The sequence below is a fragment of the Hippocampus zosterae genome, chromosome 19 (assembly GCF_025434085.1).
Source record: "Hippocampus zosterae strain Florida chromosome 19, ASM2543408v3, whole genome shotgun sequence".
Lineage (NCBI taxonomy): Eukaryota > Metazoa > Chordata > Actinopteri > Syngnathiformes > Syngnathidae > Hippocampus > Hippocampus zosterae.
Genome location: NC_067469.1, coordinates 11,876,927 through 11,949,015, shown reverse-complemented (window position 1 = coordinate 11,949,015; position 72,089 = coordinate 11,876,927). Strand labels below are relative to the sequence as shown.

Genomic DNA, 72,089 nt, shown 5'->3' with positions numbered 1-72,089 from the left:
GCGTGTGTTTGTGTGTGTTTGTGTGGGTGCGTGCGTGTGTGTGTGTGCGTGTGTTGTGCGCACCCCCCCCCAAAAAAGTACTGTATTCGGATAAAAATGACGAATTACTCAGAGGTTTTAACTTTTGCTTGTACTTGATTTGTTCTGACACCGACGACGTCCACCAATGACAGCCCGAGTGGATCTAGCCCACGTGGTGTGAGAGCAGGGGGAGGTGAAAAGATGCAAAGCCTAGGTGATTGGCTGTGCATCTTTCAGTCTTCCACGTGGGTTAGTCTTTGATCTTCAATCAGTGTCCAAATGTTGTTTACATGCGTAGCGTGTGCGGATGTGTGTGCCTCTCATGAGTTTGTGTGTGAGTTTGCGCGCGCGTGATCGTGTGCCCATACATGTGTGAGTGTTTCTTTGATCTAAATCATCGTTGGTGTGTTGTTTACGATACGTGCTCGTCTGTGCGTACGTTTGTGTGAGTGTGTGTGCGTGCGTTTGTGTGTGTGCTTGCTGCGTGCTGGCGCGCTCGGAAGCGTGTGTGTCACAGAGAAAGAGAGGGAGCGGGATCGCTGGCCTGTATGTACTCTATGTGAAACACACAGGACATTTGTAATTTCGTCGCTTTCACATTTTTTGGCTTTTTTAAAAATAAAACTTATTTTCATCAATGGTTCATAATGAGTGTCACGCCTAGACCAAATGACTTATGCACACATTTCAACATTTATTTAGTTCAGGTTGACCTCCTGAAGCCTAAATGAGCGTTAATTTGAACACACAACTCATTCCTATGAAGATATATTCAAAGTTACAAAACGTGCTCAAATAGGCCTGAAAGTGCATTTAAAGCAATAAACACTCAAATTGAGTGTCACACCAAAACCAAAGGACTTATGCACACATTTCAACATGTATTTAGTTCAGGTTGACCTCCTGAAGCCTAAATGAGCATTAATTTGACTACACAACTCATTCCTATGAAGGTACATTCAAAGTCACAAAACGTGCTCAACTAGGCCTGAAAGTGCATTTAAAGCAATAAAAACTCAAAATGAGTGTCACACCTAAACCAAGGGATTTATGCACACATTTCAACATGTATTTTGTTCAGGTTGACCTCCTGAAGCCTAAATTAGCATTAATTTGACTACACATCCCATTCCTATGAAGATACATTCAAAGTCAAAAAACGTGCTCTACTCGGCCTGAAAATGCATTTAAAGCAATAAAAACTCAAATTGAGTGTCACACCTGAACCAAAGGATTTATGCACACATTTCAACATGTATTTAGTTTAGGTTGACCTCCTGAAGCCTAAATGAGCATTAATTTTACTACACAACTCATTCCTATGAAGATACATTCAAACTCAGAAACGTGCTCTACTCGGCCTGAAAATGCATTTAAAGCAATAAAAACTCAAAATGAGTGTCACGCCGAAACCAAAGGACTTATGCACACATTTCAACATGTATTTAGTTCAGGTTGACCTCCTGAAGCCTAAATCACCATTAATTTGATCACACAACTCATTCCTATGAAGATACATTCAAACTCAGAAACGTGCTCAACTAGGCCTGAAAGTGCATTTAAAGCAATAAAAACTCAAAATGACTGTCACACCTAAACCAAAGGATTTATGCACACATTTCAACATGTATTTTGTTCAGGTTGACCTCCTGAAGCCTAAATGAGCATTAATTTGACTACACATCCCATTCCTATGAAGATACATTCAAAGTCAAAAAACGTGCTCTACTCGGCCTGAAAATGCATTTAAAGCAATAAAAACTCAAATTGAGTGTCACACCTAAACGAAAGGATTTATGCACACATTTCAACATGTATTTAGTTCAGGCTGACCCCCTGAAGCCTAAATGAGCATTAATTTGACTACACAACTCATTCCTATGAAGATACATTCAAAGTCACAAAACGTGCTCAACTAGGCCTGAAAGTGCATTTAAAGCAATAAAAACTCAAAATGAGTGTCACACCTAAACCAAAGGATTTATGCACACATTTCAACATGTATTTTGTTCAGGTTGACCTCCTGAAGCCTAAATGAGCATTAATTTGACTACACTACTTATTCCTATGAAGGAACATTCAAAGTAAAAAAACGGGCTCAACTCGGACTGAAAGTGCATTTAAAGCAATAAAAACTGAAAATGAGTGTCACGCCTAAACCAAAGGACTTATGCACACATTTCAACCTGTATTTAGTTCAGGTTGACATTATGAAGCGTAAACGAGCATTAACTTGACTACACAACTTATTCCTATGAAGATACATTCAAAGTCAAAAAACGTGCTCTACTCGGCCTGAAAATGCATTTAAAGCAATAAAAACTCAAATTGAGTGTCACACCTAAGCCAAATGACTTATGCACACATTCCAACATGTATTTAGTTCAGGTTGACCTCCTGAAGCCTAAATGAGCATTTATTTGACTACACAACTCATTCCTATGAAGGAACATTCAAAGTCACAAAACGTGCTCAACTAGGCCTGAAAGTGCATTTAAAGCAATGAAAACTCAAAATGAGTGTCACGCCTAAACCAAAGGACTTATGCACACATTTCAACATGTATTTAGTTCAGGTTGACCTCCTGAAGCCTAAATGAGCATTAATTTGACTACACAACTCATTCCTATGAAGGAACATTCAAAGTAAAAAAACGGGCTCAACTCGGACTGAAAGTGCATTTAAAGCAATAAAAACTGAAAATGAGTGTCACGCCTAAACCAAAGGACCTATGCACACATTTCAACATGTATTTAGTTCAGGTTGACCTCCTGAAGCCTAAATGAGCATTAGTTTGACTACACAACTCATTCCTATGAAGGTACATTCAAAGTCACAAAACGTGCTCAACTAGGCCTGAAAGTGCATTAAAAGCAATAAAAACTCAAAATGAGTGTCACGCCTAAACCAAAGGACTTATGCACACATTTCAACGTGTATTTAGTTCAGGTTGACCTCCTGAAGCCTAAATGAGCATTAATTTGGCTACACAACTCATTCCTATGAAGATACATTCAAAGTAAAAAAAACGTGCTCTACTCGGCCTGAAAATGCATTTAAAGCAAGAAAAACTCAAATTGAGTGTCACGCCTAAACCAAAGGACTTATACACACATTTCAACATGTATTTAGTTCAGGTTGACATTCTGAAGCCTAAATGAGCATTATTTTGTCTATACAACTCATTCCTATGAAGGTACATTCAAAGTCACAAAACGTGCTCAACTATGCCTGAAAGTGCATTTAAAGCAATCAAATCTCAAAATGAGTTTCACGCCTAAATCAAAGGACTTATACACACATTTCAACATGTATTTAGTTTAGGTTGACCTCCTGAAGCCTAAATGAGCATTAATTTGATCACACAACTCATTCCCATGAAGATACATTCAAAGTCAGTAAGTGCCCTGCTCTGTCTGAAAATGCATTTGAATCAATAAAAACTAAAATTGAGTGTCATGCCTAAACCAAAGGACGTCTGCACACATTTCAACGTCTAAAGTGTTGTTTCCGATGCGTGCTAGTGTATGTGTGCGTGCGTGTGAGAGTGTGTAGGCGTGTGCGTGTGTTTGTGTGTGTTTGTGTGGGTGCGTGCGTGTGTGTGTGCGTGTGTGTGTTGTGCGCACCCCCCCCCCCCCAAAAAAAGTACTGTATTCGGATAAAAATGACGAATTACTCAGAGGTTTTAACTTTTGCTTGCACTTGATTTGTTCTGACACCGACGACGTCCACCAATGACAGCCCGAGTGGATCTAGCCCATGTGGTGTGAGAGCAGGGGGAGGTGAAAAGATGCAAAGCCTAGGTGATTGGCTGTGCATCTTTCAGTCTTCCACGTGGGTTAGTCTTTGATCTTCAATCAGTGTCCAAATGTTGTTTACATGCGTAGCGTGTGCGGATGTGTGTGCCTCTCATGAGTTTGTGTGTGAGTTTGCGCGCGCGTGATCGTGTGCCCATACATGTGTGAGTGTTTCTTTGATCTAAATCATCGTTGGTGTGTTGTTTACGATACGTGCTCGTCTGTGCGTACGTTTGTGTGAGTGTGTGTGCGTGCGTTTGTGTGTGTGCTTGCTGCGTGCTGGCGCGCTCGGAAGCGTGTGTGTCACAGAGAAAGAGAGGGAGCGGGATCGCTGGCCTGTATGTACTCTATGTGAAACACACAGGACATTTGTAATTTCGTCGCTTTCACATTTTTTGGCTTTTTTAAAAATAAAACTTATTTTCATCAATGGTTCATAATGAGTCTCACGCCTAGACCAAATGACTTATGCACACATTTCAACATTTATTTAGTTCAAGTTGACCTCCTGAAGCCTAAATGAGCGTTAATTTGACCACACAACTCATTCCTATGAAGATATATTCAAAGTTACAAAACGTGCTCAAATAGGCCTGAAAGTGCATTTAAAGCAATAAACACTCAAATTGAGTGTCACACCAAAACCAAAGGACTTATGCACACATTTCAACATGTATTTAGTTCAGGTTGACCTCCTGAAGCCTAAATGAGCATTAATTTGACTACACAACTCATTCCTATGAAGGTACATTCAAAGTCACAAAACGTGCTCAACTAGGCCTGAAAGTGCATTTAAAGCAATAAAAACTCAAAATGAGTGTCACACCTAAACCAAAGGATTTATGCACACATTTCAACATGTATTTTGTTCAGGTTGACCTCCTGAAGCCTAAATTAGCATTAATTTGACTACACATCCCATTCCTATGAAGATACATTCAAAGTCAAAAAACGTGCTCTACTCGGCCTGAAAATGCATTTAAAGCAATAAAAACTCAAATTGAGTGTCACACCTGAACCAAAGGATTTATGCACACATTTCAACATGTATTTAGTTTAGGTTGACCTCCTGAAGCCTAAATGAGCATTAATTTTACTACACAACTCATTCCTATGAAGATACATTCAAACTCAGAAACGTGCTCTACTCGGCCTGAAAATGCATTTAAAGCAATAAAAACTCAAAATGAGTGTCACGCCTAAACCAAAGGACTTATGCACACATTTCAACATGTATTTAGTTCAGGTTGACCTCCTGAAGCCTAAATCACCATTAATTTGATCACACAACTCATTCCTATGAAGATACATTCAAACTCAGAAACGTGCTCAACTAGGCCTGAAAGTGCATTTAAAGCAATAAAAACTCAAAATGAGTGTCACACCTAAACCAAAGGATTTATGCACACATTTCAACATGTATTTTGTTCAGGTTGACCTCCTGAAGCCTAAATGAGCATTAATTTGACTACACATCCCATTCCTATGAAGATACATTCAAAGTCAAAAAACGTGCTCTACTCGGCCTGAAAATGCATTTAAAACAATAAAAACTCAAATTGAGTGTCACACCTAAACGAAAGGATTTATGCACACATTTCAACATGTATTTAGTTCAGGCTGACCCCCTGAAGCCGAAATGAGCATTAATTTGACTACACAACTCATTCCTATGAAGATACATTCAAAGTCACAAAACGTGCTCAACTAGGCCTGAAAGTGCATTTAAAGCAATAAAAACTCAAAATGAGTGTCATACCTAAACCAAAGGATTTATGCACACATTTCAACATGTATTTTGTTCAGGTTGACCTCCTGAAGCCTAAATGAGCATTAATTTGACTACACAACTTATTCCTATGAAGGAACATTCAAAGTAAAAAAACGGGCTCAACTCGGACTGAAAGTGCATTTAAAGCAATAAAAACTGAAAATGAGTGTCACGCCTAAACCAAAGGACTTATGCACACATTTCAACCTGTATTTAGTTCAGGTTGACATTCTGAAGCGTAAACGAGCATTAATTTGACTACACAACTTATTCCTATGAAGATACATTCAAAGTCAAAAAACGTGCTCTACTCGGCCTGAAAATGCATTTAAAGCAATAAAAACTCAAATTGAGTGTCACACCTAAGCCAAATGACTTATGCACACATTTCAACATGTATTTAGTTCAGGTTGACCTCCTGAAGCCTAAATGAGCATTTATTTGACTACACAACTCATTCCTATGAAGGTACATTCAAAGTCACAAAACGTGCTCAACTAGGCCTGAAAGTGCATTTAAAGCAATGAAAACTCAAAATGAGTGTCACGCCTAAACCAAAGGACTTATGCACACATTTCAACATGTATTTAGTTCAGGTTGACCTCCTGAAGCCTAAATGAGCATTAATTTGACTACACAACTCATTCCTATGAAGGAACATTCAAAGTAAAAAAACGGGCTCAACTCGGACTGAAAGTGCATTTAAAGCAATAAAAACTGAAAATGAGTGTCACGCCTAAACCAAAGGACCTATGCACACATTTCAACATGTATTTAGTTCAGGTTGACCTCCTGAAGCCTAAATGAGCATTAGTTTGACTACACAGCTCATTCCTATGAAGGTACATTCAAAGTCACAAAACGTGCTCAACTAGGCCTGAAAGTGCATTTAAAGCAATAAAAACTCAAAATGAGTGTCACGCCTAAACCAAAGGACTTATGCACACATTTCAACGTGTATTTAGTTCAGGTTGACCTCCTGAAGCCTAAATGAGCATTAATTTGGCTACACAACTCATTCCTATGAAGATACATTCAAAGTAAAAAAAACGTGCTCTACTCGGCCTGAAAATGCATTTAAAGCAAGAAAAAATCAAAATGAGTGTCACACCTAAACCTACATTTAAAGTAAAAAAACGTGCTCTACTCGGCCTGAAAATGCATTTAAAGCAATAAAAACTCAAATTGAGTGTCACGCCTAAACCAAAGGACTTATACACACATTTTAACATGTATTTAGTTCAGGTTGACATTCTGAAGCCTAAATGAGCATTATTTTGTCTATACAACTCATTCCTATGAAGGTACATTCAAAGTCACAAAACGTGCTCAACTAGGCCTGAAAGTGCATTTAAAGCAATCAAATCTCAAAATGAGTTTCACGCCTAAATCAAAGGACTTATGCACACATTTCAACATGTATTTAGTTTAGGTTGACCTCCTGAAGCCTAAATGAGCATTAATTTGATCACACAACTCATTCCCATGAAGATACATTCAAAGTCAGTAAGTGCCCTGCTCTGTCTGAAAATGCATTTGAATCAATAAAAACTAAAATTGAGTGTCATGCCTAAACCAAAGGACGTCTGCACACATTTCAACGTCTAAAGTGTTGTTTCCGATGCGTGCTAGTGTATGTGTGCGTGCGTGTGTGAGAGTGTGTAGGTGTGTGCGTGTGTTTGTGTGTGTTTGTGTGGGTGCGTGCGTGTGTGTGTTTGCGTGTGTGTGTTGTGCGCACCCCCCCCCCCAAAAAAAGTACTGTATTCGGATAAAAATGACGAATTACTCAGAGGTTTTAACTTTTGCTTGCACTTGATTTGTTCTGACACCAACGACGTCCACCAATGACAGCCCGAGTGGATCTAGCCCACGTGGTGTGAGAGCAGGGGGAGGTGAAAAGATGCAAAGCCTAGGTGATTGGCTGTGCATCTTTCAGTCTTCCACGTGGGTTAGTCTTTGATCTTCAATCAGTGTCCAAATGTTGTTTACATGCGTAGCGTGTGCGGATGTGTGTGCCTCTCATGAGTTTGTGTGTGTGTTTGCGCGCGCGTGATCGTGTGCCCATACATGTGTGAGTGTTTCTTTGATCTAAATCATCGTTGGTGTGTTGTTTACGATACGTGCTCGTCTGTGCGTACGTTTGTGTGAGTGTGTGTGCGTGCGTTTGTGTGTGTGCTTGCTGCGTGCTGGCGCGCTCGGAAGCGTGTGTGTCACAGAGAAAGAGAGGGACCGGGATCGCTGGCCTGTATGTACTCTATGTGAAACACACAGGACATTTGTAATTTCGTCCCTTTCACATTTTTTGGCTTTTTTAAAAATAAAACTTATTTTCATCAATGGTTCATAATGAGTGTCACGCCTAGACCAAATGACTTATGCACACATTTCAACATTTATTTAGTTCAGGTTGACCTCCTGAAGCCTAAATGAGCGTTAATTTGACCACACAACTCATTCCTATGAAGATATATTCAAAGTTACAAAACGTGCTCAACTAGGCCTGAAAGTGCATTTAAAGCAATAAACACTCAAATTGAGTGTCACACCAAAACCAAAGGACTTATGCACACATTTCAACATGTATTTAGTTCAGGTTGACCTCCTGAAGCCTAAATGAGCATTAATTTGACTACACAACTCATTCCTATGAAGGTACATTCAAAGTCACAAAACGTGCTCAACTAGGCCTGAAAGTGCATTTAAAGCAAGAAAAAATCAAAATGAGTGTCACACCTAAACCAAAGGATTTACGCACACATTTCAACATGTATTTTGTTCAGGTTGACCTCCTGAAGCCTAAATGAGCATTAATTTGACTACACATCCCATTCCTATGAAGATACATTCAAAGTCAAAAAACGTGCTCTACTCGGCCTGAAAATGCATTTAAAGCAATAAAAACTCAAATTGAGTGTCACACCTAAACCAAAGGATTTATGCACACATTTCAACATGTATTTAGTTCAGGCTGACCCCCTGAAGCCTAAATGAGCATTAATTTGACTACACAACTCATTCCTATGAAGATACATTCAAAGTCAAAAAACGTGCTCAACTAGGCATGAAAGTGCATTTAAAGCAATAAATACTCAAAATGATTGTCACGGCTAAACCAAAGGCCTTATGCACACATTTCAACATGTATTTAGTTCAGGTTGACCTCCTGAAGCCTAAATGAGCATTAATTTGACTACACAACTCATTCCTATGAAGGTACATTCAAAGTCACAAAACGTGCTCAACTAGGCCTGAAAGTGCATTTAAAGCAATAAAAACTTAAAATGAGTGTCACGCCTAAACCAAAGAACTTATACACACATTTCAACATGTATTTAGTTCAGGTTGACATTCTGAAGCCTAAATGAGCATTATTTCGTCTATACAACTCATTCCTATGAAGGTACATTCAAAGTCACAAAACGTGCTCAACTAGGCCTGAAAGTGCATTTAAAGCAATAAAAACTCAAAATGAGTGTCACGCCTAAACCAAAGGACTTATGCACACATTTCAACGTGTATTTAGTTCAGGTTGACCTCCTGAAGCCTAAATGGGCATTAATTTGACTACACAACTCATTCCTATGAAGATACATTCAAACTTAGAAAAGTGCTCTACTCGGCCTGAAAATGCATTTAAAGCAATAAAAACTCAAAATGAGTGTCACGCCTAAACCAAAGTACTTATGCACACATTTCAACATGTATTTTGTTCAGGTTGACCTCCTGAAGCCTAAATGAGCATTAATTTGACTACACAACTCATTCCTATGAAGTAACATTCAAAGTAAAAAAATGGGCTCAACTCGGACTGAAAGTGCATTTAAAGCAATAAAAACTGAAAATGAGTGTCACGCCCAAACCAAAGGACTTATGCACACATTTCAACGTGTATTTAGTTCAGGTTGACCTCCTGAAGCCTAAATGAGCATTAATTTGACTACACAACTCATTCCTATGAAGATACATTCAAAGTAAAAAAACGTGCTCTACTCGGCCTGAAAATGCATTTAAAGCAAGAAAAAATCAAAATGAGTGTCACACCTAAACCTACATTTAAAGTCAAAAAACGTGCTCTACTCGGCCTGAAAATGCATTTAAAGCAATAAAAACTCAAATTGAGTGTCACACCTAAACCAAAGGACTTATGCACACATTTCAACATGTATTTAGTTCAGGTTGACCTCCTGAAGCCTAAATGAGCATTAATTTGACAACACAACTCATTCCTATGAAGGTACATTCAAAGTCACAAAACGTGCTCAACTAGGCCTGAAAGTGCATTTAAAGCAATAAAAACTCAAAATGAGTGTCACGCCTAAACCAAAGGACTTATGCACACATTTCAACATGTATTTAGTTCAGGTGGACATTCTGAAGCCTAAATGAGCATTAATTTGACTACACAACTTATTCCTATGAAGATACATTCAAAGTCAAAAACGTGCTCTACTCGGCCTGAAAATGCATTTGAAGCAATAAAAACTCAAAATGAGTGTCACGCCTAAACCAAAGGACTTATGCACACATTTCAACATGTATTTAGTTCAGGTTGACATTCTGAAGCCTAAATGAGCATTAATTTGACTACACAACTTATTCCTATGAAGATACATTCAAAGTCAAAAAACGTGCTCAACTCGGCCTGAAAATGCAATTAAAGCAATAAAAACTCAAATTGAGTGTCACACCTAAACCAAAGGATTTATGCACACATTTCAACATGTATTTAGTTCAGGCTGACCCCCTGAAGCCAAAATGAGCATTAATATGACTACACAACTCATTCCTATGAAGATACATTCAAAGTCAAAAAACGTGCTCTACTCGGCCTGATAATACATTTAAAGCAATAAAAACTCAAATTGAGTGTCACACCTAAACCAAAGGACTTATGCACACATTTCAACATGGATTTACTTCAGGTTGACCTCCTGAAGCTTAAATGAGCATTTATTTGACTACACAACTCATTCCTATGAAGGTACATTCAAAGTTACAAAACGTGCTCAACTAGGCCTGAAAGTGCATTTAAAGCAATAAAAACTCAAAATGAGTGTCACGCCTAAACCAAAGGACTTATGCACACATTTCAACATGTATTTAGTTCAGGTTGACCTCCTGAAGCCTAAATCACCATTAATTTGATCACACAACTCATTCCTATGAAGATACATTCAAACTTAGAAAAGTGCTCTACTCGGCCTGAAAATGCATTTAAAGCAATAAAAACTCAAAATGAGTGTCACGCCTAAACCAAAGGACTTATGCACACATTTCAACATGTATTTAGTTCAGGTTGACATTCTGAAGCCTAAATGAGCATTAATTTGACTACACAACTTATTCCTATGAAGATACATTCAAAGTCAAAAAACGTGCTCTACTCGGCCTGAAAATGCATTTAAAGCAATAAAAACTCAAATTGAGTGTCACACCTAAACCAAAGGACTTATGCACACATTTGAAAATGTATTTAGTTCAGGTTGACCTCCTGAAGCCTAAATGAGCATTTATTTGACTACACAACTCATTCCTATGAAGGTACATTCAAAGTCACAAAACGTGCTCACCTAGGCCTGAAAGTGCATTTAAAGCAATAAAAACTCAAAATGAGTGTCACGCCTAAACCAAAGGACTTATGCACACATTTCAACGTGTATTTAGTTCAGGTTGACCTCCTGAAGCCTAAATGAGCATTAATTTTACTACACAAATCATTCCTATGAAGATACATTCAAAGTAAAAAAACGTGCTCTACTCGGCCTGAAAATGCATTTAAAGCAAGAAAAAATCAAAATGAGTGTCACACCTAAACCTACATTCAAAGTAAAAAAACGTGCTCTACTCGGCCTGAAAATGCATTTAAAGCAATAAAAACTCAAATTGAGTGTCACGCCTAAACCAAAGGACTTATACACACATTTCAACATGTATTTAGTTCAGGTTGACATTCTGAAGCCTAAATGAGCATTATTTTGTCTATACAACTCATTCCTATGAAGGTACATTCAAAGTCACAAAACGTGCTCAACTAGGCCTGAAAGTGCATTTAAAGCAATAAAATCTCAAAATGAGGTTCACGCCTAAATCAAAGGACTTATGCACACATTTCAACATGTATTTAGTTTAGGTTGACCTCCTGAAGCCTAAATGAGCATTAATTTGACTACACAACTCATTCCTATGAAGGTACATTCAAAGTCACAAAACGTGCTCAACTAGGCCTGAAAGTGCATTTAAAGCAATAAAAACTCAAAATGAGTGTCACACCTAAACCAAAGGATTTATGCACACATTTCAACATGTATTTAGTTCAGGTTGACCTCCTGAAGCCTAAATGAGCATTATTTCGTCTATACAACTCATTCCTATGAAGGTACATTCAAAGTCACAAAACGTGCTCAACTAGGCCTGAAAGTGCATTTAAAGCAATAAAAACTCAAAATGAGTGTCACGCCTAAACCAAAGGACTTTTGCACACATTTCAACGTGTATTTAGTTCAGGTTGACCTCCTGAAGCCTAAATGAGCATTAATTTGACTACACAACTCATTCCTATGAAGATACATTCAAAGTAAAAAAACGTGCTCTACTCGGCCTGAAAATGCATTTAAAGCAATAAAAACTCAAATTGAGTGTCACGCCTAAACCAAAGGACTTATACACACATTTCAACATGTATTTAGTTCAGGTTGACATTCTGAAGCCTAAATGAGCATTATTTTGTCTATACAATACATTCCTATGAAGGTACATTCAAAGTCAAAAAACGTGCTCAACTAGGCCTGAAAGTGCATTTAAAGCAATAAAAACTCAAAATGAGTGTCACGCCTAAACCAAAGGACTTATGCACACATTTCAACATGTATTTAGTTCAGGTTGACCTCCTGAAGCCTAAATGAGCATTAATTTGATCACACAACTCATTCCCATGAAGATACATTCAAAGTCAGTAAGTGCCCTGCTCTGTCTGAAAATGCATTTGAAGCAATAAAAACTCAAAATGAGTGTCACGCCTAAACCAAAGGACTTATGCACACATTTCAACATGTATTTAGTTCAGGTTGACATTCTGAAGCCTAAATGAGCATTAATTTGACTACACAACTTATTCCTATGAAGATACATTCAAAGTCAAAAAACGTGCTCAACTCGGCCTGAAAATGCAATTAAAGCAATAAAAACTCAAATTGAGTGTCACACCTAAACCAAAGGATTTATGCACACATTTCAACATGTATTTAGTTCAGGCTGACCCCCTGAAGCCAAAATGAGCATTAATATGACTACACAACTCATTCCTATGAAGATACATTCAAAGTCAAAAAACGTGCTCTACTCGGCCTGATAATGCATTTAAAGCAATAAAAACTCAAATTGAGTGTCACACCTAAACCAAAGGACTTATGCACACATTTCAACATGTATTTAGTTCAGGTTGACCTCCTGAAGCTTAAATGAGCATTTATTTGACTACACAACTCATTCCTATGAAGGTACATTCAAAGTTACAAAACGTGCTCAACTAGGCCTGAAAGTGCATTTAAAGCAATAAAAACTCAAAATGAGTGTCACGCCTAAACCAAAGGACTTATGCACACATTTCAACATGTATTTAGTTCAGGTTGACCTCCTGAAGCCTAAATCACCATTAATTTGATCACACAACTCATTCCTATGAAGATACATTCAAACTTAGAAAAGTGCTCTACTCGGCCTGAAAATGCATTTAAAGCAATAAAAACTCAAAATGAGTGTCACGCCTAAACCAAAGGACTTATGCACACATTTCAACATGTATTTAGTTCAGGTTGACATTCTGAAGCCTAAATGAGCATTAATTTGACTACACAACTTATTCCTATGAAGATACATTCAAAGTCAAAAAACGTGCTCTACTCGGCCTGAAAATGCATTTAAAGCAATAAAAACTCAAATTGAGTGTCACACCTAAACCAAAGGACTTATGCACACATTTGAAAATGTATTTAGTTCAGGTTGACCTCCTGAAGCCTAAATGAGCATTTATTTGACTACACAACTCATTCCTATGAAGGTACATTCAAAGTCACAAAACGTGCTCACCTAGGCCTGAAAGTGCATTTAAAGCAATAAAAACTCAAAATGAGTGTCACGCCTAAACCAAAGGACTTATGCACACATTTCAACGTGTATTTAGTTCAGGTTGACCTCCTGAAGCCTAAATGAGCATTAATTTTACTACACAAATCATTCCTATGAAGATACATTCAAAGTAAAAAAATGTGCTCTACTCGGCCTGAAAATGCATTTAAAGCAAGAAAAAATCAAAATGAGTGTCACACCTAAACCTACATTCAAAGTAAAAAAACGTGCTCTACTCGGCCTGAAAATGCATTTAAAGCAATAAAAACTCAAATTGAGTGTCACGCCTAAACCAAAGGACTTATACACACATTTCAACATGTATTTAGTTCAGGTTGACATTCTGAAGCCTAAATGAGCATTATTTTGTCTATACAACTCATTCCTATGAAGGTACATTCAAAGTCACAAAACGTGCTCAACTAGGCCTGAAAGTGCATTTAAAGCAATAAAATCTCAAAATGAGTTTCACGCCTAAATCAAAGGACTTATGCACACATTTCAACATGTATTTAGTTTAGGTTGACCTCCTGAAGCCTAAATGAGCATTAATTTGACTACACAACTCATTCCTATGAAGGTACATTCAAGGTCACAAAACGTGCTCAACTAGGCCTGAAAGTGCATTTAAAGCAATAAAAACTCAAAATGAGTGTCACACCTAAACCAAAGGATTTATGCACACATTTCAACATGTATTTAGTTCAGGTTGACCTCCTGAAGCCTAAATGAGCATTATTTCGTCTATACAACTCATTCCTATGAAGGTACATTCAAAGTCACAAAACGTGCTCAACTAGGCCTGAAAGTGCATTTAAAGCAATAAAAACTCAAAATGAGTGTCACGCCTAAACCAAAGGACTTTTGCACACATTTCAACGTGTATTTAGTTCAGGTTGACCTCCTGAAGCCTAAATGAGCATTAATTTGACTACACAACTCATTCCTATGAAGATACATTCAAAGTAAAAAAACGTGCTCTACTCGGCCTGAAAATGCATTTAAAGCAATAAAAACTCAAATTGAGTGTCACGCCTAAACCAAAGGACTTATACACACATTTCAACATGTATTTAGTTCAGTTTGACATTCTGAAGCCTAAATGAGCATTATTTTGTCTATACAATTCATTCCTATGAAGGTACATTCAAAGTCAAAAAACGTGCTCAACTAGGCCTGAAAGTGCATTTAAAGCAATAAAAACTCAAAATGAGTGTCACGCCTAAACCAAAGGACTTATGCACACATTTCAACATGTATTTAGTTCAGGTTGACCTCCTGAAGCCTAAATGAGCATTAATTTGATCACACAACTCATTCCCATGAAGATACATTCAAAGTCAGTAAGTGCCCTGCTCTGTCTGAAAATGCATTTGAATCAACAAAAACTAAAATTGAGTGTCATGCCTAAACCAAAGGACGTCTGCACACATTTCAACGTCTAAAGTGTTGTTTCCGATGCGTGCTAGTGTATGTGTGCGTGCGTGTGTGAGAGTGTGTAGGTGTGTGCGTGTGTTTGTGTGTGTTTGTGTGGGTGCGTGCGTGTGTGTGCGTGTGTGTTGTGCGCACCCCCCCCCCCCCCAAAAAAAGTACTGTATTCGGATAAAAATGACGAATTACTCAGAGGTTTTAACTTTTGCTTGCACTTGATTTGTTCTGACACCGACGACGTCCACCAATGACAGCCCGAGTGGATCTAGCCCACGTGGTGTGAGAGCAGGGGGAGGTGAAAAGATGCAAAGCCTAGGTGATTGGCTGTGCATCTTTCAGTCTTCCACGTGGGTTAGTCTTTGATCTTCAATCAGTGTCCAAATGTTGTTTACATGCGTAGCGTGTGCGGATGTGTGTGCCTCTCATGAGTTTGTGTGTGTGTTTGCGCGCGCGTGATCGTGTGCCCATATATGTGTGAGTGTTTCTTTGATCTAAATCATCGTTGGTGTGTTGTTTACGATACTTGCTCGTCTGTGCGTACGTTTGTGTGAGTGTGTGTGCGTGCGTTTGTGTGTGTGCTTGCTGCGTGCTGGCGCGCTCGGAAGCGTGTGTGTCACAGAGAAAGAGAGGGAGCGGGATCGCTGGCCTGTATGTACTCTATGTGAAACACACAGGACATTTGTAATTTCGTCCCTTTCACATTTTTTGGCTTTTTTAAAAATAAAACTTATTTTCATCAATGGTTCATAATGAGTGTCACGCCTAGACCAAATGACTTATGCACACATTTCAACATTTATTTAGTTCAGGTTGACCTCCTGAAGCCTAAATCACCATTAATTTGATCACACAACTCATTCCTATGAAGATACATACAAACTCAGAAACGTGCTCTACTCGGCCTGAAAATGCATTTAAAGCAATATAAACTCAAATTGGGTGTCACGCCTAAACCAAAGGACTTATGCACACATTTCAACATGTATTTAGTTCAGGTTGACCTCCTGAAGCCTAAATGATCATTATTTCGTCTATACAACTCATTCCTATGAAGGTACATTCAAAGTCACAAAACGTGCTCAACTAGGCCTGAAAGTGCATTTAAAGCAATAAAAACTCAAAATGAGTGTCACGCCTAAACCAAAGGACTTATGCACACATTTCAACGTGTATTTAGTTCAGGTTGACCTCCTGAAGCCTAAATGAGCATTAATTTGACTACACAACTCATTCCTATGAAGATACATTCAAAGTAAAAAAACGTGCTCTACTCGGCCTGAAAATGCATTTATAGCAAGAAAAAATCAAAATGAGTGTCACACCTAAACCTACATTTAAAGTAAAAAAACGTGCTCTACTCGGCCTGAAAATGCATTTAAAGCAATAAAAACTCAAATTGAGTGTCACGCCTAAACCAAAGGACTTATACACACATTTCAACATGTATTTGTCACGTCCCGTGCCGGCCAGTAGGTGGCGGGGTTGTCCCTCTACCTACTGCACACCTGTTTTCAATCTCGGGGTGATGTTTATCCCTTTATTAAGAGACTCCGGCAGTCCTCTCACTGCCGGAGAATTCCACGCCGAGCCATTACTCTCTCGTACTCTATTTTCGCTATTGCTAATTGCCTCGTCGCATACTTGCCTTACGGCCTATACTTGTTGCCCACTTGTTTCGACTTTCGATATATCGCATTTTCTACTATTACCACCAGCGCGATTATCTCCTTGCGTTTGTTTTAGCCGCGAGCGTTTTCTGTTTGTTTCCTGATCCTTATTTGATCAGCGTTTTCTGTTAATTTCCTGATCCTTATTTGATCAGCGTTTTCTGTTACCGTTTTTCCCTGTCGGGCTCTTTCTGTTGTTTTTTCGTTCTGTCATTAAAGACACCTTATTTGTTACAATACTCTCTCTTGTCTGCATTACCTGGGATCCAACTTATTTAATTCATTGTTCTGCTCGGAGCGACTCTTTCTCCTCGAGCAGAACGTGACAGAATTCTCCGGCCACCATGGATCCCGCGGATGTAGAGAGAATATTGTCCGCTCTTACCCGAAAAGAGCAGCAAATGAGTCAGCAGGGCCAAGCCATTTCGGAACTCAGAGGCACGGTCTCCATGCTGGCTCATCGGTTCGACGAACTCGAACCTCGTTTGGTGCGGGTGGAGGAACGGAGACTCCCTCCCTCAGGGAGCTATCCAACCACTCCGGAGGCACCCCTCTCTCAGACCACTATGTCGAGGGAACCCTCGCTCCCACACCCCCCTCGTTACGGGGGTGAGCATGGGCAGTGTGGTCACTTCCTCCACCAATGCTCGCTTATTTTTTGCCAGCAGCCGTCTGCCTACGCTAATGATGCCGCCAAGGTGGCCTACGTTATGAGTTTGTTGACAGGTCCGGCGGCGTCATGGGCGATTGCGACCAGCGATGCCAAGCCAAATCTCCGATCATCGTACCCGGAGTTTGTGACAGCATTCCGCCGGGTGTTTCACCATCCCGTGCGTTGTCTAGAGGCAGAGGGTCGGCGACTCGCCCTCCACCAGGGGAGACGATCGATCGCCGATTACTCCATCGAGTTCCGGATCCTGGCGGCGCAAAGCGGCTACGAGGATCGAGCGTTGTGTGGGCTGTTTCGCCGAGGATTAAACTCCCAACTCAAGGACGAGCTGGCGACCCGTGATCACAGCACCGACCTGGAAGAACTGATCGATCTCGCTCTACTCATGGACAATCGCCTGAGGGAGCGAAGCCGGGAGCGTGTGGGTGAGCGTGATCTGTTCTGACGCATGCCACACCGTGAGGAACGTGGGGGAGTATTCCGGGAGACAGCACCAGCGGAGGAGCCTATGCAGCTGGGAAGCGAGAACGTTGGTGGCGAGGAGAGAGATCCCCCTTCAACCATCACCAGTCACCCGGGATCATCTGTTTCCTTCCAACAAGAGTACTGTGAGTCACCGTCACGCGCGTTAAACCCCAAGTCTGATCGAGTCGACACGCGACCGAACAGACTAGTACTTGAGGGAACGATATCTGGGGAATCCCGGTCTAAGCGGGTTCGGGCCCTGGTGGACTCAGGAGCGGACGTATGCCTGATTGACACCGAGCTCGCTTCCGAGCTAGGTTGTGCGTTAGAGAGACTGATCGATAGGAAGCGGATTCGTGATCTCGATGGGCGTCTCCTGGCGGTCGTAACCCACAGAACGGAGCCACTGAAGCTCCAACTTTCGGGTAATCACATCGAGCTGCGGCGCTTTCTGGTCATGCGGTCTCGCAACGCTCCCCTCGTCCTCGGGTTACCATGGTTAAGAGTACACAACCCCGTAATCTCCTGGGCGCGTCCAGCAATCAACAGCTGGAGCCCTTACTGCTATAGACACTGTCTACAGTCGGCCGTCGGGGGGTACGAACATGTCACCCCCTCCGTGGAAATCTGCCTTGACGGAGTGCCGGATTGCTATCGGGACCTCGGGGAGGTATTTAGTGAGGATCGAGCGCGTTCTTTACCTCCACACCGCCCCTACGATTGCGCTATTGACCTGCAGGCGGGCGCTCCGTTACCGTCCTCGCGGCTGTACCAGGTGTCTCAACCTGAGCGCGAGGCGTTGACGGAATACATAAACAGCTCGCTCGCCGCAGGTCTCATCAGACCGTCGCGTTCACCGTTAGGGGCGGGTTTTTTCTTTGTGGGCAAAAAGGATAAGACCCTGCGACCCTGCGTCGACTACCGTGGATTAAACGACATCACCATAAAGAATCGCTACCCACTACCATTGCTAGACTCAGCCTTTGCCCCATTGCAATCCGCCACTATATTTTCTAAGTTGGATTTACGCAGCGCTTACCACCTGGTCCGTATCAGAGAGGGAGATGAGTGGAAGACCGCTTTTAAGACCCCTCTGGGCCATTTTGAGTATCTGGTCATGCCCTTCTGACTCACTAACGCCCCGCTGTCTTTCAAAACCTCATTAATGACGTTTTAAGGGATATGATCAACATTTTTTGTTTCGTTTACTTGGACGATATTTTGATTTTCTCCCGGTCAGAAGAGGAACACCAGCAACATGTCAGGCGGGTGTTGCAGCGCTTATTAGAGAACCGGCTCTTCGTCAAGGCGGAGAAGTGTGAGTTTCATGTTCCCGTCATCTCCTTTCTGGGGTTTATTATCGAGCGGGGTAGAATACGAGCGGACCCCATCAAGACGCTGGCAGTCAGGAACTGGCCAGTCCCGTCTAACCGCAAGGAACTGCAGCGCTTTTTGGGGTTCGCAAACTTCTATAGACGATTCATCCGCGGCTATAGTCAGAAGGCGCTCCCCCTGACCCGCCTTACGTCAACTAAGACTACCTTTAAGTGGGACTCTGCCGCGGAGGCCGCATTCGTTAGCCTAAAGGCGGCGTTCACTAGTCCCCCCGTCCTTCAACATCCTGACCCTGATCTTCCCTTCGTTGTAGAAGTGGACGCCTCGGATTCAGGGTTGGGGGCGGTACTGTCCCAACGCTCTCCAGTCGACCAGAAGCTGCACCCCTGTGCCTTCTTCTCCCGTCGACTCTCTGCGGCCGAAGCCAATTATGACGTTGGCAACCGTGAACTGTTGGCGGTTGTCTCGGCTCTGCAGGAATGGAGACACTGGCTCGAAGGGGCAAAAGAACAATTCACGGTTTACACGGACCACAAGAACCTCGCTTACCTCCGTACCGCCAAGAGGCTCAACTCCCGTCAAGCCCGGTGGGCCTTGTTCCTGACCCGATTCAACTTCTTACTCACATACTCCCCAGCCTCCAAGAACACCAAGCCCGACGCTCTTTCCCGTCTCCACGACCCCCCGGAAGTGGACCGACCCCCAGAGACCATCCTCCCGGCTCAGTGCATCGTGGGGGCCGTTCAATGGGAGGTGGAGCAGCGGATCCAGACCGCCCTGGAGGGGGTGCAGGTACCGGCGGGGTGTCCGGCGGGGAGACTGTTCGTGCCTCCGTCCCTGCGGTCGGAGGTTCTTCAGTGGGGACACGGGTCCAAGGTGGCATGCCATCCAGGGGTGAACCGGACGGTACAACTTGTCGCCCAGCGATTCTGGTGGCCGGAACTCCGGAACGACGTGACGGAGTTCGTCAGGGCCTGCACCTCCTGCGCATGCGGCAAGTCTTCCCATCGACCCCCGGCCGGATTGCTCCAGCCGTTGCCCATTCCACCTCGCCCCTGGTCACACATCGCGCTGGACTTCGTGACGGGTCTTCCCTCCTCCCGAGGTCGCACAGTCGTGCTCACTATCGTGGACCGCTTCTCCAAAGCGGCCCACTTCGTGCCATTGTCCGGGTTGCCGTCGGCATTGGAGACCGCCGACCTCCTGGTTAAACACGTTTTTCGTCTCCACGGCCTCCCGACAGATATTGTGTCGGACCGGGGGCCCCAGTTTGTGTCGCGCGTCTGGAAGCGGTTCTGCCGGTCCCTCGGAGCCACGGCCAGCCTGACGTCCGGCTACCACCCCAGTCCAACGGACAGGCCGAGCGCGCCAACCAAGATCTGGGGTCGGCCCTCCGCTGTGTGTGCCTCCACCAACCCGCAACATGGGTCGACCACTTACCATGGGTGGAGTACGCACACAACACCCTCGTCTCCTCCGCAACCGGCCGATCCCCGTTCATGACGGCGTACGGTTACCAGCCGCCGCTGTTCCCGTCGCAGGAGGGGCAGGTAGAGGTCCCTTCCGTTCAACACCACCTCAAGCGGGCCCATCGCATGTGGAGGGAGGCCCGGGCGGCATTGTCCCGCACGGCGTCCCGAAATCGTCAAATCGCGGATCGTCGTCGGCGCCCGGCCCCCTCCTATGTGGTGGGGCAGAAGGTATGGCTGGCTACTCGAGACCTTCGCCTGGCCGGCTCCTCGGCGAAACTGGGACCTCGATTCACTGGTCCCTTCGAGGTCGAGGCCGTCATCAACCCGGCTGCTGTCAGGCTCCGTCTACCTCCTACCATGAAGGTTCATCCCGTCTTCCACGTCTCCCTTCTCAAACCCGTTTCTTCCAGTGACTTGGCACCCTCTCCCACACCGCCGCCCCCCCCGCGGGAGGTCGACGGTGGTCAGGCATACACGGTACGGGCCATCCTGGACTCTCGGCGCAGGGGCAAGGGTTTCCAGTACCTGGTCGACTGGGAGGGCTACGGGCCGGAGGAGCGGCAGTGGGTGCCTCGCTCCTGGATCCTTGATCCGTCCCTCCTGCGCGACTTCCACACTTCCCATCCATCCAAACCGGGGGGTCCGCCGGGAGGCGTCCGTTGAGGGGGGGGGGGTACTGTCACGTCCCGTGCCGGCCAGTAGTTGGCGGGGTTGTCCCTCTACCTACTGCACACCTGTTTTCAATCTCGGGGTGATGTTTATCCCTTTATTAAGAGACTCCGGCAGTCCTCTCACTGCCGGAGAATTCCACGCCGAGCCATTACTCTCTCGTACTCTATTTTCGCTATTGCTATTTGCCTCGTCGCATACTTGCCTTACGGCCTATACTTGTTGCCCACTTGTTTCGACTTTCGATATATCGCATTTTCTACTATTACCACCAGCGCGATTATCTCCTTGCGTTTGTTTTAGCCGCGAGCGTTTTCTGTTTGTTTCCTGATCCTTATTTGATCAGCGTTTTCTGTTAATTTCCTGATCCTTATTTGATCAGCGTTTTCTGTTACCGTTTTTCCCTGTCGGGCTCTTTCTGTTGTTTTTTCGTTCTGTCATTAAAGACACCTTATTTGTTACAATACTCTCTCTTGTCTGCATTACCTGGGATCCAACTTATTTAATTCATTGTTCTGCTCGGAGCGACTCTTTCTCCTCGAGCAGAACGTGACAGTATTTAGTTCAGGTTGACATTCTGAAGCCTAAATGAGCATTATTTTGTCTATACAACTCATTCCTATGAAGGTACATTCAAAGTCACAAAACGTGCTCAACTAGGCCTGAAAGTGCATTTAAAGCAATAAAATCTCAAAATGAGTTTCACGCCTAAATCAAAGGACTTATGCACACATTTCAACATGTATTTAGTTTAGGTTGACCTCCTGAAGCCTAAATGAGCATTAATTTGATCACACAACTCATTCCCATGAAGATACATTCAAAGTCAGTAAGTGCCCTGCTCTGTCTGAAAATGCATTTGAATCAATAAAAACTAAAATTGAGTGTCATGCCTAAACCAAAGGACGTCTGCACACATTTCAACGTCTAAAGTGTTGTTTCCGATGCGTGCTAGTGTATGTGTGCGTGCGTGTGTGAGAGTGTGTAGGTGTGTGCGTGTGTTTGTGTGTGTTTGTGTGGGTGCGTGCGTGTGTGTGTGTGCGTGTGTGTGTTGTGCGCACCCCCCCCCCCAAAAAAAAGTACTGTATTCGGATAAAAATGACGAATTACTCAGAGGTTTTAACTTTTGCTTGCACTTGATTTGTTCTGACACCGACGACGTCCACCAATGACAGCCCGAGTGGATCTAGCCCACGTGGTGTGAGAGCAGGGGGAGGTGAAAAGATGCAAAGCCTAGGTGATTGGCTGTGCATCTTTCAGTCTTCCACGTGGGTTAGTCTTTGATCTTCAATCAGTGTCCAAATGTTGTTTACATGCGTAGCGTGTGCGGATGTGTGTGCCTCTCATGAGTTTGTGTGTGTGTTTGCGCGCGCGTGATCGTGTGCCCATACATGTGTGAGTGTTTCTTTGATCTAAATCATCGTTGGTGTGTTGTTTACGATACGTGCTCGTCTGTGCGTACGTTTGTGTGCGTTTGTGTGCGTGCGTTTGTGTGTGTGCTTGCTGCGTGCTGGCGCGCTCGGAAGCGTGTGTGTCACAGAGAAAGAGAGGGAGCGGGATCGCTGGCCTGTATGTACTCTATGTGAAACACACAGGACATTTGTAATTTCGTCCCTTTCACATTTTTTGGCTTTTTTAAAAATAAAACTTATTTTCATCAATGGTTCATAATGAGTGTCACGCCTAGACCAAATGACTTATGCACACATTTCAACATTTATTTAGTTCAGGTTGACCTCCTGAAGCCTAAATGAGCGTTAATTTGACCACACAACTCATTCCTATGAAGATATATTCAAAGTTACAAAACGTGCTCAACTAGGCCTGAAAGTGCATTTAAAGCAATAAACACTCAAATTGAGTGTCACACCAAAACCAAAGGACTTATGCACACATTTCAACATGTATTTAGTTCAGGTTGACCTCCTGAAGCCTAAATGAGCATTAATTTGACTACACAGCTCATTCCTATGAAGGTACATTCAAAGTCACAAAACGTGCTCAACTAGGCCTGAAAGTGCATTTAAAGCAATAAAAACTCAAAATGAGTGTCACACCTAAACCAAAGGATTTATGCACACATTTCAACATGTATTTTGTTCAGGTTGACCTCCTGAAGCCTAAATGAGCATTAATTTGACTACACATCCCATTCCTATTGTTTTGAAACACTTCTGATACTCAATTTGAATGAATATCAAGTTTTATAAAGGATCGTTGGAGATAGGCACTCAGAAATAACGACAAGACACTTCTGGCTACCAACAATAGGCACTTTATTGGTCCCACACAGAAATGATAACACAGTTCAAACAAGTTGTATGAAGCTAAAGAACTCTTACCGTGTGCCAGTAGGGTGGAGAGCCAACACCCTCAGCAGAGTGAGCGTCAATACGAGCTGGGCGTCTCGTACTTTGACCCACAGCGGACTCTGCTGAGGAGCATCGCTCCCCTCCTTTTATCCTCTAAAGTGTGTGCATCGGGAGAGGTGAGTGGCCATTCTCATCCCTCCCTATGCCACACTGTTTATTGTTTAATCAAGTGGCATTGATCTCAATCAAGTTTTGACAATTCAAAAAAAGCAGACTATGAAGTCGTCAGGGCAGGCTCCAGAGTCCATCTCTGAAATTGCTTAGGCAAGCAAGTCACCAAGTCATGCAATCATCTCAAAGCAGTTTTTTCACTGAGAAGCAATACATTGATTAAAGAAAACATCACAAAATATTTTAATATACCATTCCACTCTTGGTGTTTACCTTATTCAATTTATAAAAACAATCAATTAGTTCTTCGGGCCAAGTCATTCTTAGCACTTCACTCCTCCAATAACATTGTGATTTTCATTTTCATTCAATAATATGATACTTGTTTTATTTTCCGATTAAGTTCTTTCCGAATTCTTCGTACATAAAAACAAGCCTCTGAGTCGGTTAAACACGGGTTCGAATACGCATGTTGCAGTCTACAAGCCATCCCTTGATCTGTCATGTCGCACAAATTTGATTTAAAGGTCATGTTCGTTTTTGGTTCAAACCAGTCTCCATCCATATGGAGAAACCAGTAGCTATCCCGTGTTATGACGGGTAAAACTTGGTATTTACACACCGTTTTCATCGTGGCTACTTTATACTGGGTCCAATACCCTGTACACTTTGTTCGGTCACTTTTGGTGTATTCTGGATGTAATTTAAGCCACAGGGAATCAGTTATATTCCAGATCTTACGCCACTCTCGAAAATTCCCTGAAGTTACCACTCTCAAAAAAGATTATTTTTGTGCCGCAGCATGTAGGGTTTGAATGCTACATACCGTCCAACTGCTTTGTTTAGTCAAATTCTGCAGCACGTTTTGTGCCTCTCCCCATAGGTTGATTTCCCAATTAAACACTGTTTTCCATAATTCCGCATTTTCTTTTTGCCCCACCAAAGAAGTGGGAAGCCAAACCCCCACTTGATGTAATGCTCTAGCAGAGTGTTCCCCGGTGTTAGACAACATTGTTCTAGTCACTTCGTTATCAGCCGCATTTGCAAATCCCAATACAGTCCCCGTTCCCCCTAACAAGGTGTCATACCACGCTCTTTTCTTTCGTCCACACTTCGGAATCGGGGGAAAGTGGATTGTCCAAAACACTCTCGTTTCGATTGTTGCCTGTGCACGGTGTGTGCAGGTATCCAAAATGGGGGACAAGTGTGTCAAAGTTATGGTCGGCGGTAGCTTTTGAGGAATCACTTTCACCGGATACCCACGGTCATTGTGCCCAATAGGTTCGCTGTCTCCGATGATGAAGTCTTCATCCGCCACTATTGTCCAGTTTGATCCCTGATGATTAGGGTCGCATTCGGCTTTTTCATCGTAGTACCAGTCCCCATCATGAAAGAACACCGTGGCATTCAGTTTACATGACGTGTCCAGGGCGGTGACTGTCAGAACGCTTCCCTCGATCACTTCAAGGATGTCGAGGTCGCACATCACTATCGGCTGATTACAAGTGATATTCAGTAGGATACCGTCAAGTTGTATAGATCTAGCTTCTTGACTTGTCCTGCAGGTTCAGCCCTCGGTCATCCCCCAGGAGGGCTGGACCATGGCACCAACGGCAAGGAGGCAGATGACCCAGCAGACGACACCTCCAGTGTCGCGGCGCCCAATGAGGTCCACGGTCTCGTCCGGTTTTAGCAGGTCTCCCGATCAGCAACTCCCACCAAGGCATTAATTCTCCAAGCTGTAACAAATTTGGTTAAACACTAAATAACAAAAAAAACATGATTAGTTCTCTCGCATATAGCATTTGTTTATGGGTACATTTACCCACTTTTCTGTGCTATTTTAGCTCCTTTTTTCCAAAACCAAGGGTTGGTCTGAGAGTAGTTTGCACACTACTCCCAGTTCTCCTTGATAGTCTGCATCTATCGCTCCTGCCTGGATGGTCAGGCCTTTCAGTGACAGGCCACTCCGAGGAAGGATGTGACCGTAAGTGCCTTTCGGGCACTGCAGACCCAACCCTGTTTTAACAATTTGAATTTCATGAGGGAGGAGTGTTACAGGTGCCAAAGTTCGCAAATCAAGTCCGGCAGAGCCAGGCGTGGCTCTGACGGGAATTTCAGCCTCTGGGTCAATTTTCCACATTTTAATACTTTCTGTGACCATTACAGGTTCTTGATTTGAAATCATTCGAATCAAAGGAGTCACTCCTGACCCCACAGGTCGGTTGTTCAATTGTCGGTAATCAACGGTCATTCGCCATGTATTGTCTGATTTCCTTACCAGCCACAAGGGGTTGTTCCACTTTGTGGTCACCGGCTTCAGCACACCTGCTTCCAAATATTCTTTGATGGTAGCAGTGATCTCTTCTTGTCCCCCCCGGAATTCGATATTGTTTAAGGGAGACTGTTTCTGTGGCTTCAGGTATGGGAAATGGTGTCATTTTTACCTTTCCTACCAGAATCGTTCGTATCTCAGTTTCTGCTACTGTTCCGAATTGTAATTTTCCCATTTTCAAATGCAAACTCATTCCAACTATCCACTCTGGGATAGGTGTCACAACAACCTCAAATTTTTGTATCGGCATCTTTCCGATTTTCAATGGGAAGACAACTGCTTTTCCTTTCACCACTTGTCCTCCCAATCCCCTTAAAGGAATTATTTCACCCTTCATTTTGTCAGGGTTTCCATAAATCAATGAGGCCTCCGCTCCTGTGTCAACCAGTGCCATTACTTTTTGTACCGAATTGTTCCAATAAATTTCAAGTTGGACGTGGGGTCGGATTTCCCCTACTGACCAACGGTGGACGATTTGACTCTGGCTGGTTGACTGAGTTTGGCCTTCAGCCTAGCTGAGGAGATCAAAAGTTCGTCATTTCCTGTCCTTATTCTTTCCCTTGCTTTTGGGCTTTGTCCGCCCTTTCTTTACTGCTGCGACATAGCTGGGGCCTCTTACGTCAACCAGCATGTCTTCATCTGAGTCTGTACTTTCTTCCTCATCCTCTTCCTCTCTGTAAGTTTCAAGGGGATGGGCTGTTGGTCGCACTCCCGGCGATACCATCTCTTTTAAGAGAATCGCTAGTTGTGCAATGTCTGATTTTCTTTCATTTTTGTTGGTTCCCATACTCAAACAACTGACTTTCAATCCGTGTTGTTTACATTTCGCGGCTAGGGCACTAGTGGGTAGCCCGTCAATTTCGTCTGCCGGGACTCCCGCTGCTATCAGTGCCCTCCACATTTCCCGTCGGTTCCCTCCCCCTTCAGATGACTTGGAGTTTGCCTTTTTCTCCTCTTTTTCTGACCTATAATTCTTTGATTCAGGTCGGGGAGTGCGCGTTGCGTCTCCCCAGTCTCCCAAAGTCGCCAATTCCATTAGGCGCGTTTTAACATCACTGAAACTGTTCTCAGCTGCTCCTAGCAAGATGGTAAGTACTGCTGATCTATAATGAGAAGGGGCGTCTCTAATCATAGCATCTCGCACCACTTTTGGTATGGGTGAGTCATCAATAAAAGCATGGCCTGCCCGTGAGATGGCTTCGCGAGTGCACAATCTTCCCATACGATGTATCGCATCACGCATAGTTGACCATTGGCCTTTGACCTCAGGCCAGTCATGCCAAGTGGGATACACCGCCTGCGCAGCCATTGCATACAGGGTAAACAGTGTCATTCGGTCTACATCTCGCAATTCTCGGCCCAATGCTCGATATTCAGTGTTCAAGCGCGAGTCATTGTTAAGGCCACCAAAGCGCAAATAGTCCCCTGCATCAAGCTCTACAGAATCTGCTCCTTCTTCAAACATTCGCCTTATCCAGGCGTCAGTAGGTTCTCCCAGTTTTTGTCTATATTTTGTTGTCAAATGAGCAATTTCTTCTTGTGAAAAATCCTCCATTGTTACTGTTATTTGTGGTGGGGGCTGTGGCTGCGGAGTTGCTCGCATAATGGGGTTTCCTTCCCCATCCACTATCACCACACCATTTGCATCTCTTTCTTCCTGAAATATAGGAGGAACAACCCGTTTCTCTTCCCGCCTGCGGGTGATGGGTTGTATTTTTACATGGTTCAAATTTGGATACAACTGCTGAGGTTTCATCTCGCAGCCGTATGTCATTTCTCCATCGCCATCTCCCCACAAGTCTCCGCTCCACCCTTCTGGTTCCCAACTCTCGGGCAACTCCATGGTAAAAGAGCGGACCTGTTTCGGGTGAGCTTGGCGTGGTTTTTTGTTACCTTTTTCTCGTACCAATTGAGAAATGTAAGAAACTGATTTTTCTAACATTCCTTGCGCTTTTTCTCTGTCTGATTCAAGCGTTTTAATTTTTTCCTCTAATTCAGTTATCTTTTTATCTTTTAATAACTCTGAAGCACATTCTTTATCCAAAGCCTTTGATCTTTCTTTCCAAGCTTCAGCACAAATCCACAACATCTCACGAATCCCCTTCAGCGGGGCTTTCTCTTTTATCTCCACCTGGCTGAGTATATCCTTAATCAGCGGTGGAGAAGCCGAAGGAAATGCTCCCATCCACGGCTTGGGGCGTCCCCCGTACCGTCTAAGGAGTTTCCCTATTTCCCTAAACTCATTGCTTTCCCATCCGGAAACGCAATCCTCCTTAGGAGACACTTCCTCTCCTTTCACAGTTTTTCTAACAAAACAACAAGCCATTTTTCTAGCAAAACAAGCCATTTCTGAATGTATTCTCCAGTGATCCTGCCGACAACGCCAAAAATGTTTTGAAACACTTCTGATACTCAATTTGAATGAATATCAAGTTTTATAAAGGATCGTTGGAGATAGGCACTCAGAAATAACGACAAGACACTTCTGGCTACCAACAATAGGCACTTTATTGGTCCCACACAGAAATGATAACACAGTTCAAACAAGTTGTATGAAGCTAAAGAACTCTTACCGTGTGCCAGTAGGGTGGAGAGCCAACACCCTCAGCAGAGTGAGCTTCAATACGAGCTGGGCGTCTCGTACTTTGACCCACAGCGGACTCTGCTGAGGAGCATCGCTCCCCTCCTTTTATCCTCTAAAGTGTGTGCATCGGGAGAGGTGAGTGGCCATTCTCATCCCTCCCTATGCCACACTGTTTATTGTTTAATCAAGTGGCATTGATCTCAATCAAGTTTTGACAATTCAAACAAAGCAGACTATGAAGTCGTCAGGGCAGGCTCCAGAGTCCATCTCTGAAATTGCTTAGGCAAGCAAGTCACCAAGTCATGCAATCATCTCAAAGCAGTTTTTTCACTGAGAAGCAATACATTGATTAAAGAAAACATCACAAAATATTTTAATATACCACCTATGAAGATACATTCAAAGTCAAAAAACGTGCTCTACTCGGCCTGAAAATGCATTTAAAGCAATAAAAACTCAAATTGAGTGTCACACCTAAACCAAAGGATTTATGCACACATTTCAACATGTATTTAGTTCAGGCTGACCCCCTGAAGCCTAAATGAGCATTAATTTGACTACACAACTCATTCCTATGAAGATACATTCAAAGTCAAAAAACGTGCTCAACTAGGCATGAAAGTGCATTTAAAGCAATAAATACTCAAAATGATTGTCACGGCTAAACCAAAGGCCTTATGCACACATTTCAACATGAATTTAGTTCTGGCTGACCCCCTGAAGCCTAAATGAGCATTAATTTGACTACACAACTCATTCCTATGAAGATACATTCAAAGTCAAAAAACGTGCTCAACTAGGCATGAAAGTGCATTTAAAGCAATAAATACTCAAAATGATTGTCACGGCTAAACCAAAGGCCTTATGCACACATTTCAACATGTATTTAGTTCAGGTTGACCTCCTGAAGCCTAAATGAGCATTAATTTGACTACACAACTCATTCCTATGAAGGTACATTCAAAGTCAAAAAACGGGCTCAACTCGGCCTGAAAGTGCATTTAAAGAAATAAAAACTCAAATTGAGTGTCACACCTAAACCAAAGGACTTATGCACACATTTCAACATGTATTTATTCAGGTTGACCTCCTGAAGCCTAAATCACCATTAATTTGATCACACAACTCATTCCTATGAAGATACATTCAAACTCAGAAACGTGCTCTACTCGGCCTGAAAATGCATTTAAAGCAATAAAAACTCAAAATGAGTGTCACGCCTAAACCAAAGGACTTATGCACACGTTTCAACATGTATTTAGTTCAGGTTGACATTCTGAAGCCTAAATGAGCATTAATTTGACTACACAACTTATTCCTATGAAGATACATTCAAAGTCAAAAACGTGCTCTACTCGGCCTGAAAATGCATTTAAAGCAATAAAAACTCAAAATGAGTGTCACGCCTAAACCAAAGTACTTATGCACACATTTCAACATGTATTTAGTTCAGGTTGACCTCCTGAAGCCTAAATCACCATTAATTTGATTACACAACTCATTCCTATGAAGATACATTCAAACTCAGAAACGTGCTCTACTCGGCCTGAAAATGCATTTAAAGCAATAAAAACTCAAAATGAGTGTCACGCCTAAACCAAAGGACTTATGCACACATTTCAACATGTATTTAGTTCAGGTTGACCTCCTGAAGCCTAAATCACCATTAATTTGATCACACAACTCATTCCTATGAAGATACATTCAAACTCAGAAACGTGCTCTACTCGGCCTGAAAATGCATTTAAAGCAATAAAAACTCAAATTGAGTGTCACACCTAAACCAAAGGCCTTATGCACACATTTCAACATGTATTTTGTTCAGGTTGACCTCCTGAAGCCTAAATGAGCATTAATTTGACTACACAACTCATTCCTATGAAGGAACATTCAAAGTAAAAAAACGGGCTCAACTCGGACTGAAAGTGCATTTAAAGCAATAAAAACTCAAATTGAGCGTCACGCCTAAACCAAAGGCCTTATGCACACATTTCAACATGTATTTAGTTCAGGTTGACCTCCTGAAGCCTCAATGAGCATTAATTTGACTACACAACTCATTCCTATGAAGGAACATTCAAAGTAAAAAAACGGGCTCAACTCGGACTGAAAGTGCATTTAAAGCAATAAAAACTGAAAATGAGTGTCACGCCTAAACCAAAGGACCTATGCACACATTTCAACATGTATTTAGTTCAGGTTGACCTCCTGAAGCCTAAATGAGCATTAATTTGAAGACACAACTCATTCCTATGAAGGTACATTCAAAGTTACAAAACGTGCTCAACTAGGCCTGAAAGTGCATTTAAAGCAATAAAAACTCAAAATGAGTGTCACGCCTAAACAAAGGACTTATGCACACATTTCAACGTGTATTTAGTTCAGGTTGACTTCCTGAAGACTAAATCACCATTAATTTGATCACACAACTCATTCCAATGAAGATACATTCAAACTTAGAAAAGTGCTCTACTCGGCCTGAAAATGCATTTAAAGCAATAAAAACTCAAATTGAGTGTCACGCCTAAACCAAAGTACTTATGCATACATTTCAACATGTATTTTGTTCAGGTTGACATTCTGAAGCCTAAATGAGCATTAATTTGACTACACAACTCATTCCTATGAAGGAACATTCAAAGTCAAAAAACGTGCTCAACTCGGCCTGAAAATGCATTTAAAGCAATAAAAACTCAAATTGAGTGTCACACCTAAACCAAAGGACTTATGCACACATTTCAACATGTATTTAGTTCAGGTTGACCTCCTGAAGCCTAAATGAGCATTTATTTGACTACACAACTCATTCCTATGAAGGTACATTCAAAGTCACAAAACGTGCTCAACTAGGCCTGAAAGTGCATTTAAAGCAATAAAAACTCAAAATAAGTGTCACGCCTAAACAAAGGACTTATGCAAACATTTCAACGTGTATTTAGTTCAGGTTGACCTCCTGAAGCCTAAATCACCATTAATTTGATCACACAACTCATTCCTATGAAGATACATTCAAACTTAGAAAAGTGCTCTACTCGGCCTGAAAATGCATTTAAAGCAATAAAAACTCAAATTGAGTGTCACGCCTAAACCAAAGGCCTTATGCACACATTTCAACATGTATTTTGTTCAGGTTGACCTCCTGAAGCCTAAATGAGCATTAATTTGACTACACAACTCATTCCTATGAAGGAACATTCAAAGTAAAAAAACGGGCTCAACTCGGACTGAAAGTGCATTTAAAGCAATAAAAACTGAAAATGAGTGTCACGCCTAAACCAAAGGACTTATGCACACATTTCCACATGTATTTAGTTCAGGTTGACCTCCTGAAGCCTAAATGAGCATTAATTTGACTACACAACTCATTCCTATGAAGGTACATTCAAAGTCACAAAACGTGCTCAACTAGGCCTGAAAGTGCATTTAAAGCAATAAAAACTCAAAATGAGTGTCACGCCTAAACCAAAGGACTTATGCACACATTTCAACATGTATTTAGTTCAGGTTGACATTCTGAAGCCTAAATGAGCATTAATTTGACTACACAACTTATTCCTATGAAGATACATTCAAAGTCAAAAAACGTGCTCAACTCAGCCTGAAAGTGCATTTAAAGCAATAAAAACTCAAATTGAGCGTCACGCCTAAACCAAAGGCCTTATGCACACATTTGAACATGTATTTAGTTCAGGTTGACCTCCTGAAGCCTAAATGAGCATTAATTTGACTACACATCCCATTCCTATGAAGATACATTCAAAGTAAAAAAACATGCTCTACTCGGCCTGAAAATGCATTTAAAGCAATAAAAACTCAAATTGAGTGTCACACCTAAACCAAAGGATTTATGCACACATTTCAACATGTATTTAGTTCAGGCTGACCCCCTGAAGCCAAAATGAGCATTAATATGACTACACAACTCATTCCTATGAAGATACATTCAAAGTCAAAAAACGTGCTCTACTCGGCCTGAAAGTGCATTTAAAGCAATAAAAACTCAAAATGAGTGTCACGCCTAAACCAAAGGACTTATGCACACATTTCAACATGTATTTAATTAAGGTTGACCTCCTGAAGCCTAAATCACCATTAATTTGATCACACAACTCATTCCTATGAAGATACATTCAAACTCAGAAACGTGCTCTACTCGGCCTGAAAATCTATTTAAAGCAATAAAAACTCAAAATGAGTGTCACGCCTAAACCAAAGGACTTATGCACACATTTCAACATGTATTTAGTTCAGGTTGACATTCTGAAGCCTAAATGAGCATTAATTTGACTACACAACTTATTCCTATGAAGATACATTCAAAGTCAAAAAACGTGCTCTCCTCGGCCTGAAAGTGCATTTAAAGCAATAAAAACTCAAAATGAGTGTCACGCCTAAACCAAAGGACTTATGCACACATTTCAACATGTATTTAGTTCAGGTTGACCTCCTGAAGCCTAAATCACCATTAATTTGATCACACAACTCATTCCTATGAAGATACATTCAAACTCAGAAACGTGCTCTACTCGGCCTGAAAATGCATTTAAAGCAATAAAAACTCAAAATGAGTGTCACGCCTAAACCAAAGGACTTATGCACACATTTCAACATGTATTTAGTTCAGGTTGACCTCCTGAAGCCTAAATGAGCATTTATTTGACTACACAACTCATTCCTATGAAGGTACATTCAAAGTCACAAAACGTGCTCAACTAGGCCTGAAAGTGCATTTAAAGCAATAAAAACTCAAAATGAGTGTCACGCCTAAACAAAGAACTTATGCAAACATTTCAACGTGTATTTAGTTCAGGTTGACCTCCTGAAGCCTAAATCACCATTAATTTGATCACACAACTCATTCCAATGAAGATACATTCAAACTTAGAAAAGTGCTCTACTCGGCCTGAAAATGCATTTAAAGCAATAAAAACTCAAATTGAGTGTCACGCCTAAACCAAAGTACTTATGCATACATTTCGACATGTATTTTGTTCAGGTTGACCTCCTGAAGCCTAAATGAGCATTAATTTGACTACACAACTCATTCCTATGAAGGAACATTCAAAGTAAAAAAACGGGCTCAACTCGGACTGAAAGTGCATTTAAAGCAATAAAAACTGAAAATGAGTGTCACGCCTAAACCAAAGGACTTATGCACACATTTCAACATGTATTTAGTTCAGGTTGACCTCCTGAAGCCTAAATGAGCATTAATTTGACTACACAACTCATTCCTATGAAGGTACATTCAAAGTCACAAAACGTGCTCAACTAGGCCTGAAAGTGCATTTAAAGCAATAAAAACTCAAAATGAGTGTCACGCCTAAACCAAAGGACTTATGCACACATTTCAACATGTATTTAGTTCAGGTTGACATTCTGAAGCCTAAATGAGCATTAATTTGACTACACAACTTATTCCTATGAAGATACATTCAAAGTCAAAAAACGTGCTCAACTCAGCCTGAAAGTGCATTTAAAGCAATAAAAACTCAAATTGAGCGTCACGCCTAAACCAAAGGCCTTATGCAGACATTTGAACATGTATTTAGTTCAGGTTGACCTCCTGAAGCCTAAATGAGCATTAATTTGACTACACATCCCATTCCTATGAAGATACATTCAAAGTAAAAAAACGTGCTCTACTCGGCCTGAAAATGCATTTAAAGCAATAAAAACTCAAATTGAGTGTCACACCTAAACCAAAGGATTTATGCACACATTTCAACATGTATTTAGTTCAGGCTGACCCCCTGAAGCCAAAATGAGCATTAATATGACTACACAACTCATTCCTATGAAGATACATTCAAAGTCAAAAAACGTGCTCTACTCGGCCTGAAAGTGCATTTAAAGCAATAAAAACTCAAAATGAGTGTCACGCCTAAACCAAAGCACTTATGCACACATTTCAACATGTATTTAGTTCAGGTTGACCTCCTGAAGCCTAAATCACCATTAATTTGATCACACAACTCATTCCTATGAAGATACATTCAAACTCAGAAACGTGCTCTACTCGGCCTGAAAATGCATTTAAAGCAATAAAAACTCAAAATGAGTGTCACGCCTAAACCAAAGGACTTATGCACACATTTCAACATGTATTTAGTTCAGGTTGACCTCCTGAAGCCTAAATCACCATTAATTTGATCACACAACTCATTCCTATGAAGATACATTCAAACTCAGAAAGGTGCTCTACTCGGCCTGAAAATGCATTTAAAGCAATAAAAACTCAAAATGAGTGTCACGCCTAAACCAAAGTACTTATGCACACATTTCAACATGTATTTAGTTCAGGTTGACATTCTGAAGCCTAAATGAGCATTAATTTGACTACACAACTTATTCCTATGAAGATACATTCAAAGTCAAAAAACGTGCTCATTTCAGCCTGAAAGTGCATTTAAAGCAATAAAAACTCAAATTGAGCGTCACGCCTAAACCAAAGGCCTTATGCACACATTTCAACATGTATTTAGTTCAGGTTGACCTCCTGAAGCCTAAATGAGCATTAATTTGACTACACAACTCATTCCTATGAAGATACATTCAAAGTCAAAAAACGTGCTCGGCTCGGCCTGAAAATGCATTTAAAGCAATAAAAAATCAAATTGAGTGCCACACCTAAACCAAAGGACTTATGCACACATTTCAACATGTATTTAGTTCAGGTTGACCTCCTGAAGCGTAAATGAGCATTAATTTGACTACACAACTCATTCCTATGAAGATACATTCAAAGTCAAAAAACGTGCTCGGCTCGGCATGAAAATGCATTTAAAGCAATAAAAACTCAAATTGAGTGTAACACCTAAACCAGGCATGTCCAAAGTCCGGCCCGCGGGCCAAATCCGGCCCGCGGTCGAATTTCATCCGGCCCTCGGCCCCTGTCATAAAATCAGTGCCGTCTGCCCCGCAGGTTGGGCGCAATGGAACACGTGTTGCATTGACTGAGGTCTCGTAGACTGGTGAGTGATGTTTCATAGAGTACTGCTTCCCTCTAGTGGCTAAATGAGTAATAGCATTCACTAAATGAGTAATAGTATTTAGACACTAGAGGGCATCACTCACGAGTTAACAAGACATCACTCCGTGTTTATATTGACTGATATGTCATATTTCAAATGATCCTTGCAGTTGTGGATGTGTGTATTGCTTGTTCATTTCCCTGTTGTTTGAGTCAAAGGTTTTGTGACTATTGAAAAGTCATGGTGATACATTTTATGTTTCAAATCAATCAATTTGCACTCAGGAGACTTCTGTTTAAGAAAAAGTCAAGTGAATAAGCAGTTGCATGTGATATACCTGTTTCAAATGAACCAAAAGAAATTCTTAAGATTGTTGAAATTAAAATAAAAATGGAAATGTGAAACAGACTGGCTTACTAAAATTTGTTGAACAATATTGTTGTTCAATGTATAGAATGTCAGCCAAGGTCGGCCCCCCGACATTTTACCACATAAAATCTGGCCCCCTTGGCAAAAAGTTTGGACACCCCTGACCTAAACCAAAGGACTTATAGACACATTTCAACATGTATTTAGTTCAGGTTATCCTCCTGACGCCTAAATGACTATTAATTTGACTACACAACTCATTCCTACGAAGATACATTCAAAGTCAAAAAACGTGCTCGGCTCGGCCTGAAAATGCATTTAAAGCAATAAAAACTCAAATTGAGTGCCACACCTAAACCAAAGGACTTATGCACACATTTCAACATGTATTTAGTTCAGGTTGACCTCCTGAAGCCTAAATGAGCATTAATTTGACTACACACCTCATTCCTATGAAGATACATTCAAAGTCAAAAAACGTGCTCAAATCGCCCTGAAAATGCATTTAAAGCAATAAAAACTCAAATTGAGTGTCACGCCTAAACCAAAGGACTTATGCACACATTTCAACATGTATTTAGTTAGGGTTGACCTCCTGAAGCCTAAATGAGCATTAATTTGACTACACAACTCATTCCTATGAAGATACATTCAAAGTCAAAAAACGTGCTCGGCTCGGCCTGAAAATGCATTTAAAGCAATAAAAACTCAAATTGAGTGCCACACCTAAACCAAAGGACTTATGCACACATTTCAACATGTATTTAGTTCAGGTTGACCTCCTGAAGCGTAAATGAGCATTAATTTGACTACACAACTCATTCCTATGAAGATACATTCAAAGTCAAAAAACGTGCTCAGCTCGGCATGAAAATGCATTTAAAGCAATAAAAACTCAAATTGAGTGTAACACCTAAACCAAAGGACTTATGCACACATTTCAACGTGTATTTAGTTCAGGTTATCCTCCTGAAGCGTAAATGAGCATTAATTTGACTACACAACTCATTCCTATGAAGGAACATTCAAAGTCAAAAAGCGTGCTCGGCTCGGCCTGAAAATGCATTTAAAGCAATAAAAACTCAAATTGAGTGCCACACCTAAACCAAAGGATTTATGCACACTTTTCAACATGTATTTAGTTCAGGTTGACCTCCTGAAGCCTAAATGAGCATTAATTTGACTACACACCTCTTTCCTATGAAGATACATTCAAAGTCAAAAAACGTGCTCGGCTCGGCGTGAAAATGCATTTAAAGCAATGAAAACAAATTGAGTGTCAGACCTAAATATAGGACTTATGCACACATTTCAACATGTATTTAGTTCAGGTTGACCTCCTGAAGCCTAAATGAGCATTAATTTGACTACACACCTCATTCCTATGAAGATACATTCAAAGTCAAAAAACGTGCTCAAATCACCCTGAAAATGCATTTAAAGCAATAAAAACTCAAATTGAGTGTCACGCCTAAACCAAAGGATTTATGCACACTTTTCAACATGTATTTAGTTCAGGTTGACCTCCTCAAGCCTAAATGAGCATTAATTTGACTACACACCTCATTCCTATGAAGATACATTCAAAGTCAAAAAACGTGCTCGGCTCGGCCTGAAAATGCATTTAAAGCAATAAAAACAAATTGAGTGTCAGACCTAAATATAGGACTTATGCACACATTTCAACATGTATTTAGTTCAGGTTGACCTCCTGAAGCCTAAATGAGCATTAATTTGACTACACAACTCATTCCTATGAAGATACATTCAAAGTCAAAAAACGTGCTCGGCTCGGCCTGAAAATGCATTTAAAGCAATAAAAACTCAAATTGAGTGTCACGCCTAAACCAAAGGATTTATGCACACCTTTCAACATGTATTTAGTTCAGGTTGACCTCCTGAAGCCTAAATGAGCATTAATTTGACTACACAACTCATTCCTATGAAGATACATTCAAAGTCAAAAAACGTGCTTGGCTCGGCCTGAAAATGCATTTAAAGCAATAAAAACTCAAATTGAGTGTCACGCCTAAACCAAAGGATTTATGCACACATTTCAACTTGTATTTAGTTCAGGTTGACCTCCTGAAGCCTAAATGAGCATTAATTTGACTACACACCTCATTCCTATGAAGATACATTCAAAGTCAAAAAACGTGCTCAAATCGCCCTGAAAATGCATTTAAAGCAATAAAAACTCAAATTGAGTGTCACGCCTAAACCAAAGGATTTATGCACACATTTCAACTTGTATTTAGTTAAGGTTGACCTCCTGAAGCCTAAATGAGCATTAATTTGATCACACAACTCATTCCCATGAAGATACATTCAAAGTGAGTAAGTGCTCAGCTCTGTCTGAAAATGCATTTGAATCAATAAAAACTAAAATTGAGTGTCATGCCTAAACAAAAGGACGTGTGCACACATTTCAACGTCTAAAGCAGTGGTCACCAACATGGTGCCTGCGGGCACCAGGTAGCCCGTGAAGACCACTTGAGTAGCCCGCCAGTGCCTGGACATTGTGATTTGCTAGTAGAAATTATGATTTAAAAATGCAAACATTGGCAGTACTGTGAGACATTTCGACACACGATCAAAGTCTGACAATTTAAATCATCAAGTATTAAAAATAACACATCCTCATATTATTGAAGGTATTTTGGACAAATATGTTATTTCAGACGTGTATCAATTTGGTAGCCCTTCACACAATCGGTACACATGAAGTTGCTCTCACCCTCAAAAATGTTGGTGACACCTGGTCTAAAGTGTTGTTTCCAATGCGTGCTAGTGTGTGTGTGCGTGCTTGTGCGTGCGTGTGTGAGAGTGTGTAAGTGTGTGTGTGTGTGTGTTTGTGTGTGTGCGTGCGTGTGTGTGTAAGCGTGTGTGTGTTGTGCGCACCCCCCCCCCCTAAAGTACTGTATTCGAAAAAAATGAGGAATTACTCAGAGGTTTTAACTTTGGCTTGCACTTGATTTGTTCTGACACCGACGACGTCCACCAATGACAGTCCGAGTGGATCTAGCGCCCACATGGTGTGAGGGCAGGGGGGGGGGTGAAAAGATGCAAAGCCATGCTGATTGGCTGTGCATCTTTCAGTCTTCCACGTGGGTTAGTCTTTGATCTTAAATCATTGTCTAAATGTTGTTTACATGCGTAGCGTGTGCGGATGCGTGTGCCTCTCATGAGTTTGTGTATGTGTGTGCGCGCGTGTGCGTGTGCCCGTACATGTGTGAGTGTTTCTTTGATCTAAATCATTGTCGGCGTGTTGTTTACGATACGTGCTAGTGTATGCGTACGTTTGTGTGAGTGTGTGTGCGTGTGTTTGTGTGTGAGTGTGTGTGCTTGCTGCGTGCTGGCGCGCTCGGAAGCGTGTGTGTCACAGAGATAGAGAGAGCGGGATCGCTGGCCTGTGTGTACTCTATGTGAAACACACAGGACATTTGTAATTTCGTCCCTTTCACATTTTTTGGCTTTTTTAAAAATGAAACTTATTTTCATCAATGGTTCATAATGAGTGTCACGCCTAGACTAAATGACTTATGCACACATTTCAACATTTATTTAGTTCAGGTTGACCTCCTGAAGCCTAAATGAGCATTAATTTGACAACACAACTCATTCCTATGAAGATATATTCAAACTCAGAAAGCGTGCTCGGCTCGGCCTGAAAGTGCATTTAAAGCAATAAAAACTCAAATTGAGTGTCACGCCTAAACCAAAGGACTTATGCACACATTTCAACATGTATTTAGTTCAGGTTGACCTCCTGAAGCCTAAATCACCATTAATTTGACTACACAACTCATTCCTATGAAGATCCATTCAAAGTCAAAAAACGTGCTCGGCTCGGCCTGAAAATGCATTTAAAGCAATAAAAACAAATTGAGTGTCACACCTAAATATAGGACTTATGCACACATTTCAACATGTATTTAGTTCAGGTTGATCTCCTGTAGCCTAAATGAGCATTAATTTGACTACACATCTCATTCCTATGAAGATACATTCAAAGTCAAAAAACGTGCTCAAATTGGCCTGAAAGTGCATTTAAAGCAATAAAAACTCAAATTGAGTGTCACGCCTAAACCAAAGGACTTATGCACACATTTCAACATGTATTTAGTTCAGGTTGACCTCCTGAAGCCTAAATCACCATTAATTTGACTACACAACTCATTCCTATGAAGATCCATTCAAAGTCAAAAAACGTGCTCGGCTCGGCCTGAAAATGCATTTAAAGCAATAAAAACTCAAATTGAGTGTCACGCCTAAACCAAAGGATTTATGCACACATTTCAACATGTATTTAGTTCAGGTTGCCCTCCTGAAGCCTAAATGAGCATTACCGGTAATTTGACTACACACCTCATTCCTATGAAGATACATTCAAAGTCAAAAAACGTGCTCGGCTCGGCCTGAAAATGCATTTAAAGCAATAAAAACTCAAATTGAGTGCCACACCTAAACCAAAGGACTAATGCACACATTTCAACATGTATTTAGTTCAGGTTGATCTCCTGAAGCCTAAATGAGCATTAATTTGACTACACATCTCATTCCTATGAAGATACATTCAAAGTCAAAAAAACGTGCTTTACTCGGCCTGAAAATGCATTTAAAGCAATAAAAACTCAAAATGAATGTCACACCTAAACCAAAGGACTTATGCAAACACTTCAACATGTATTTAGTTCAGGTTGACCTCCTGAAGCCTAAATGAGCATTAATTTGACTACACAACTCATTCCTATGAAGATACATTCAAAGTAATAAAACGTGCTCGGCTCGGCCTGAAAATGCATTTAAAGCAATAAAAACTCAAATTGAGTGTCAGGCCTAAACCAAAGGACTTATGCACACATTTCAACATGTATTTAGTTCAGGTTGACCTCCTGAAGCCTAAATGAGCATTAATTTGACTACACACCTCATTCCTATGAAGATACATTCAAAGTCAAAAAACGTGCTCGGCTCGGCGTGAAAATGCATTTAAAGCAATAAAAACTCAAATTGAGTGTCACGCCTAAACCAAAGGATTTATGCACACATTTCAACATGTATTTAGTTCAGGTTGCCCTCCTGAAGCCTAAATGAGCATTACCGGTAATTTGACTACACACCTCATTCCTATGAAGATACATTCAAAGTCAAAAAACGTGCTCGGCTCGGCCTGAAAATGCATTTAAAGCAATAAAAACTCAAATTGAGTGCCACACCTAAACCAAAGGACTTATGCACACATTTCAACATGTATTTAGTTCAGGTTGATCTCCTGAAGCCTAAATGAGCATTAATTTGACTACACATCTCATTCCTATGAAGATACATTCAAAGTCAAAAAAACGTGCTTTACTCGGCCTGAAAATGCATTTAAAGCAATAAAAACTCAAAATGAGTGTCACACCTAAACCAAAGGACTTATGCAAACACTTCAACATGTATTTAGTTCAGGTTGACCTCCTGAAGCCTAAATGAGCATTAATTTGACTACACAACTCATTCCTATGAAGATACATTCAAAGTAATAAAACGTGCTCGGCTCGGCCTGAAAATGCATTTAAAGCAATAAAAACTCAAATTGAGTGTCAGGCCTAAACCAAAGGACTTATGCACACATTTCAACATGTATTTAGTTCAGGTTGACCTCCTGAAGCCTAAATGAGCATTAATTTGACTACACACCTCATTCCTATGAAGATACATTCAAAGTCAAAAAACGTGCTCCAATCGCCCTGAAAATGCATTTAAAGCAATAAAAACTCAAATTGAGTGTCAGGCCTAAACCAAAGGACTTATGCACACATTTCAACATGTATTTAGTTCAGGTTGACCTCCTGAAGCGTAAATGATCATTAATTTGACTACACAACTCATTCCTATGAAGATACCGGTACATTCAAAGTCAAAAAAACGTGCTCGGCTCGGCCTGAAAATGCATTTAAAGCAATAAAAACTCAAATTGAGTGTCACGCCTAAACCAAAGGACTTATGCACACACTTCAACATGTATTTTGTTCAGGATGACCCCCTGAAGCCTAAATCACCATTAATTTGACTACACAAGTCATTCCTATGAAGATACATTCCAAGTCAACAAACGTGCTCAAGTCGGTCTGAAAATGCGTTTAAAGGAATAAAAACTCAAATTGAGTGTCATGACTACACCAAAGGACTTATGCACACATTTCAACATGTATTTAGTTCTGGTTGAGCTCCTGAAGCCTAAATGACCATTAATTTGACTACACAACTCATTCCTATGAAGATACATTCCAAGTCAAAAAACGTGCTCAACTGGGTCTGAAAATGCATTTAAAGCAATAAAAACTCAAATTGAGTGTCACGCCTAAACTAAAGGACTTATGCACACATTTCAACATGTATTTAGTTCAGGTTGACCCCCTGAAGCCTAAATCACCATTAATTTGATCACACAACTCATTCCTATGATGATACATTCCAAGTCAAAAAAACGTGCTCAACTTGGTCTGAAAATGCATTTAAAGCAATAAAAACTCTATTTGAGTGTCACGCCTAAACCAAAGGACTTATTCACACACTTCAACATGTTTTTTGTTCAGGATGACCCCCTGAAGCCTAAATGAGCATTAATTGGACCACACAACTCATTCCTATGAAGATACATTCCAAGTCAAAAAAACGTGCTCAACTCGGCCTGAAAATGCATTTAAAGCAATCAAAACTCAAATTGAGTGTCACGCCTAAACCAAAGGACTTATGCACACACTTCAACATGTATTTGTTCAGGATGACCCCCTGAAGCCTAAATCACCATTAATTTGATCACACAACTCATTCCTATGAAGATACATTCCAAGTCAAAAAACGTGTACATCTCGGCCTGAAAATGCATTTATAGCAATAAAAACTCAAATTGAGTGTCACGCCTAAACCAAAGGACTTATGCACACATTTCAACATGAATTTAGTTCAGAATGACCCCCTTAAGCCTAAATGAGCATTAATTTGACCACACAACTCATTCCTATGAAGATACATTCCAAGTCAAAAAACGTGCTCAACTCGGCCTGAAAATGCATTTAAAGCAATAAAAACTGAAATTGAGTGTCACGACTACACCAAAGGACTTATGCACACACTTCAACATGTATTTTGTGCAGGATGACCTCCTGAAGCCTAAATGATCATGAATTTAACTACACAACTCATTCCTATGAAGACACATACCAAGTCAAAAAAAGTGTTCAGCTCGGCCTGAAAATGCATTTAAAGCAATAAAAACTCAAATTGAGTGTCACGCCTAAACCAAAGGACTTATGCACACATTTCAACAGGTATTTAGTTCAGGTTGAGCTCCTGAAGCCTAAATGACCATTAATTTGACTACACAACTCATTCCTATGAAGACACTTTCCAAGTCAAAAAACGTGCTCAGCTCGGCCTATAAATGCATTTAAAGCAATAAAACTTAAATTGAGTGTCACGCCTAAACCACAGGACTTATGCACAAATTTCAACTGTATTTAGTTCAGGTTGACCTCCTGAAGCCTAAATGAGCATTAATTTGACCACACAACTCATTCCTATGATGATACATTCAAACTCAGAAAATGTGCCTGAAAATGCATTTAATGCAATAAAAACTCAAATTGAGTGTCACGCCTTAACCAAAGGACTTATGCACACATTTCAACATATATTTAGTTCAGGTTGACCTCCTGAAGCCTAAATGAGCATTAATTTGACTACACAACTCATTCCTTTGAAGATATATTCCAAGTCAAAAAACTTGCTCAACTCGGCCTGAAAATGCATTTAAAGCAATAAAAACTCAAATTACTACACCAGAAGAAAGGCTGCTGTTGATGATATCCAAGACCGATGCGCCAACACTCGGAGAACCTCCTGAAAGAAGTGTTGGGGAAGAGAGTCGCAAGGGGAGCCAGATGGCTTCGTCTGGTGAACTACATCCTCCTAAAGCGCCAAGGAAACAGTTTCAAAATAATTTAGTACAGGTGAACATGGAACATGGACAGAGGGGTCAGATGCGGTATTTGAGAACGGAGTCCTAGGTGTAGAGACCTTATCAATGAAAAACTGAAGGAATCCGTTGCACATCTCGGGTGAAGAATCCGAGCAAGTAGGCAGAGGGGGTTTGAGTACAGAATCGTTTTAAATAGTGCGCGTGGGTTGTGACGGTTAGCTAGAATAAGGTCAGACAGACATTATCTTTTGGCCTCTTTTACTGTGAGCTGGTAGTTACGCCAGCAGTCTTTCCAAATTTGATAAGAGAGATGCAATTTGTCTTTTTTCCACTTGCTAGAAAGACGACTTCTCATTAAGGCCATTCCTATCCTGTCTGGAAGAAATCAAAACCTGGATGGCACAAAATTTCTTGAAATTCAATGAAAAAAAGACAGAGGTGATATTGTTTGGTCCCAGTGGCCCTTGTACAGCCCATCCTGTAAACTTGGGCTCCTTGTCTCCTTATCTTAAGTCAACAGTCTCAAACTTGGGCCTTAAACTGGACAGTGATTTCAAACTTGATCGGCAAATAGGTGCCGTTGTTAAATCCAGCTTCTTTCATCTTAGACAGCTGACCAAAATAAAACCTCTCCTCTCACATGAACACTTTGAGACAGTTGTTCATGCCTTTGTCACATTCCGGCTCGATTACTGCAATGCCCTTTACTTTGGAGTCCGCCAGTCCTCCATTAAGCGCCTTCAGCTGGTCCAGAATGCCGCTGCTCGCGTCTTGATTGGTACTCGTAAGAGGGAGCACATAACTCGTACTCTGGCATCCCTTCACTGGCTCCCCATACATTTTAGAGTTATTTTCAAGATCCTCTTTATTTGTTTTCAAATCTCTGAATAATCTCGCGCCACCTTACCTCTCTGAGCTCATCCGCCCCTACGCACCTGCCCGGCGCCTCAGGTCTGCGGACCAGACATTATTAGAAGTACCAAGGACTAAACTGAGGCTCAGAGAGGATTGAGCCTTTTCTGTTGCTGGTCCCTCTCTCTGGAATGACCTCCCACTGAACATTCGGCAAGCCTCCTCGCTGCCCATCTTCAAAACCTTCCTCAAGACTCACTTGTATTCTTTGGCATTCGACTCAGCAAGACTTAGATTTGTTCTTGGTTTTACTGTTTGGTGCTTTTTACCACCTTTATTACCGATTTGTCTTACTGTGTATTGTGCATGTTAAATTGCTCCATGTACAGCACTTTGTATGCAGCGATGGCTGTTTGAAAGTGCTCTATAAATAAAGTTGACTTGACTTGACTTGACTTGACAGTAATAAAATCACGTATTAATGACAACAACATGATGAACCACCAGTTTTGAAATCAGTCAAATTAACTATAATAGTTTGTTCAATTATTGTTTGAGTGAGTGTTAACCAGGTGACAAAATGATCACAAAATCTCAATATTATTTGTTATTCATGAAAATTTGACATTTCTGTACTAAGTTTAGTTTAGAAAGGGTCATGGAAGTTGATGCGCGTAATTTGCTTTCGTGAGCCACATAAAATGATGTGGCGGGCTGGATCTGGCCCCCGGGCTTCGAGCTTGACATCAATGATCTAGACGATCATTAAAAAAAAAATAGCACAAAATCTTTGATTCTTTTTCTTTTTTTGGGGGGGGAGGTCAAAGTGTTTTATGTTTTGTGCTCCTGAGTTAATGATGCCATACTGAATTCGAATTTATTATTGTTGATTGATTTATTTAATTGTATTTTTCAGAATTGTGGAATAGTTTGAATCGTGCATTAATTTGATCGAAAATGTTTTCAAATATATATATATTTTGTTCGCTTATCTTTTGTTTGGTGTTGTCAGAATCAGAATCAAATCATTTTTATTGGCCAAGTATGTAGAACACGCAAGGATTTTTTTTTCCAGTATAACACGCTGCATTAGTATCATCGTAAACAACAAAATCATTTAACCATTTTAGAGTGACCAGTAGCAGTATTTGTAGTACAAGAAGAGTGACTACGTCAGTGACTGTTTAAGGCAGGGGTGTCCAAACTTTTTGCCAAGGGGGCCAGATTTTATGTGGTAAAATGTCGGGTAAAATGCCGACCTTGGCTGACATTCTTTACATTGAACAACAATATTGTTCAACAAATTTTAGTAAGCCAGTCTGTTTCACATTTCCATTTTTATTTTAATTTCAACAATCTTAAGAATTTCTTTTGGTTCATTTGAAACAGGTATATCAAATGCAACTGCTTATTCACTTGACTTTTTCTTAAACAGAAGTCTCCTGAGTGAAAATTGATTGATTTGAAACATAAAATGTATCACCATGACTTTTCAATAGTCACAAAACCTTTGACTCGAACAACAGGGAAATGAACAAGCAATACACATATCCACAACTAAAAGGATCATTTGAAATATGACATATCAGTCAATATAAACACGGAGTGATGTCTTGTTAACTCGTGAGTGATGCCCTCTAGTGTCTAAATGCTATTACTCATTTGGTGAATGCTATTACTCATTTAGCCACTAGAGGGAAGCAGTACTCTATGAAACATCACTCACCAGTCTACGAGACCTCAGTCAATGCAACACGTGTTCCATTGTGCCCAACCTGCGGGCCAGACGGCACTGATTTTATGACAGGGGCCGAGGGCCGGATGAAATTCGACCGCGGGCCGGACTTTGGACATGCCTGGTTTAAGGAGTTAATGGCTAGAGGGAAGAAGCTGTTTTAAGTGTCTACTGGATTTGTTGCGCATGGATCTGTAGCGTCTGCCTGAGGGGAGTAGATGGAAAAGGTGGTGGGCAGGGTGCGGGGGATCCAGGAGGATTTTCCGTGCCCTTGTCTTGATTCTTGCAGTGTGCAAGTCCTCAAGAGTGGGTAGGGCGGTGCCAATGATTTTTTTCGCCGTCCTAACTGTCTGTTGAAGTCGGATTTTGTCCTTTTTTGTGGTGGCCCCAAACCAAACCGTGATGGAAGAACACAGGATTGATTCAATGACTGCCATGTAGAACTGTCGTAGCACCTCCTGTGGCAGGCTATGCTTCCTCAGGAGCCTCAGGAAGTACATCCTCTGCCGGGCCCTTTTCAGGATGGAGATGGTGTTGACTTCCTACTTCATGTCCTGGGAGACTGTGATTCCCAGGAACTTGAAGGTCTCGACGGTTGACACAGGGCAGTTGGGTAGTGTGAGGGCCAACTGTGGAGAAGGATGTTTCCTGAAGTCCACGATCATCTCTACAGTCTTGAGCGTGTTCAGCACGAGGTTGTGTCGGCTGCACCAGAGCTCCAGCTGCTCCACTTGTTGGCGGTACGCAGACTCGTCGTCGTCTTTGGTGAGACCGATGACCGTGGTGTCATCTGCGAACTTTATGAGTTTGACAGGTGGATCTGTTGAGGTGCAATCGTTTGTGTAGAGGGAAAAGAGCAATGGAGAGAGGACACATCCCTGTGGGGCTCCAGTGCTGGTGGTGCGTATTGATGATGTTGTTGCTCCCAGTCTCACCTGTTGTGTCCGTCCCATCAGGAAGCTGAGGATCCACTGGCAGATCGTAGGGGACACACCGAGGTGGAGTAGTTTGGGGGTGAGGAGTTCCGGGATGATGGTGTTGAACGCAGAGCTGAAATCCACAAACAGAATCCTTGCGTAGGTCCCTGTGCTGTCGAGGTGCTTGAGGATGTAGTGCAGACCTATGTTGACTGCGTCTTCCACAGACCTGTTTGCCCGGTAGGCAAACTGGAGAGGGTCCAGCAGGGGTCCAGTGACGTTCTTTAGGTGGTTCAGCACAAGGCGTTCAAAGGACTTCATGACCACAGACGTCAGGGCAACAGGCCTATAGTCGTTCAGTTCCGATGTTGCCGATTTCTTGGGAACTGGGATGATGGTAGACTGTTTGAAGCAGGATGGGACCTCACACAGCTCCAGGGATCTGTTGAAGATTTGTGTGAAGACCGGAGCCAGCTGGTCAGCGCAGACTTTCAGGCAGGAGGGGGACACTTTGTCGGGCCCCGCAGCTTTCTTGATCTTCTGCTGCTTGAAGAGCCGTCTCACGTCCTGTTCTGTGGTGGAGGAAAAGAGGGTGGGGGGTATGTAGAGGGGTTTCTGGTAGAGGTGGGTGTGTGTGGGAAATGGGGGTGTCCTTTTCAAATCGGCAAAAAAACATGTTTTGTTCATTAGCAAGACCCCTTTCTGTTCACTGTTTCGGGGGTGGCATTCTATAGTTAGTGATTGCTTTCAGGCCATTCCATACAGATGCAGAGTCATTAGCAGAGAACTTGTTTTTCAGCCTCTCTGCATAGCTTCTCTTAGTGATGTTAATTTCCTATGTCAATTGGTTTTGGGCGTGTTTGTACAGTGCCCGATCTCCACTTCTAAATGCGGCCAATTTTTCTTTCCAGAGTTGCCTGAGTTTGGGAGTAAGCCATGGCTTGTTATTGTTGAAGGAGGCGAAGGACTTCGCTGGTACACACATGTCCTCACGGGAACTGATGTATGATGTTACAGTGTCTGTGTATTCATCCAGTGTGCCCGTTAAAGTTTCAAAGACGCCCCAATCAGTGCAGTCTAAACATTCTTGTAGAGCTAGCTTTGCTTCATCTGTCCATTTTTTCACAGTCTTAACAACCAGTTTAGCACATTTGAGTTTCTGTCTGTATGTAGGTATTAAGTGGATTAAATTGTGGTCAGAAAGACCCAATGCTGCACGGGCGACCAATCGGTATGCATTTTTGATTGTTGTATAGCAGTGGTCTAGAATGTTGCCTTCTCTGGTGAAACAGTCGATGTGCTGCTTATATCTGGGAAGTTCGCGGTAAAGATGTGCTCTATTAAAATCGCCCAAAATGATCAGGGGTAACTCTGGGTATTTTAGTTCGAGTTTGTTGACTTGTCCGGCTAGCGTTTGTATCGCCGTGTTAGCATTAGCTTGTGGCGCAATGTAAACACCGACTAGTAAAAAGGAGGTGAAGTCACGTGGCGAGTAGAATGGCTTGCAGTTTAAAGACAGCGACTCCAGGTCCGGGCTGCAGTGTGCATCGAGCTTCGTGACATCAGTGCACCATTCTTTGTTGATATAGAAGCAAATCCCACCACCTTTCGAATTCCCTGATAGCTCCGTGTCGCGGTCGGCTCGGAGAAGGCAGAAGCCAGATATAGCGTGGAATCCGGGAGGCGGTCACTGAGCCAGGTTTCAGTGAAGCAGAGCCCAGCAGAATGTACAAAGGTTTTGTTGGTCTTTGTGAGGAAAAGAAGTTCATCCATCTTGTTTGGCAGAGTTCGTAGATTAGCAAGATGGATCGATGGGAGCGGGGTTCGAAATCCGCGCTGCCGGAGCTTGACGAGCACGTCGGCTCGCTTCCCCCTCCTCCGGCGGCGTTTCCATGCTCCGTACAGCGCAGCCGCTGCGCTCGCGATTAGCTCTGAAAACCCTTGTTGATTTTCATGTGCTGGTGCAAAAAGACCGAGCGTAGACTCCCCAATGCGCAGCAACTTTTCCGTCGTGTAAGTAGGCCGTTCGGGGTCGCCAAAAACTAGCGAAAATGACAAAAACAGGGATAATACTAGGGAGCGTGTGACCGAGGTTGCCATACCTGTCGGCGCCTGATGACGTATTGATGTGTCTAGGATCTTTTCTGTTGCGGTCTAACAAACAATGCTAATATAGTTATTCTTCGCGATGGGTTGTACTATCCGGTATCAAGTACGACTTTATTGTCAAATGTGCTGCCTGTGTAACATACATATGTCACGGTTCTGTTCGGTCTGGCCAGCAGGTGGCATGAGCGGAGTTCTGGTGCACACCTGCTGCCAATCTATGATTATAAGACTCTGTATTTAAGGACTCCTCTGCTGTGCACCTGTTGTCGAGTGTTGTTTATGCCTTGCTGTTTCCATGCTCATAGACCATTTGGCTATAGACGTTTTTCGCTTACGATATTCTCTGTACTATTTGATCTTGTCAGTATGGTTTTCATTTTGTGATTTGGCTTTTGGCTTGCATGTGCTTTGTCACATTGTTTTTTGTTGCGTTCTCGGTTCTTGGTTTCTATCCTTGCACTTTCGGCAAGCACTTTTTTTTACTCCTTATTGTACGCCATGGTCCGTTTTGACCAGCATCTTTTGTTACTTTTTTCGCTTTTGTTACTCTTGTTGGTGCGATTATGGTATTAAAACATTTTTTGCTACGGAGACCTTGTTGACGTCTACGCTTTGGGATCCAAAATTAACTCGGCTTGTGTACTTATAACTATTTTATAGGCAAATGATGATTATTGCGGCGGAGTTTTTTTTTAAACAACAACAATTGGTGGTCGGGGGGTTATCGTTATCGTTGAACGGAAAATAATTGAGAAGCTGCTTTTACCAATGACTATGCTTCCACCCACAGCAGAGGATATTTGAGATTTTCACCTCCATTGGGGCAATTGGAGTTCCACGTGGTGTACAAATTGGTTAACCGGGTTCCTGCGCGGTGGGGATCCTATTTTATTTGGATTACCACGAATAAAATGTGTTGACAGAATCAGGTGCCTCCACTAGAGTGTCCAGAAGCTTGCAAGTTATACTAAAGAAACCTTATTGGCTATCAGAAGCAAACCAATTGACAGTCACCCCTCTGATGGTGTTCTGGGACCGCAAAGCAACCGATGTACTCTTGGCTGAAGCCAATGGAGCGTGTGCGATGTTTAGTGAACAGTGCTGTTCAACTGTCCCCTGTCGTCAGAAGTGGTTGGGTAAGACCCTTGTCACGTAAAAAATTGGTGTGTTATGTCTTAATCTCTCTATTTTTTCTTCAGCTATCTTGACGTTGTGTGGATGTTGCTGCGTTCCAAGTTGTCACTACGGCCAGTGCGCCCACGACGTCCAAAGTGAATGGAATGTACCTTCTGCTGATACTTTTGGATGGCAGTGATTCAGATGTAGAAAACGGCTCACCGAATGGAGACATGATTCATTCATTCATTGATCTTCCGAGCCGCTTGATCCTCACTAGGGTCGTGGGGGATGCCGGAGCCTATCCCAGCTGTCTTCGGGCAGTAGGCAGGGGACATCCTGAATCGGTTGCCAGCCAATCGCAGGGCACACAGAAACGAACAACCATTTGCACTCACACTCACACCTAGGGACAATTTAGATTGTTCAATCAGCCTGCCACGCATGTTTTTGGTATGTGGGAGGAAACCGGAGCACCCGGAGAAAACCCATGCAGGCCCTGGGAGAACATGCAAACTCCACACAGGGAGGCCGGAGCTGGAATCAAACCCGGTACCCCTGCACTGTGAAGCCGACGTGCTAACCACTGGACTACCGGGCCGCCCATGGAGACATGTTATCACTTCAATATCAAAATGTCATGGAGGATTTTAACACTCTTTTCCTATAATCGTTTTCTGAATATAACTATGTTTAAGATAAGATATCCCTTATTCTTCCCACACTGGGGAAATTTACAGCCATTCAGCAGCAAGAATGTATGTAGAAAGAAGAAAGGAGAAAGAGAAAAAAAAACAACAAACATCTTTCAATTAAATACAATATGAACACAATGGATAAATCGCAGTACTATTTACAATTTTTCTTCACGTAATTTAATTATTATTATTATTGTTATTTTTTATTCATCAGCCTGACAGCAGTCGGTAGGAACAAGCGTCGGTATCTCTCCTTCTTGCAGCGCGGGTGTAACAGTCTCTGGCTGAAGGAGCTACCAAGTGCTGTCAGGGCGGGCTGGAGGGGGTGAGAGGGACTGGCCATCATAGCTTTTAGCTTAGTTAGCATCCTTCTGTTGCCCACCTCCTCCAGAGTGTCAAGGGAGCAACCCAGGACAGAACTGGCCTTCCTGACCAGTCGCTCCAGTCTCTTTCTGTCCCGGGCTGAGATGCTGCCTGACCAGCAGACAATGCCATAATGGATGGCCGAGGCCACCACCGAGTTATAGAACGTCTTAAGGAGTGACCCCTGAACCCCAAAAGACCTCAGTTTCCTGAGTAGGAAGAGTCGGCTCTGTCCTTTCCTAATCAGGGTGTCCGTGTTTGTAGACCAGTCCAGTTTGTCGTTCAGAAGAACACCAAGGTACTTGTAGGAGGTCACCCTCTCTATGGCCATACCCTGGATGTTCATCGGTGCTGGTGAGGACTTTTTCCTGCAGAAATCCACAACCAACTCCTTAGTTTTCCTAGGGTTGATCTGGAGGAGATTCTGTTGGCACCAGTCCACAAAGTCCTTTGTCAGTCCCCTGTACTCCCGATCGTCCCCTTCTGTAATGAGGCCAACAATCACAGAGTCATCGGAGAACTTCTGAAGGTGGCAGTTTGGAGTGTCGTGTCTGAAGTCCGAGGTGTAGAGGATGAACAGGTTGTTTACATGTACAACACGACTCCACTGAATGAAGTCCGACAGGATGGTTCTGTGTGAATCACAAAAAATTGGAGGATCAAAAACATGACAATCAGACGAGGACCATTACAAAAATATGATCGGATATTTGCTCTCCGTGTCAGTTTTACAGTAAAGCACTGATGGGAGTGACAAACAACCTTAACACGTTTTGCCTCTGTTAGCAGGGTTTCTTCACAGTGTATCCCAAGAATGACACGATGAGGTGTTTATTGAACAGGGGCAGAGAGAGCGAGAGAAAGAAAAAAGTGTACAAACTGTAACACAATAATCTCTGTGTTTAATGAGCGGACCAGCAAGATCGTAACGTCAGGTCTGTGCTGAACAGCCGATAGGTATGCGCCCATATTTGCCATACAAGTGCAATCAATCAACACAGAGGTGTATTTTGCTACTTTAAGATCTGGTTTTCCCAGATACACCGATTCATTACTACGGATGGACGTGTTGACAATGCACACGTGTGCTAAATCATTGGAGCAATACATCCCGGCCCCCAAGGCCTTGAATTTGACATGTGCAAGACAGCGGGGAAGAACATGCAATCCCCTCACAGGACGGCCGCAGCCGGTCGACTCCCGTGTCGCCCCCAATATCTTTGAAGCAAGAAAAGCACTACAGTAATTAAAATAAATAGACTACATTGGGGAAAGAAATATTTTGAAAACTGCATCTGTGATCCTAAATACAACGAACATCATTTTTGAATGGAATGTGTCATGTAACTATTGACATGATTCTCTTAGGCTTCTTACCACCACCACCTCAGATCATTACAGGCTACCTCACAAACAGGCCGCAGTACGTGAGGGTACAGAGCTGTGAGTCGGACAGGCTTCTCTGCAGCACTGGGGCGCCGCAGGGGACTGACTTGGCTCCGTTCCTGTTCATCCTCTACACCTCGAACTTCAGACACATCACGTCAATTTGGTTTGGATTTCTGCAATCTTATTTCCTTGTTTTGCTCTGCTTGTACTCTGCCAGATCGCGACTCCAAATGAAAATATGGTCTCTCAATGGACTCTCCCGAATAAATAAAGTTAAATAAATAGAAAAAACATTTCAACACTGCACACCTTTCCAAATTTTGACCGATTTTTTTTAGATAAAGGAAAGAACGTCAAAGATGAGGATATGTAGATGACCATATCTGGAAACAGGAAGTCACGAAACAAAGTGATGGCTTTGATTTCAGTGAGAAGCTCCAACGTACATGGCGACGATTTAATAGGGAGAAGACGATTTAGGTGCTTTACTCTAGAAAAGTAGTGATGGAGATCGTAAGGCTTGGCTGTATTTGAGAAAACTTAGGGGGGAAATGCAGTGCTGCGTGTTGAGGCGGGTGTGTTGAGAAAGTTTTGGCGGAAAATCTACTCACCTCGACTCAACTGTATTTATGAAGCACTATCAAAAACCACCGCTGTATACAAAATGCTGGGCATGGAGCAAACATCATCCATATAACTATAAACAGTAAAACAAAAATGTGATAGAAAAAACTGTCGAAAAAAATAACAAAATCTACGCCAAAACATTATAAACTAACTTGATGTCAAGCGCGAATCACCAATATTAAGCAGCGCGCGGACACACACACATACACACAAACAAAATGAAGCAAAAATGACGAAAAAACCCATATTACAGACAGGTGTATTCGTGTCCTTGACCGGTTCGTCTTGCGGTGAGGTTTGTCCGAAAGGTGTTGCCGTATCTCGTTGCTGCGGCCTGTATATCCGCAAAAGAAACTACCGACACGCATTTCATTGTAAAAATGCACCCGTGAAAATCTCATTCCCTCTTCGTAATTACAACTGAACGCACTGAAGCCTCGATGCGGTACGTCCATCATTTCTTACTGGGCTATAAAATAATTCGCTCAAACTTTATTTTTTGAACGTTGAGCTTCTTTCGCCTAGCTTCCTAAACGCTTGACATAGAGACCCGTTTCGTCACCCAGCAGAGTTACAAAAGTTGTGAGAGTGTATGGTGTTGTCATGAATCGTGTGAAAATGTGCAGGAGGGCGGCAGGTGACGAGGATGATTTCTTCGCAGGAAAAGAGGACTGTTTTCGAGAAGATCGGAGTTGGCTCGACCAGAGCAGGTTCGGGCACTTCTCGTTCTTTCGCTCCCAACCTTTTTTGAAAGTGAGCTCTTTCCTGGTCGCTGATTAATGCGACGGGCGACCACTTTGATACACAATTCTGAATTCACCATTTTGCTCAGATTACGTTTTAAGAATGTGATCATGATATCTCTAAATACCAAAAATGTATTCAAAATGGCTGCTGGTTAGACACTGTGTTGCCAGCTCTACTATTCCGACAAGTATCATGAAAAGACTTCGTCATCCAATCCTTTTGTGACTTGTTTAATTTAAGCATAAAGCGTCAATTTACAGCATACAATATTTTGAAAAATGAAAGATTTAGGCACTTTTTATCAGCATAATCAGCAAAACTAGACAACCTGAAATCTCAGCAAGATCCCCCCCCCCCCACGGTTTCCCGAGGTATTTTTTTATTTTTGTTTTTTTTCCGCAAGTAGAATAGTTGTTTCAGAAAGAAATGTAGAGTCAGATTACATTGCAGTGGTTTGACAACTTTTGTTCACTGTTTGATGGAACATGACTACCGGTGTTATAAATTGTTTAAAAGCGAAAAGGGGTGTTTTTGAGCACGCGGGGTAAAATGATTTCTGAATTAAATCCAAAATACCATAGCACGGTGATTTTTGTTTGGGGCGCTATAAACATTGATTTGTTGAAATTGAATAATCACATGAAGACTGCCGAATTAATGATGCTCAGTTTGAGTTTCAACCCCTAATCTTCAAACCGAGCTGATTAAGGAGAGTGTAACATTGCTTGATAATTGTTAGCAGAGTCGCTTCACACCACGTGCAGATTGGCATCCTTCTGCCTTTCATCCAAGAATGACAAGTTGAGCGAGGTGTTTCCATCAGCCATGTATCGGCGTGTTTTATTGAACAGGAGAAAAAGAAAATGCGTGTCCCTTTTTATAGGGCCGACCACGTCACTCGCTATGAAACCAAAGTAGAGCTATATTTCCCTCTACTGGCTCAGTCGAAAAAGGCAATCATAAAATCCCAACAATAAAATTTATGGGAATACATGAGGTTAAAAAGTTGATTATTTGTTTGTGATGTAAGTGACCATTTACCAGTTTTTGCATCATTAGTGTTAAGGAATCTATTCCTTAATGTGATTTTTTTTCGCCCCTCTCTGTTGTTGGTTCTGTTCAAACACTTGAAACAAAGAATGTTGAATGCCATTGAAGGTATTTCCTGCTCACTGTGATTACAATCACCTTTAGTGCTCCCTCAACCCCACCACTTTTAGGACCCCTCCATAGGACATGTTTAACGTCAAAAGAGGAACTGTTATCGCAAGCATCTGTGTTGCTGCCATCACATCAAAGCTTAGACCGAAGACAATCGGGGCAGTGGTGGTTTGGTCTCACCTCACCAACTTTTTCCAGCCACAAAATTAACCCGTTAAGAAACTAACGGGTCAGATGACCCGTTAATTTCTTTGTATCCGGGATTTGCATGGAGCCGTAACTGCCCGCCTCTCATTATCATATTATCTGTATATATTCTGGTGACTGAATGTTTTCTACACTTCCTGACGAAATCTGAAACTCTCAGAGCCCAAATCGATGAGTAAACTGCAGAAAAGAAAAATAAAACCTTCAAAGTTACTGTTCGTCTCCAGCCTGTATTTGGATAACCAACATCCTCATCATCCAAAATTAATGAACATGCGGAGGAAGAAAAAGGCCGACTCTTCCCCCCCAACATTTGAAATGGATGATAAGATAATATAAAAAATGGAAAGACAGACGCCGAAGTGAAACAGAAGCAGAAGCAGTGGAGCTTTTGAATCATGTTTGGCAAGAGGTTAAGACCCCCCCCCCCAAAAGAAAAAGGATACATGGAGTGTTTAGAGAGAGTTTGTAACGAAATAAAATTGCCATCGTCGAGACATTCCAACAAATATTGTTGATCAAGACAATTCGATTATGAGTGAGAAAAAGAAGCTTGTTAAAGAATGTGATGATTTCTTTGTCAATGTAGGTCAAGAATTTGGCAAGAGACATTGACCTGCCTACTCTTTGAGTGATGTGCTCCAAGTTTTTAGATTTAAGAACCTGTTGTGAACTCCAGCATCTTTCATCTGAGGCAGCACGGCTTCGTCACATCTCGTCCGGATGACTGTCATGCACTTTACTTCGGAGTCACCCAATCCTCCAGTTGGTCCAGAATGCTGCTGCTCGCCTCTTGACTGTACTCGTCAGAGGGAACACTTAACTCCTCCTCTGGCATCCCTTGACTGGACCCTATAAATTTTTTAGTTCTTTTGAAGATTCTATTACTTGTTGTCAAGTGGCTCATGTGTTTTTGAGGCTAAATGGAAAGAGGAATAAAAAATAAAATTTCAATCTTGTACTGCTGTTGATGTAGCACTTTCATAGTGGCCCAGCTTTGCAGCTGCAGTGAAAATGCGCTGCCACAGAAGGACAGCCATCACTCAATCAGTACAGCTCGAGCTCTACGCGATGTTAAGTGATCTCAATCGGCCTGGCTGGGGGTGGCCGCCATGCAATTTTGAACGCAGGAAAAACATTGAACATTTTTTTACCCATATATTGGAATAGCTTTAAGCAGCAATCAACCTCGAGCAGGAGTACAAACAGCCATGTGCAAATTCCAATTTCCAACATGAGAATTGACATGACCGAATGTTTTGTGTTAATCTTCATGTGTTTTGAAGGCATCCGTGAAGATGTTGGTCCTGGACAGCAGGAGCCAGAGTCCTCCCACTTTAAGGAGGAAGTGGAGGATGAAGAGCGCCCCTGCATTCAAGAAAAGGAGGAGCCAGAGCCCCCTATCATTAAAAAAGAGGACGGAGGGCACACTCATATCAAAGAGGAGGAGGAGGGGTATATCTGCAACTTGTCATCAACTGATGTCTCTTTAAAAAGTGAAGACGAAGGCCAAAGTGAAGCGGGGCCTCCACGCAGCAGCTCATATCAACACATATCAGAAGGTGATGGAGACCACTGTGTAGTGTCACAAGTGGACAGCCTCTTAGGTATCCTAACACCACGCCCCACAGCACCACTCGGGAGGATGGTGAAATTGGCTTCACCACAACTGGGTCCCAAATTATTGATGTCTGTAGTTAAAACCCTAAAAAACACACAAACGTCAATTTCACGTCTGATAGTCGGCCAAATTTTCACGAAACACATTTGTATTTTGATCACATTTTGTGGGGTTACGGTGGGCGACTGGTTAACACGTCTGGCTCACAATACAGAGGTGCAGGGTTCGATTCCCGCGCCAGCCTTCTTGTGTGTAATTTACATGTTGTCCTGCGTGGGTATTCCGGTTTCCTCCCACATTACGGATGGTTGTTCGTCTATGTGTGCCCTGCGATTGGCCGATACCAGTTCAGGGCTACAGCCCGAAGTCAGCTAGGACACACTCAAACACCGCCGCAAAACCTGTGAGGCCAGGCGTATTAGAATATGAATGGAGGGAGGGATAATGTTTTGTCCATGGTATTTCATGAACATTTGTTTTTGCCTAAATGTGGCCAGATTTGGTCACGCCAGCTGACTAATAAATGTTACGAGCCTTATTACCTTTTTATTGTACTACCCTTAAATTAGAATTGACCACACGTATAAATCTAAACAATGTCTGCCATCTACAGTTACACTATGAGAATTGACTTTGCCAAACCTTTTTTCTTTATCTTATTATGTCTTCAAGATGTCAGTGAAGATGTTTGTCCTGAGCTGCGGGAGTCAGTGTCCCCCCACATTAAAGAGGAATTGGAGGATGAAGTGGACCCCTGCTTTCAAGAAAAGGAGGAGCCCGAGCCTCTTATTAATCAAAAGGAAGAAGAAGAGCATCGTCACATCAAAGAGGAGGAGGAAAAGCATGTCCATAACAAGGAGGATGAAAAAAGGTCTCCCTACATCAAAGAGGAGAAAGAAGAGCAGAATATCTCTCAGCTGCCATTGACTGATGGGCCTTTAAAACGTGAAAATGAGGGTCAAAGTGAAGCGAGCAAAGAGGTGGGGCCTCCAGGCAATAGCTCGTGTCCATACATGACATCAGAAGGTGATGGAGGATCACAAGCATGTGAAACTGACAAAGGCTGGAAATGTTCTCAATGTGGGAAAACTTGTGTTTCAGTGAGCAGTTTGAAGAGGCATATGATTTGCCACACTGGCGAGGAACCCTTTGCCTGCCTTGTTTGTGACCAAAGATTCTCTCAAATGGGTCACTTAAAACGTCATAGACATTTTGTCTGCTCAGTTTGTGGTCTAACATTCTTTCGGAAGATGGAGCTAAGAAGGCACACAAGTGCACACACTGGTGAGAAACCTTTTGCTTGTTCAATCTGTGGTCGACGATATTCCTTGAAGGGATATTTGACAGCACACCTAAAGACGCACACTGGTGAGAAATCTTTTGGCTGCTCACTTTGTGACAAAAGATTCTCTTTGAAGGGAACCTTAAGAAAGCACATCAGAACCCACACTGGTGAGAAACCCTTTGCCTGTTCAATTTGTCGACAAATATTCTCTGAGAAGGGGTCCTTAAAAACACACACAAGAACCCACACTCGTGAGAAACCTTTTCCCTGCTCAATATGTGGACAAATATTCTCTCAGAAGGGAATCTTAAATGTCCACATCAGAACACACACTGGTGAGAAACCCTTTGTCTGCTCAGTTTGTGGCCAGAGATTCTGTCAGAAGGGACCGTTATCAAACCACATAAAAACCCATACTGGTGATCAACCTATTTTCTGCTCAGTCTGTGGTCAAAGATTCTCACGTAAGGAAAGCTTAAGAATTCACACAAGAACCCACACTGGTGAGAAGCCTTTTGCTTGCTCATTCTGTGATAAAAGATTCTCTCAGAAAGGAACCTTAACAAAGCACATCAGAACACACACTGGTGAGAAACCCTTTGCCTGCTCAGTTTGTGGTCAAAGATTTACTCAGAAGGGAGCCTTAAAAGGTCACACAAGAACCCACACTGGTGAAAAGCCTTTTGCTTGCTCAGTTTGTGGTCAAAGATTCTCACATAAGGAAAACTTAATAATTCACACAAAAACACACACTGGTGAGCAACTTTTTGCCTGCTCGGTCTGTGGTAAAAGATTCTCTCGCCAGGGGAGCTTAAAAAGACACACAAGTACCCACATGGGGGAGAAACCTTTTGCTTGCTCAGTCTGTGGTAAAAGATTCTCTCAGAAGGGAATCTTATTAAATCATATCAGAACACACACTGGTGAGAAACCCTTTGCCTGCTCAAATTGTTGCCGACGCTTTTCATGGAAATATCAGGTGAAGAACCATGAGTGTGTTGCAATGCACCAACACACTCATCAATGAAGCTTTGGTTTCTCATCTGATTAGGCTTCACTTCATGCTCCAAGGATGACTGAATTCTATGCAGCATCTTGCAAGGTTCCTCAATGAAAGAAATGTTTGTGTTTGTTGTGTTGAAAATATTGTGAGTTGTAAATTTGTAGAGATTTTTTTAAATTTTAATTTTGAAATTTGGCTATGAAATTTAGTTGTACTTTAGTTAGTGTGTTTGATCATATTTAGACCCTAAAATACATTTTAATTCATTTATTTATTCATTTTTAAATTTGATGTCATAGTGTTGTGGATGAATTGATAGTGAAGGGATTTTCATGAATATGCTTTCATATTACTTTTTCACAGTTTTTCATGTATTCACAACACGCTTGCTTTTGTGTCACGGCTGCCTCATATAATCATAGTTGAGGTAATACAGTAGTTGAAAATGTATGACTGCAAATAATACTCTGTTTCTGAGTCTCAGCAAGTATCTGTTTGTGGTGAGTGTACATGAGGAAGTGAGAGAGAAAAGACATATCCAAGTTCTTCTGTAGTTCTCTATTGCAACCCAGGCTGGCAGGTGTACCCCAACGGCTTGAAGAAAATCTGACATTTGTTTTGACACGAGTCGAAGGCCATTATCGGAAACAATTTGGACAGGTGCACCAAATCTACTCAAGATTTCACCTCAAAATTAATATGAATACAACACCAAGGCTCCTGAGGAAAATCCCATAGTTTAAGTGGTGCGGCTCCAGGATTGTTGCAAGTTTGAGGACATGATGGACAACTCATTTCCATATGTTCGACCTCTTTGTTTTGCCGTAGCCACCCAAAGGAACTTCTTACTATCTCTTTATTTTCACGATTCCACTGTGTCCTGCATGAAGGTGCTCTAGCATTTTACTGTGCCCTTACAGTGGAATGATGATCCTCCTTCCACACAGCAGACACCCGGACTGGACGGTAAGCTTCCACCTTCTATCGTGGTAAAGTTTTAGGTTAGAGTTATCATCTACTGACCGCCCATTCATGACCGCATCTATCACTGCGGTAAAGCATGTTCAGCATGTGGAGCCTTTTTCACTCTGGATCCAGTTATTGGCGCTCTAATGTCCCTGGAGTGAAACATTTCTACTGTGTTCAATTCAGCTTTTGAGAGTTTAGAGTGGGAACCTTGAAAGTCCATCTGCGCATCAATGAGCATTTGATTTGCGATGCTTGATGTCGTAGGAGTGAGCTGACAACAGTAAAGCCCACCGCTGAAAGACGGGGAGCTGCAAGAGATGGTAGTCCAAAACCTTCTCCTCTGCGCTCACCGACTTTGACTTGAATTTATTTGCACTGACAGAAATGTTCGCTTTGTGTTCACATACAAGGGTCGTGGTTCGCGCTGGAGCCGATCCCGGCTGTCTGTGGGCAGTATGCGGGGCACACCCTCAACTGGTTGACAATCAATCGCAGGCCATTCACAGCCGAACAATCACACTGAGGGACAATTGAGACGCAGGGGTGTCAAACTCATTTTTGTCGCGGGCTATTTTGGAGTTTTGTCTTCCTCTGGAAGGCCGTTACACAGCGAAGATGAATAAATTATAATTTTAAAAAAAATTACTTGTAAACAGCAAATTGATGGATCACTTGTTTTGAAATCAGTCAAATATTTTTTGCTGAATTTTTATACAAGTGAGTGTAAATAGTCACAAAATTACTGCAGAAGCTCAACGTTATCTAGTACACGTGACAGCGTGTGTGTTCCAATTAAACTGCCATGCATGTTTTTGGAATGTGGGAGGAAAACGTACCCACGAGGGTGAGAACAAGCCAACTTCACACAGTAAGGCCAAAACCAGACTTCTGGACCTCTGCACTGAGGAAGAGAGCCGAGCCAGTGGACCGCCGTGGCACCCCCAATAGTTTTTTAGATCAGAACATGACTGACTGCAATAGACTGCGGAGAAAAAAATGCTGAAAACTGCATTTATGACCCGGAATAAAATGGAGTTTTTTCAGTTTCGAATAAAATGTGTTATGTAACTATGCATTTACTTTTAGCTTCATATTTTTGAATTTTCCTCTGCTTGCACACTGGCAGATCGCCACTGCAAAAGAAAATATCTGAATGGCTTTCCAGCAAAAATAAGAGCCACTTGAACACTGCACACCTTTTTAAATTGTGAAAGTAATTTTTGGATCAAGGAAAGCACGCCAAAGGTGTGGACAATGCCGATGACCATAGTAGAAGTCAGGAAGTCGTCCAACGAAGTGATGGCGTCCATGCAGTTTCAGCGTCACCAGTGTTGAATGGGACACTTGTCATGCTTTTCGTGAGATGGTAGCTCCAAATCTACTCCTTGTATAACTTCATGGCGAGGATGGCTTGACGACAGCGAGGAGCTCCAACGTGCACCTTAAGGAAAAGAAGGTATAACGTAAGGTATTTTAGTGTAGATGTTGAATCTACTGCTGCGGAAGTCTCTCGCTGGTCGTGTGTAGGCATCATTGCTGGTGACTACACTTGGTTTGAGGCACAAGACTGGGGACTTTGTTATTTTTCTGTGTGGTCGCTACCACAGTCGCTGAACACCCGACGTACCTCAGTGCTAGTGATGTGTCGTTCGAGAACGAGGGGGCTCCTAGAGCTGGCTCTTTGAAATGAACGATGGGTTACACGCACAAACACTCACACACACACACACACACACACACGCGCGCGCTGCAGTTAAGAGAAGGGGGAGGGGTTAGAGAAGAGACACACACAGCAGCACACTGAGCAGCATGTGAACAAGACAAACGAGGAGACGAGAGAGCTACTTAGTGGGAAAAAAAACAACACGGTGGAAAGGTGAGAAAATGGATAAGAAACGCAGTGAAATATGGACTCATTTCAATTTAATTGATAGTTCAAAGGCAGCGTGTAGACTGTGCAAGGTTAAAATATCCCATAGATCAGGCTCCACAAAAAACCTGCACAGGCACATCAGAAATATCCACCCATCAGTACAATTTGAAGAGAAAAGACAAGCAAGGCAACCAGCTATTAATGAAGGTGCTAGTGTGTCTGCAACTGTTGCTGCTGCTGCAATGTCACAACTGCCTAGATGTACAACCCAGAGCTCTATGAGCCACTTTATGCAAAAAGCTATAAAACCAGCAAAACAGAACCCAATTGATGAGGAACTGGGTAAAATGATTGCAAGGGATTTTCAGCCATTTTGCGTTGGCTGTGTGTTGTCGCAACTTCTGTCCCCTCAGAGAGAAGCTTCTCCAAAACAGGGCAAATATTAACACAGAGAGGAGAAATCCCACATCATTTAGCAAGTCTATCGGGATTTATTTTGTGAGCATGAGTTAAAAATGACTTCAGCTATTTCAGTGTGAGCGTTGGTGTGCATGATATCGTTTGTGTCTCTGCTGCTCTTTCCACAGGAAGCGGTCACCACGGCACCTGCGCCACATATGACAGCGGTGATGGTTTCGGTCTCAAAAGCTGACTGGGACAGGATGTTTGTTGTGTGTAGGAAATGAAGGTCAGGTCGAACGAGGAGCATCGCTTTCCGTAACTTTTCAGCAGGTCTGATTTCAGGGTGATAATTGGATGGTCGGCGTTGGGTCTTTATTGCGTTTTAACAGTAAGGTCATCAAACCTGTGTTCATATTTGTGCGCAGAGTGGGGATGCATAGTAGCAGTCAGCAGCCCTGGCCCTTGTTGGTCTCCTGATCGATATTTATGCGGACCTTTCGCATGCCTGACCTTTATCGTGGATGTCAGGAATGTAATGGGACAACTTGTATCCTCTTGCGCCAGTGATGAGGAGAAAGCCAGAAAACATTTTCATTGTTGCGCATACCAGTATATGAAAACAAAATCACTGCTGCTCTCATAGTCACATTACACATTGACCTCCTGTTGCTTGCATAACATCACAACAAAACACAAGATCAGTGAGTATGAGATGAAATTAAAATGAGCCATGGGACAAGAACGTCCCCTGCACAGCAGCACCAGCGTGTTGTCACAGTGGCTCATCTCCTCCTGTGAGGCCACGCCCCCCACCCCCTCCCATGTGGCCTATGACACGAGGCGGCTGCAGGTGTTTTTGTTGCAGGTGCGCCAGAGGATCTGCCGGCATGAGCTTCATGGTGCAGCATTGGCGGTTCACATGAATGCTGACTTGTGGTTGAGTGGACACGGCCTTCACTTCCTGTTGCAATGACATCAACATGCACATTCAACAAGCTGACCGACATTCTGGTCTTGCCGTTTCATGGTTTGCCATTTCCTGAGTGTGAAAGCAAGTGTGGCGCTTGTCCAGGAAGTTGTTTGTACCAGAATATATAATGACTACTCATTGACTTTTTGGCATAAACGTATGACAGTGTCACCCGACTGCCTTTTGATGCCAGCGTTTCAGTCGTGGCCCCCACCAGCTCGCTGCTGGTGCCTGAAGGATAAGACAAAAGCTCTTTCAGCATTCGGTGACATGTTGAGTGACTCTTTGCCTCACCATGCAGCACTCACCTTCCACCGTGATGATGAGCAGCAACCATGCTGACAGCAACATAATGAAGAAATTTCTGTCAACTCTGGTTCTCCTTCTGGACTCAAGCTCTGAACTCACAATCTCAGTGTAACTGAAGCTCCTCCCTGATCACGTAAAAGCCACGGCCCAAGCTGCCTTTCACGTTTACACTGGTACCTCTTCTTACGAATGTCTATTCGGATGAAGTTTTCAAGTTACGAAGTGCCTGAACAGAAACATATTGCCTCTTGTTGCAAAAGAAATTTCAAGATACGAAAAGGTAAAAATCAGAATGGGCAGATAATCGCAGCTCTGAGTTTCCTGAAAGCAACATACTTACAGCTGCTCTGCCATTGGCTATTACTAAGCATCTTCCTGGCATCCCATTGGCTAAGAACTGTCACGTCACGTGCCCGCCAGCAGGTGGCGGGTTTTTTCCCTCCGCCATCTGCACACCTGTCCGTAATTTCGGGCTGATTATCCTCCTTTATTAAGAGGCTCCGGCAGTCCTCTCACTGCCGGAGAATTCCTTACCGTGCCATTGCTCTCTCGCGCTATTTCCTCGATTGATATTAGTCGCCGCCTTTTTGCCTTACGGCCACTACTCTTGTTATTCGCGTTGCATCTAAATTGTTATTGCTCTAGTTTACTGATTTCTGTACGTCCTCGCTCTTTGTTTTTCCGCGAGTGTTTTCGGTTGTTTTCCTTATTTCCTGGTCCTTATTTGACCAGCGTTTTTTGTTACCGTTTTCCCTGTCGGGCTCTTTCTGTTCGTTATTAAAACCTTTTGTGTTTCATACAAGATCTTTTCGTGTCTGCTTTTCCTGGGATCCACCTCGTTATTTTTGTTGTGCACGAGGCGATCTTTCATCGCCTCGGGCGCAACGTGACAAGAACCTTATGTGTCTGTGTGTGTGTGGACAGATAAATATGTCTCGATGCAGCGTCCTCTTCATTCACCCATCAGGTGTTCTGATAGTTTTATGTAAATGTTAATCAACCAGAAAGTAAAATTGTTCACCAGTCGGGCGATCACTCACTGTGCTGATGTTTGCCTTGGACATTTTCAAAGGATTGTTAAAACCCGACAAAAGCAAACATCCATGGATCAGTTCTTTTCAAAATGCCAGGCAAAAACCACTTCGAGATAAAACATGAACGAAAGAGGGCAAAAAAATGATTATTAAAATAACCATAATCATAGCCCTAAGTTTTCTTCAACGACGACGACTCCTACAACTACTACTATGAGTAGTAACCATAACAATAACAATAATAATTAATATTTTACAATAATAATTATAAAAATAAATATGGCCGGCATTCTTGCTTGGGCGACAATGCAAACTTTGCCGACAAATGTTCAACCACCGAAATAAAGAACCCAAAACTTTTGTTGTTTTTTTTTTCTCTCGCAATATATAATCATTGCTTTGCAAATCCAACATGCGTACATCAGAAATCAGTGATGCCTTTAAATAAATAAAATCACAGGAGCTCTCCAAGGGTGTGGTGATGTGTGTGTGTGAGTTTATTCCCTGTGTGTTGACTGCGTGAGAAAATGACATTCTTGCAATTCAAAGATGGTACCGCGTAAACATGAGCTATTTCCACCATGAACTCTATGGAAAGCATTCATTTGACTACGGTAATTCAAAGCAGCAAATTTATTCAATGCTCACAAAACCGCGACTTACAAAAAGGCCGGAGCCGGAATCGAATTTTGTTCCTCTTGGACTCCGGTGAGGCCACACCCCCAATGTCACTTGTGAGATGAGGCGGGTGCACATGTTTTTGTGCAGGCATGCCAGTAGTTGCGTCAGCGTGGTCTGCAAGGAGCAGGGGAAGGCTCCCGAGTCGCTGGGCTTCACACGCTCAATGATACAGAGGAGCTTGCCAAGCGCTGGCGTTCATGGTGGAGCAAAACCTATCACCGTAACTTTCCGCCTTCTTGCCCTGACCAATCTTAAAGCGGCTCAGGATGAACTCGGGCGATGAGTTGGCTTCTTGTTTGTACCATAAGATGTAGTCTAAGTCGCACCTACGACGTAGCGGGTAGTCCAGCGTCACTGCTGCACCCTCCACGGTGTGGGTGTCTCGTTCCGGCTGGTGCACCGTCTGGCTGCTGATTCCTGTCACAAAAAGGCAACAAATGCAGTCAGGCATCAGTTGAAAGTGGTATTGACCTCAGATGACCTTAACAAGACTCCAAGCGGCCATCAGCGCACATAGAAGCACCTGACTCATGTCTGCACTTGCATTGTGCATGTGCAGACATGAGACTTGTCGTTGAGGAGCATTAGGGTTAGGGGTCTTTGCTTCCTGTTGCAGTGACATCAAATACGCAAATTCCTAATCGAGCGCTTGCTGTGCGGAGAAGAGTACCCCCCTGAGTCGCAGCAGCGCACCGTGGTTCGTCATTATCTTGATTTGAAATCCATTAATTGTATGTATGCGTATTTAATTAACACATCATTGTTTAACAAAATATTATTTACATTTGAGTCACCAAGCGGAAGAAAAGCCCGTCGCCCTTGTTTTACTTCCTATTTTTCACCTGATGGTCCAGTAAGTATTCCCACCTCCCTAATGGTAGGGTAAATATTCTGTTGTTATCATATGCAATTGAATAAGTAGACCCATTCAGAATTCCAAATTTGGGACTCTCTAAATGCATATGGGAATCATACTTTTCTGATCAGCGATTCCCTGGGACACGCTGGGTGTAAACTGTAAAATGATCACTGTCTCATGTCTTGCGAAGAAGGATTTCACATGTGTTATGACGTTGGTTGCAGTTGTGCTTGTGAGCAAGACGATTTCGGGATAGTTGGAATAACAGTCAATTACCAGCAAGTAATGTTTTCCATTGTAATGAAACAAGTCTGTTCCAACTTTCTTCCAGGGAGCGGTGGGAAGATCTGGAATCGGCATAGGTTCCCTCTCTTTGTTGCTCTGATACTTTTGAAACGTTTCACATTGTGCAATCATATTTTCAATTTCCTTGTTGATGCCTGGCCAGTATACGGCTTCCCTGGCCCTTCTCTTACATTTCTCGACTCCTAAATGTCCTTCATGTATCCTTTGCAGTATGTCTGTCCTCATACTGTGCGGAATGCCAATCCTTTTGTCCCTCAGTAATAGTCCATTTGTAACACTGAGCTCTGACCTGATGTGGTCATAGTTTGTTCATGACACTCTCGGCCAGCCTTCTCTCATATGTGTCATCACCGTCTGCATTTCTGTGTCTTTCATGGTTTCCTCCCTTATTTGTTTTGATTTTGAATCTGAGACCGGCAGGGACTCAAATATGAGGTTTACATGAGCCTCGACATCACTTTCAGTGGAGTTTGTGTGGTGTAGCTCTGGTGCTCTTCATAGAGCATCTGTTTGATTTTCAGTCTTTTTGTTGAATCGGTGTATGCCAAAACTGAGCGTAGTTTTCAAAACATTCCACTCTTACTCATGTCGACTCGTCCATTTAAACCAGGGGTACCCAAACTTTTTGGACCTCAGATCAACTTTTCAATCAACCAACCTCCCACCATGATGAGAAATAGCCTGACACGAAGGCATGCAATACACCTTTGCAGCCTGTTAACTATTTAGCTAGCTCACATGTACCATTTCAAAGTGTGTCGCTGGGCCCTCTAGATTCCTATTCTTTGCCCGTGCCCTCGGTGAACTGTACACGATGGAAACTCTGAATGAGAATAATGACGATAAAAGATGTACAGCGCAACAGCTCTGATCACAAGCTGCAATTGCAGACTGCCAACAACTTCCGGTGACGTAGATCACCCACCACCGAAGGTTAATGATTTACCTGCTTTATTTTTTAAATATTTTTTTGTGAAAATGAGACTGATAGGATGATTAGGCTGCAGTGTACATTAACACAAAAAATATATTCCTAACATGTACAAAGACACACAAATGGTTGGGATTTTTTCTTCTCCTCTACACCCCTCGGATACACGTGGGTCCTGTCCTAGATCTACCGGTCGATCAGGATCGACGCAATGGGCACCCCTGATTTACTCTGTACCATCATGAAGTAGCTCTCTCATGGCTGATGTTTTCACTGACAGATTCGGAATAAACTTTCCAATAAAGTTAATAATTCCCGTGACTCGTAGTACACCCTTTTTGTCTGTGGGGTGAGGCATGCTGAGGATGGCTCTTATTTTCCTTTAATCCGGTTCAATGCCTCTACTGGACAACTTATCCCCCAGAAATGTTATCTCCTGCACACCAACCTGACATTTCGCACTGTTGGATTTATTATTTTTTAGTAATAATAATAATAAATGTATAGTACTCAGTAGTAATAATAATAATAAATGTATTGTATAGAGAAGTATTTTGAAGTTGATTCTAAGTTTGACAGGAAGCCAGTGGAGCTGTCGGAGGATGGGGGTGATATGATGGAAGGAGGAGGTTCTCGTGATGATCCGGGCTGCTGAATTCTGAACAAGTTGAAGTTTATGGAGGAATTTTTGATGGACACCGAAGAGGAGTGAGTTGCAGTAGTCAATACGGGAAGTGACGAGACTGTGAACAAGGATAGCGGTGGTGTGCGGAGTGAGTGAGGGACGGAGGCGGTTTATATTGCGAAGGTGGAAATGAGCGGACCGGGTAATGTTATTGATGTGGGAGTGAAAGGATAGTGAACTGTCAAGGATGACACCCAGACTCTTCACCTGGGGGGAAGGAGATATAGTGGCATTATCAATTGTGAGGGAGAAACTGTCGGCTTTATTTAGAGTGGATTTGGTACCGACGAGTAGGAGTTCAGTTTTATTGCTGTTTAGCTTGAGGAAATTGTGGGTGAACCAAGATTTGATTTCTGACAGACAGTGAGAGAGGGATGAGGGCGGGAGAGAAGCGTCGGGCTTGCTGGACAGATAGAGCTGGGTGTCATCCGCAAAGCAGTGAAAGTGTAAGCCAAATTTGCGGAAAATGTTTCCGAGTGGAAGGAGGTAGACAATGAAGAGGAGCGGACCGAGGACAGAACCCTGGGGAACACCAGAAGAAACGGGGAGGGATTGTGAAGTAAAAGAATCAAGTTGAATGAACTGAGAGCGGCCAGTGACCAATGTAGAATGTGGAACCAATGTAGAGGGGTGTTGGTGATGCCTATGGTAGAGAGTCTATTGAGGAGGATGGGGTGAGAGATTGTGTCGAAGGCTGCACTCAGGTCAAGGAGGATGAGGATGGAGATAAGGCCAGAGTCTGCTGCTATGAGAAGATCGTTTGTGATTTTTATGAGGGCTGTTTCAGTACTGTGACGGGGACGGAAGCCGGACTGGAATTGTTCATAAAGACTATTGTCGGTGAGGTGGGAGTGGAGCTGAGAGGCGACAGTTTTCTCCAGAATTTTCGAGATGAAGGGAAGATGGGAAATGGGGCGTAGGTTATTGAAGTCATTGGGATCTGAACCAGTTTTTTTCAGGGTTGGGGTGACAGCTGCAGTTTTGAAGAGCACAGGAACAATTCCAGTCGACAGAGAGGAATGGATAGTGGCTGAGATGAAGGGAAGCAGAGAGGGTAGGCAGGATTTGACCAGAACTGTGGGGAGGGGATCAAGCTGACAGGAGGAAGTCTTGGATTTAATGATGAGGTCTGAAATTAATGAGAGATGGGGGAGTTCAAAAGAAGAGAACAGTTTGCAAGGGGTGAGAGGGTCAGATGGGGGGAAAGGTACAGAGGAGCCCAGATGCTGGTGGATTCTGTTGATTTTTTCATTGAAAAAGAGGAGAAGTGCATTGCAGGTGTCACGAGAGTTAAAGTGAGGTGGTAGGGAGTCAGGAGGTTGAGTGATTCTGTTCCAAAGGGAAAAGAGAGTCTTAGTATTTCCAGCATTGGAGCAGATGAGTCCGGAGTAGTAATGTGATTTTGCTTGAGAGATGGAATCCTTGTAGAGGGATAGTTGAGCTGCATAGATGTCCTTGTGAGCAGTGAGGCCGGTTTTCCTATAAAGTCCTCAAGCTGCCGGGTTTGGGATTTCAAGGAACGTAGATGAGGGGTGAACCAAGGGGCAGACCGAGTAAAAAGGACAGAGCGGGACTTGACAGGGGCGAGCGTATTGAGGATGCTGGTGAGACCAGAGTTATATAGGAAAACCAAATCATAAGGAGTGGAGTCAATGTCCGGAGTCAGGGTGGTCAGCCATGCAGTGAGAGAGTCAATGTTAATATCTTTAATATTACGGTAAACAATGGTCCGGGGTGATTTGGCAGTTGAGAGCTGGAGTGTAATGTTGAATGAGATAAGGAAGTGGTCCGTTATTGGAAGTTCATCAGCAGTACAGTTGGAGGGGGAAATACCAGAGCAGCAGATCAGATCCAGGGTGTGACCTTTGATGTGTGTGGGAAAATCTACAAATTGATCAAAACCAAGACTGTTAATTGAAGAAGTGAAGTCAATGGTGAGAGGAAGAGCAGTGTTGTCCATATGTATATTAAAATCTCCCAGGATTATTACATTTGGTGACAGAGAGGAGAGATGGGTGAGGACAGTAGACACTTCATTTAAAAAGTCGCGGTGGGGTTTGGGGGAGCGGTACACTGTGGCAATAATTGTGGGGATGGGTCCGGATATTTGACAGGCAAGGCATTCAAAGGAGGAAAGTGGCGGGAGAGAAACCGAAAGTACTTTCCACTTCTCGCGGTATACTATCGCGAGACCTCCTCCGCGACCAGAATCGCGGGGCTTGGAAATGTAAACAAATCCCGGGGGAGTGGAATCGTTCAACTGTGAGAAGTCCCCGGGAGTTTGCCAGGTTTCATTCAAGCAGAGAATGTCGAGCTTACGGTCCGTGAGGATATCTTGAATGAGATTACCCTTCCCAGTAAGCGAACGGATGTTAAGTAGCCCGAAGTTGACGGCGGCAGTCTCGCTGCTGCGGGGGCCGTTAGCCGACCTAGCCAAGCCGGCTAACGCACGATGGTCGATGGATCGGCCGGCGTTTCTGGATGGCCGACGGGAGGAAGACCAGAAGGAGATGATGGTGTTGGATCGGTTGAGGCAGAAGCCCCAACGAGACCCACGATGAATATATTTCCGGGTAGGAAAGCGAACGATGTCCGGGTGCCGGTGTAGAGCAGGAGGAGGGCCCAGCCATTGGAAGCGTAGCCGAAGGAGCTCGGCCAACGAGTACTGGAGCAGACCCTTGACAGGTCGATGGAGGAGCGACAGGTTGACAGGTAGGACGCTGAGACGCCGGGACGAAACAGTCGAAGATAGTTGCGAGTGCGAGGCAGGCGTGAATGGGGGCTGGGTGGAATGACTGTGAGATGATGATCGTGATTCCATGCGAAACAGTAAAACAATCGAGCGTAAAAACACCGTAAAACACAAACGTTTGTGGGAGAGCAGCGGCAGCCAAAACGCGCCAGCGTTCACTCTACCCGGAAGTGAACTATCAATTAAATTGAAATGAGTCCATATTTCACTGCGTTTCCTATCCCTTTTCTCACTTTTCCACTTTCCACCGTGTCTTTTTTTTTCACTAACTAGCTTTCTCGTCTCCTCGTCTGTCTTGTTCGCGTGCTGCTCAGTGTGCTGCTGTGTGTGTCTCTTTTCCCTCCCCCTTCTC

General features: G+C 42.6%; 1 protein-coding gene and 2 long non-coding RNA genes across 6 annotated transcripts; 2 read left to right on the top strand and 1 right to left on the bottom strand.

Annotated features, from left to right (window-relative positions):
• Positions 1-25,056: 25,056 nt before the first annotated feature.
• On the bottom strand, positions 25,057-26,394 carry LOC127591926 (uncharacterized). The gene is made up of 2 exons (XR_007960017.1): positions 25,430-26,394; positions 25,057-25,264 (listed from the first exon to the last, which is right to left on the bottom strand). It is a non-coding gene; the product is annotated as an uncharacterized LOC127591926 (long non-coding RNA).
• Positions 26,395-28,014: 1,620 nt separating this feature from the next.
• Positions 28,015-46,826, top strand: LOC127591936 (uncharacterized). The gene is made up of 3 exons (XR_007960030.1): positions 28,015-28,941; positions 46,178-46,222; positions 46,488-46,826. It is a non-coding gene; the product is annotated as an uncharacterized LOC127591936 (long non-coding RNA).
• A 7,413-nt stretch (positions 46,827-54,239) lies between these two features.
• Positions 54,240-62,130, top strand: LOC127591881 (gastrula zinc finger protein XlCGF57.1-like). Of its 4 annotated transcripts, none has more exons than XR_007960011.1 (5): positions 54,240-54,387; positions 54,569-54,652; positions 57,344-57,664; positions 58,351-60,932; positions 61,119-62,130. XR_007960011.1 is itself a non-coding variant. In XM_052052142.1 (5 exons), the coding sequence occupies exons 2-5, from the start codon at positions 54,589-54,591 to the stop codon at positions 59,988-59,990; spliced, it is 1,605 nt and encodes a 534-aa protein (XP_051908102.1). In that variant the 5' UTR covers positions 54,240-54,387; positions 54,569-54,588; the 3' UTR covers positions 59,991-62,130. The 4 variants fall into 4 exon arrangements, 3 of the variants coding, with proteins under 3 accessions (XP_051908102.1, XP_051908101.1, XP_051908099.1); XM_052052142.1 differs by having other exon boundaries at positions 58,351-59,101; positions 59,522-62,130; XM_052052141.1 differs by having other exon boundaries at positions 57,344-57,619; positions 58,351-62,130.
• Positions 62,131-72,089: the final 9,959 nt, after the last annotated feature.

Excerpts from the sequence above, each read along its gene's own strand:
- LOC127591881 (XM_052052139.1), top strand. The coding sequence starts at position 54,589 with ATGATTTCTTCGCAGGAAAAGAGGACTGTTTTCGAGAAGATCGGAGTT. Across the intron at positions 54,653-57,343 it reads AGTTGGCTCGACCAGAGCAG|GCATCCGTGAAGATGTTGGT; the intron begins GTTCGGGCACTT and ends TGTGTTTTGAAG. Across the intron at positions 57,665-58,350 it reads ACAAGTGGACAGCCTCTTAG|ATGTCAGTGAAGATGTTTGT; the intron begins GTATCCTAACAC and ends TATGTCTTCAAG.